This window comes from Triticum urartu, chromosome 3A (genome assembly GCF_056163025.1).
Source record: "Triticum urartu cultivar PI428250 chromosome 3A, HENAU_Tu73, whole genome shotgun sequence".
NCBI classification, from domain to species: domain Eukaryota; kingdom Viridiplantae; phylum Streptophyta; class Magnoliopsida; order Poales; family Poaceae; genus Triticum; species Triticum urartu.
The window spans coordinates 473624062-473696150 of NC_141875.1; the positions used below are offsets into that span (position 1 = coordinate 473624062).

Sequence of the window (72089 nt, forward strand, 5' to 3'; positions counted from 1 at the left end):
GCTAAAGTCGGGCCGCCTTCCGATAGCCGGCAAGGGGAAGGCGGCCCTGTGTCTTGGATTCTTGAGGGCCGAAGTCGGCTCGTAATTTTTTCAGAAGGGCCAGGGGGCCGGCTAGGCTACCCATGGTTATTTACTCTGACAACCGGTATCTAATCAAACTCAGTGACAAAGGGGGAGTTTGGAACACTAGGTGTTTGCTTCCTCGAGATGCTCATGGAAATGCCCTTTGTCGCATCCAGTATTGCACTATTGCTTTGTTTATTTGCGGGAATCACTGGCATAACAATATCTACTGTTACTTATATGTGCAGAACATTGTCAAAGTGCTATAGAGGAAAAACAAGCCGGCCCTGCTGATCAAATTGGAGATTGCCAAGACATTCGATAGTGTTTCACGGGAGTATTTGCTCGAGCTCATGCAATGGATGGGGTTCCCGACGCGCGATGGAGAGACTCGATTGCACTGCTACTGTCTTCATCGACGTCGTCCTGCCTGTTTAGTGGCATCGAGGGTGCGATCATTCATCATAGGAGAGGCTTGCGGCAAGGCGATCCGCTTTATAAGCTCTTGTTCATCCTCGCAATTGATCTGTTGCACTGGTTGCTCGACGCGGCCACGCGCTCGGGAGAGCTGCACCCCTTTCCGGCAGGCGCCGCTCGGCTATGCGTCAGCTTATATGACGCGGTTGTTTTCATCAATCCAGTTCGAGAGGAGGTGGTCAGGCTTGTTGAGCTGCTGCAGGGTTTAGGACTTGGTGGTGCCTCGGGGCTCCATCTGAACCAAGTCAATTCGTCGGTCACACCGATCCGTTGTGTGGAGGTGGATCTCATGCACATCCTGCAAGGCTTCGGCGGGCAGGTCGTCAGCTACCCTATTACATACCTAGGGATGCCGGTCATGCTCGGGAGGATCAGTTTGTTGCACCTCCAATACATTTAGACAGGAATCAGGGCTTGGTTAGCCACCTCATGCTGTTCTCGGGCCGTGAGTGCTCGTCGGGTGCGTGCTCTCGACGCTCCCCATGTTCACAATCACGGTGTTGCGCGCACCCACAAAATTCTTCAAAGATGTGGACAAGGCATGGCAAAAGTTTTTATGGACGCACACTACTAGGAAAAAGCTTATAGGTAGATCAATAGTAGATGCGAGGGTTTGGTTTTGTAAGTGCATCTAGTGCCACCCCTAGTTGGTTTTGGAGTATTGATGACAAACCTAGTTGAGGGACTAATGTGTTTGTGAGAATTGCAGGATAACACAGGTAGAAGTCCCTCATTGATTCGGTTTTCCTACCAGAGATGACCCCTAAAAATGTATGAAGACATTGAAGTCAAAGGTGGTATATGAAGATATTCACATTGAAGACTATGACAAGAGAAGACACCACATGAAGCCTATGGAGCTCGAAGACTTAGATCTTTCGTAGTTCTCTTTCTTCTGTGTTGAGTCATAGGAACCACCGTACTGTTAAGTGGGGTCCAAGAGAACCAGTCAGAATGACTGAAGTGATGCTTAAACAAAACCTATGTCTTCGAGTCAAGACTTTGAGAGCGAATCTTGTCCAGAGTCGGGCAAGTTAGCTTTGCTTGAAGCCCAAGTAAAGTTGTCGTGTGAGTTTGAAATCTGACCGTTGGAACACGTGTCAGTTCCTTAGTGACCCAGGGTCATTTTGGACAAATCAGGTCGGGTTGCCAAGTGGCTATAAATAGCCCACCCCCTACAACCATAAACGGTTGGCTGCTTAGATTCAGAGTACGGCTTTTGTCGTTTGAGAGCAACCCACCTCGAAGCCTTTGAGAGAGAATCCCTTGCGAGGATAAAGCCCTAACCACCCAGAGTCAAAGAGAATTAGGCATCACTTAAGTCTTCTTGTCTGTGTGATCTGAAGACTTATTACACTTGAGGACTGTGCATCCTCCAGCCGGTTAGGCGTCGCGTTCTGAGCATCCAAGAGACATTGTGGATTGCCGGTGAACGAAGTCTGTGAAGGTTTGGGAGTCTACCTTGAAGACTTACCAGAGTGATTGGGCGAGGTCTGTGTGACCTTAGCTCAAGGGGAATACGGTGAGGACTGGGTGTCCTGAGTTGCGTGTTCAGGACTGGGTGTCCGGGACTGTGTGTCCTAAGGTTTAAATACCTAGCCGCCCTAACCAGACGTACAGTTATCACAGCAACTGGAACTGGTCCAACAAATCATTGTCTTCAGCGAGTCACTGGTTTCATCTTCCCTTCCCTTTACTTACTGTTACTCCTTGTGAAATCATTGTATGTTCGCACTATCTTTTGTCTTCACTGAGTGACTACGTGTTCTGTGTGGCTTCACAATATCTTCCTACCTGATCCTTACTACATTGCTGCTATTAGTCATTGTGCTTTCACTCTATTGAATACTTGACTATGGCTTGCCTAGTGTAGTCTACCTTCCGCTGCAGGGTAATAGGTTTATTTCTATCGTTTGTCTTCATAACTTCCACATTTTGAAGACTTTCATAAAAATCGCCTATTCACCCCCCCCCCCTCTAGTCGATATAACGCACTTTCAATTGGTATCAGAGCAAGGTGCTCCCTTGTTCTGTGTGATTCGGTTTAACCACCTGGAGTTTTAGCTATGTCGACTGCAGGGATAATTAAAGTCTCCGCTGCGTGCCCCGTCTTCGATGGAACTGAATATCCCTACTGGAAGAATAAGATGTGCATGCATCTTGAAGCCATTGACATCGACCTATGGTATGTCGTCAAGAACGGCGTTCCCAAGGCTGGAGAAGGTGTCACTGCTGCTGATGTCAAGAAGTTCGTTCAACTGGACTCTACTGCCAAGAATATCATATGTGGTCATCTGACCAAAGGACAGTATGGCCGTGTGAGTGCTTTGGAAACATCTAAACTGGTCTGGGACTGGCTCTCCAAGGTCAATGAAGGCGTCTCAACCCAGAGAGATCAGAGAATCAGTGTCCTTCGCAACCTCTTCAACCGCTTCAAGCGAAATGACAATGAGAATGTCCAGCTCACATTTGACCGACTCACTGACATCACAAGTGAGCTTCAAGCCCTCGACGCTACTGAGATCACCAAACATGAAGTCGTCAAGACACTACTGAGATCACTTGATAGTTCGTTTGACACCCTAGCCCTGATGATTCAAGAACGTCCTGATTTCAAGACACTCGATCCGTTTGACATACTTGAGAGGCTCAACACACATGAGTTTCAGCTTTCTGAGAAAAGAGATATCTACGGTCCAAACTATGGGCGAACTCGTGCCTTGAAGGCAAAAGTTGTCTCCTCATCTGAAGAAGAATCTGACAGCAGTTCGGATGATCCTGAAGACATTGAAAGGGAACTTTCTATGCTTGTGAAGAAGTTCCAAAAATTCACCAAGAAGAAAGGTTTCAGAAAGTCTTCCCGATCAAGCTCAAGGAATGATGAAGCTTCTGCTCACGACTACAATAAGAAAACATGTCACAAGTGCAAGAAACCTGGTCACTTCATCTCTGAGTGTCCACAGTGGGACAATGAGAACAAAAAGAAGAAGAAGAGCAAGGAATATGACTCTGACGACAAGAAGAAGAAGAAGAAGAAATACTCAAAGTCTTCTTCCAGGTCTTCCTCAAAGTCTTCATCACACAAGAAGAGCTCATCTGGCAAGGCACGTGCGTTTGTTGGCAAGGAAATGGACTCAGAGGAGGAGTCCGCTTCTGAGGAGGCGGAGGTGGAGTCTGAGGAGGAGTCCGATTCAGGCGTCGCAAGTCTGGCTACAGCATACGTTGCCAAGTCCATCTTCAACACTGAAGACAATGACTTCATCACCGACACCGATGCAAATGACAAGGACTACTCCGCTTCTACCTACTGCTTCATGGCACGCGGTGCCAAGGTAAACACACGCACTACTCACTATCAAACATCTAGTGACGATGACTCTGATTGTGGTTCAAAACCCAGCTACAAAACACTTGCTAAAATTGCAACTGAACAACAGAAAGCTATGGAACATATTCAAAAACTGTTAGACAGAAGCGATGATCTGTTAGGTGCTGAAATGACTCGATCTGAATCCTTAATTGAAGACATAAAAAATCTTCACGTTAAGTATGAGGAACTTGAAAGTCGTCATGAAACTCTCTCAACAACTCATGAAAAGCTTTCCTATGATTATCTTCAAAGGAAGCAAGATCTTGAGAAATTGAGAGCAGCTCATGAAGATCTTCAAAAGGAAAACGAGTCACTTCGCGCCAAACAGATCAGTTCCGCTCAGGAAGGATTTGAACCACCATGTCTTAAATGCATTGAGCGTGATAATGCTACTTCTGTTGCTGAATGTTCTACTGCTACTACTGTTGCAATATCTTCAACTGTTGATGTGGTAACTAACCCCTCTGCTGAGGATACCACTGCTATTGCTGATGAGAATGCTAGGTTGAAGACATTGCTTGAAACAGGGATGTACAAAAGTCTTAAAGGGCATCAGACACTATGTGATGTCCTCAAAAAGCAGATTCTGAACCGAAACCCGAGGAAAGAGGGTGTTGGGTTCATAAGGAAAATGAATGCTGATGGCTCTTACTGGAAACCTGAGCAGTACCCCAAAACCACGTGGGTTGCTGCAAAGGAACCTTCAGCAGATCCATCCAATCTATTTGGCTTCACTTGTGCTAACCCCATTATCATTGATGAATCCCTTGATGCAAACTATAAACTGTTTAAGAATCAGAATGGTGAAGTGTTTGCCAGGTACATTGGTACTAACTGCAGGAATGGACCGCCTATGAAGAAGATCTGGGTTCCGAAAAGGTGTCTGGAGAATCTTCCTGTGAATGTCATCATGACACCTCACATGAAGAAGACAAACCTCAGATCAAAGGCTTCATACGGTCCAAAGGCTTCATACAGACAGAGGACTCACCTGAGTCACACTAACGCAAATGTTTTGCAGGGAAACCATACTCAGGCATATGAATATGAGAGCGGTTCATCAAACCGCCATGTTCATAAGGCCAAGAACTATTCTGCTTATTCTTATGAGTACTATTGTCCGCCTGCAAGACTGTTTGCTAGGGCTCCAAAGCCAAAGTTCTCATATGCTGCACTTAGACTTATTGCTTCTAAGCCACCCTTGAAGATGTGGGTGGCTAAGAAAGCTTAACTCTCTTTTGCAGGGAAAGGTCTCCAGCAGAAAACCAAAATCGTCTGACGCTATTGCTGGGGACCTTAAACATCTTGTAGGGCGCAAGATCAAATGCCCGAATGGTGTTGCTATGTACTTCGTTCCTAAATCGCTTGCTACTCTCCCTATTAGTCCTAATCTGGATCTAAGCTTTCATAACCCACTGGCTCGTCAAATGTTTTTGCTTCACAATGCTCTTCGTGAAGCCTATCCCCCTAACTGCACTGTAGGGTACGACACCAGCGTCTTTAGAATGGATTATTGATAGTGGGTGTACAAATCACATGACTGGCAAAAGAAGCCTTCTTATGGACTCAACCTTACGTCCATCCGACAAGAGCCACATCACATTTGCTGACACTGGTAAAAGTAAGGTATTGGGTCTAGGTAGAGTTGCAATCTCAAGGGATCAACACATGGATAAAGTCATGCTTGTTGAATCCCTTGGCTTCAACTTAATGTCTGTCTCAATGCTTTGTGATTTAAACATGATCGTAATATTTGGAAAATATCGTTGCCTTGTTCTAATGGAATCTGACAAGTCTCTAGTATTTGAAGGGTATCGAAAAGATGATTTGTACGTGGTAGATTTCTCAGCAGGACCACAGCTTGCCGTATGTCTTCTAGCAAAAGCTTCAGAATGCTGGCTCTGGCATCGGAGGCTTGGGCATGCTGACATGAGGAACCTCCACACCCTCGCAAAGAAGAAGCATGTCATAGGCATCGAGGGCGTCAAGTTCAAGAAAGATCACTTATGCGGTGCCTGTGAGGCAGGAAAGATGACGAGGGCCAAACATCCCTCGAAGACAATCATGACCACTACTCGGCCCTTCGAACTGCTTCACATGGATCTTTTCGGTCCCACTCATTACTCAACTCTTATTACTACTGCTTGTCTCTATGGCTTTGTCATTGTTGATGATTATTCTAGATATACTTGGGTGCACATAATCCTTTACAAGACTGAAGTGCAGGATGTCTTCAGACGCTTCGCCAATCGAGCAATGAACAACTATGGCGCCAAGATAAAGCATATCAGAAGTGACAATGGCACTGAATTCAAGAACACTGGCCTTGATACATATCTTGATACCTTGGGCATCACACATGAATTCTCAGCCCCGTACACGCCACAGCTGAATGGGGTCGTCGAACGCAAGAACAGAACACTCATTGAGATGGCCAAAACGATGCTAGATGAATACAAGACTCCAAGAAAATTCTGGCCTGAAGCCATTGATACTGCATGCCATACAATCAATCGTGTTTATCTTCACAAGCTTCTGAACAAGACATCTTATGAGCTCCTTACTGGCAAGAAGCCAAATGTCAGTTACTTCAGAGTATTTGGCGCCAAGTGCTGGATCAAGGACCCACATCACACCTCAAAATTTGAACCAAAAGCACATGAGGGTTTTATGCTTGGATATGGAAAGGATTCGCACTCCTACAGAGTCTTCAATCTCTTTCATTACAAAGTGGTTGAAACAGTGGATGTGCGGTTCGATGAGACCAACGGTTCACAAAGAGAGCAACTGCCAAATGTGCTAGATGAAGTTCCATCCAGTGAATCAATCAAGCTAATGGGAACTGGAGAAATTATACCTTCTGAAGCTCATCCTGAAGAAGAACTTATCATCTCAGCACTTGATCAACATGAAGACAATGCTCAGCCTGAAGACATTCCTTCTAACAACGACAATGATCAGCAAGAGCAAAATCTTCGCCCTGTACATGCTCGCGTTGCCAATGAAGTGCAGATTGAAAGAATAATTGATAGCATCAATGCACCCGGTCCACTCACTCGTTCAAGGGCAACTCAGCTAGCAAATTTATGTGGGCACTTCGCATTCGTCTCAATAACAGAACCCAAGAAAGTTGAAGAAGCCTTCATGGAACCTGAATGGATTCAAGCTATGCAAGACGAACTTCAACAGTTTGAGCTGAATAATGTATGGGAACTGGTCAAGCGTCCCGATCCTCGGAAGCACAACATAATAGGCACCAAATGGATATACCGCAACAAGCAAGATGACCATGGTCAAGTTGTCAAAAACGAAGCTCGTCTCGTTGCTCAAGGATATACTCAAGTGGAAGGCATTGACTTCGATGAAACATTTGCTCCTGTGGCTAGACTTGAAGCCATACGCATACTGCTGGCCTATGCAAATCATCACAACATACTTCTTTATCAAATGGATGTGAAGAGTGCCTTCCTCAATGGCAAGATTGAAGAAGAAGTGTATGTTGCTCAACCTCCTGGCTTTGAAGATCCAAAACATCCTGACATGGTATACAAGCTCAACAAGGCACTGTATGGCCTCAAACAAGCCCCTCAGGCCTAGTATGACACACTCAAATACTTCCTGAAGAGCAAAGGCTTCATGCCTGGTTCTCTCGACCCCACTCTCTTCACGAAGACATATGATGGTGAACTGTTTGTGTGCCAAATATATGTGGATGACATTATCTTCAGCTGCACCAATCAGAAGTACAGTGAGGAGTTTGGATATATGATGCAAGAGCAATATCAAATGTCTATGATGGGAGAGCTGAAGTTCTTTCTCGGTCTTCAAATATGACAGCAACGCAACGGCATCTTCATATCTCAAGAGAAGTATCTCAAAGATTGCCTGAAGAAGTTCGGTATGCAAGACTGCAAAGGCTTCACGACGCCAATGCCAGCCAAGCATCATCTGGGTCCTGACGACAATGGTAAAGAGTTCGATCAATAGGTATACCGCTCCATGATTGGTTCTTTACTTTATCTATGTGCATCTAGGCCAGATATTATGCTTAGTGTTTGCATGTGTGCTCGATTTCAAGCGGCACCAAAGGAGTCGCATCACTTAGCTGTGAAGCGAATTCTTCGATATTTGGCTCACACCCCAACTCTAGGATTATGGTATCCAAAGGGCTCAGAGTTTGATCTGGTTGGATTCTCGGATGTTGATTATGCTGGTGACAAAGTTGATCGCAAGTCTACATCAGGCACATGTCACTTTCTGAGACGATCACTTGTATGTTGGTCTTCAAAGAAGCAGAACTGTGTATCTCTCTCCACTACTGAATCTGAATACATTGCTGCTGGATCCTGCTGCGCTCAGCTTCTGTGGATGAAGCAAATGCTCAAAGACTATGGCATTCATCTGAAGCAAGTGCCACTCTACTGCGACAACGAAAGCGCCATCAAGATTGCCAACAACCCAGTTCAGCACTCGAAGACAAAGCACATTGAAATTCGTCATCACTTTCTCAGAGATCATGTTGTGAAGGAAGATATTGATATCATACACGTCAACACTGAAGAGCAATTGGCAGATATCTTCACCAAGCCCTTGGATGAGAAGAGATTTTGCAAGTTACGCTGTGAGCTAAATATCTTGGAATCCTCAAATGTCCTGTGATCAGGCACACATCCTAACCCTTATGCATATTGATGACTTAGATGTGCAACACACGAAGTAAAGTATATCTTCAATCAATGAAGATATACATTCTAAGTGTGAATACATTAATGTGGAATTTGACTTCGGAGTGTCATGATAATTGTGCGCCGTGTCTGGGTCTAATACTTCCTATACGGTGGGTAACGCCACCACCAAATGTTCTATTTTGAAGTGTTTCACTCATGGCGTTACCTTGCTATGTCTTCACATTTGGTTTGGCTTCAATCTCAACATGTCTTCATGATTATCTTCACTATGTTGATTATATATATATACTAGTGTTCTGTCCTCTACAGCATTCACTTATAGCTATGTCTTCTTGTTGAATCTTTTGAACTAAGTGAATGTGATCGGACCCTAACCTCTCTGTGCTATCTATCTCAAACTCTATCTCTCCAAATCATATGCATTCTATTGAAACTATCGAATGTCTTCTCTGCATCCTTGTCAGCAGAAGATACAAAGACAAACCTTAAGTCCACTTTCAATGCTCATTCCTCCACATGAAACCCGGAGAAGTAGGAACGACCACCCGACAATCCAGGCGTGCGTGGGACGTGGAACAAACCCCAAAATTCTGCATAATGGCCACGTGTTCCTCAGATGCGAATCGTCAGGGGCACCTGTGTAATAACGCAGTGCCGCCCCTGTACCTATAAATACACACTTCACGGCGGTCATTATCTCTTCTTCCACTCTCGCACGAACCCTAGCGCCACCGCTAGCCCTCGACGACGCCGGCGACGAAGCGCTTCGCTGCCGCAACCTCTCCGACGCCGTCTTCACGCCGACCGCGGACATCGTCCTCTCCGCCGTCGTCGTAGGTGTCCTCCATCGCGAAGTTAGGGCATGGAAGATCGAACTGCTCGGCCTCATCTTCCACTCCGTCTAGCAGTTCTTAGTGTGGTAAATAAAACTTCCTTTTTACGGCACCGTTGATCCTATGGCTTTGTCACTTTCTACCACAAGCAGTTTCTATTCACACAAGTTAGATCTCTCTCATACTACATCTCATAACATGCCTAGTATATTCACTTGTACTTCACAAAGTAGTTAGATTCCTCACTTGTACTGATCTCTGGATTCGTACAAATCTGGAACCAACTCCTTATCTATGAGTGAATGTCTTCGCACGATGAGGTCAATGTCTTCTAAACTGATTTATATTCAAAATCTTCTAAGAATGCATATGACCTCTTCCCCTTCCCTCGCACCTTAATGCTGTCACAGGTACATGTCCGTGGGAGAATCCCTTGGTTCTCATAGTCTGCATTCATTTGCAGAATTCTTACAACATCATATAAATTCTCCCGAAGCAAGTTCCTGTTTGTCCAGCAAGCGAAAACCTTTGAAGCCTCTGAACGTATTGAAGCCTTTCAGATTAAGGTTCATGGCTTCAGAGAAATCAGCAAGGAAGGGTGGCAGAAAGCGTCGTGGAGAAACATCTAGAGATCTGCCAGATGACCTCTCAGAACTGTACAAGACAGATCCTGAAGAGGATTACAATCAGCGCAAGACCCGAATCCAATGGATTCGAAGATATTGGGCAGAACAATGGTTCAAATACCGATTTTTAACCCAGGAATATGCTGAGAAAATGCCATCAAGAGACCATGGGGAGACATCCTATACAAGAATCTTCAACCCAGGTCCAAAGATGAAGCCATTGAACAAGGCTTCTATCCCTGCATGGTCCGTGGGCCACGGCCTGTTGATGCACACCCATCGTCACTACTATGGTGTCGTGACGACATTCTGTTCAAGCGCAACTTCCAGTTTGCCCAGAACTCAGCGAAGCAAAACAAGAAGACAGTGGGACTAGACTTCAACCCTGGTCCCTCAGTTCCAAGGGCTGATGGCACACGAGATGCAGAACCCAATGTCGTCGGTCCTTTCTACAACCTTGAAGGCCTCATCACCCATATCTTGGTTCAAGAGACTGCAGTGAATGAGCCTGCAGCTGACGCTGAATCAGATGAAGCGCCTGCAGCGCCGAAGCCAAAGAAGTTGAAGAAGCCTAAAGCTTCAAAGCCTGCCCCTTCACCAAAAATCTCACGGGCGAAGCCACTGGCAACTGCACCTCCTGAAGACAGTGTGCAGTCCGAAGATTTATCACGCATCTCCAAGCCCCAGAAGGTCAAGATGCCTCTGCCACACACCGGCCAAGAGCTAACAGCTGCTGCCATTCTGCGCAATGATGCCATTGATCTGTCAAGTGATGAAGATCTTGCAGATGACGCTCTTGAGCAACTCATCAAGAGCAAAGAAGAAGCAGAAATCTTCAATGATCTGCCTCTCTTTGATGTAACAATCATCCACAACTTCATTGATGAATGGTTTGACACGCCAAACATCAGCTTCGAAGATCTGCAGCTACCCATTGGCCTCAGTGTCGCCTTCCATGGCGCCATTGCTTCAGAGTTAGCTATCGCCCAGCGCATTGTTGAACTGAAGCAAAAGATTGACTATGAAAAGGCTCAGTTCAAGAAGCATATGGCCAAGCTCAGCGTGCAAGAGGTGAAGAACTTCAAGATTATGCTGCACGAGCTCAAGGAAGCCTTTCTCAAGAAACGTGCAGAAGCTCAAGGTTCTCGTGAGCGCATGAAGGTTCTGGCTGACAAATGTGTGCAGGCCTACAATGAGGCTGAGAAGCGCAAGGCCCTTGGGCGTCCTGGCATCGACCCCGGGATGGCAGCAAAGAAGATGAAGAAGCCCGCTACGGCTGAACCTGACGCACCAAGGCAGAAAGCAGATCCCATTGTCTTCCCAACTAGAATGACTGGCTAGAAGCCAAAAAGCCGGTCAACTGCTTCAGAGCTCAAGAAGACGAGGACTGCTGAGGCTGAAGCCAGGAAGAGGAAACATCATGAAGCCTCTCCTATTGCCCCCTCCAAGAAGAAGAGGAAGACCAAGAAAGATCGGGCTGCTCCCACAGAGCCTTTGATAGTTGAACCCATTTCCATGGTTCGTCCTGACGCTGAACGCCAACTGACAATCCATGAGCCTGCTTTCACAGAGGCTCATGAAGCTGAAGACTTTCCAGCAGCTGATCCCATCGCTGCTGAAGACATTGGTCAACATGACCATGTAGAAGATGGTGCAGTCCTTCCTCAGCTCGAGAACAGCGAACTCATCAGCATTGGTCGTCCTCTGACACCAATCGCTCAGGATGCTTCATGGGCTGATCGCCCACAAGAGGAAGAAGACTTTGAGGCCCAGCCAACTCCAACTACACAGGCATCGCCTATGTTGCGCAGGCTTCGCAAAGGTCCAAGGCCTCAAGTCTCTGCTGAAGACAATCCGGCTGCATCAGCCGCAGAAGAAGAAGTCCCACAAGTTGCCACTCCCCTGTCCCACCAAAAAGCAGTTCTCGAGGAGAACGTGATTGTGACCGACCCTCCAGCTCGTCAAGTGGAGGTTGAAAATCTTGAGGCTGCCACCACCATCACCAATGAAGCCACTGACGCTGTCATGGCTGAAGCTAATGTGGAGCCCTCCCCAACAAAAGCATCAGAAGTCAGCGAAGCCACTGATCCCACTGCTTCTGTTCTTACACCTGCTGCCGGTCCCCAGTTCGACTATCATGTTGAGCACAGGCCTCAGGTACAGAAGCCAATCCAAAGATTGCCAAGGTTCCCAGGTCCTGCATCAGCACCTGGCTCCTTCAATATCAATGGCTTCAGAGCAGACAACACATTCTTCAACAGCTCCAGGAACCCCTACTCCAGGGAAAGGATATCATCTGATCGGTTCTGGAGCTATCCGCAGCGAAGCTATTACTCCTGCATTCTATACAATCAAGGTCGCATCTTCCCCCACAAGCGTCTTGACATTGAAGCTATAGCTGGTCTGCCCTGTCTGGAAGAAGCTCTAGATTGCTTCAAAGAAGTTGGATTGCTGCCATTCGTCACTGACCAAGAGCATTGGAATGAAGAGTTGCTTCTCCAATTCTATGCCACACTTCACATCCGCGGGTATAGAAGAGATCCGAAGACTTGGGTCCTGGAGTGGATGACAGGAAACGTTCATCACGAAGCCAAAGCCTTTGACATCATTGAGCTCACTGGTTTGCCCACTCCTGGCGATCTCTACGAGCATGGTTGTCAGCTTCACAGTGAAGCTATTGAGAGCATCTTTCAGAAGACTGAACCTAATATGAGTCAGATGCTCAGTATGATGAAGCCATTGCCCCAAGATGCTGCTTATCCCACGGAGTTCTTCGTTGAAGACCTTGAGTATCTGCCAAGAACCATTTATCACATCATAAGGCGAACTCTCTGGCCCATCAAAGGGCACTCTCCACATGCCAAGTTTCAAGGTGCAATGAAGACTTTGGTCTTCTATATTCTTCATGGAAAATGCTTCAATGCACAGGACTTCTTCATTCGCCAACTTGTTGCATCAGGCTCTGATCTGTTTGGCTTGAAGTTCTACGCCCCATGGGTCATGCGGCTGATCAAACTTCACTCCACTATCTCATATCATCCATCTGCTCGCAATCTTCGGATTTTTCTGCCTGATGTGGATATGTCGATTGAAGCCATCTATCCTGAGCCTGCCAAGGAACCCCTAAGTCTTCAGAATGCAGAGCATCAGAGTTTTTCTCAGAACATTGAAGGAGTTGAAGCAGTCGCTCGTGTGTATCCTTTGGCTGGCACTACACGTGCACCGCATCCTGCTCTCACTGAAGCCACTGACAGTACAACTGCTCCACGACCCAAGAAGCGCACTCGTGTTCTCAATGACCGAGAGCTTCTTGTGGCTCTTCATCAGAAACAGGATAGGCATCATGACTGGCTGAAGCGTCAGATGCAAAGCCTCTTGGTGGATGTTAATCGCATTCGCAATCTTGCCACCAAGAATGCTTTTGTTGCCCATGAAACTGTTTGAGAACGTAGTAATTTCAAAAAAATTCCTACGCACACGCAAGATCATGGTGATGCATAGCAATGAGAGGGGGAGAGTGTGATCTGCGTACCCTTGTAGATCGACAACGGAAGCGTTAACTTGGTTGATGTAGTCGTACGTCTCCACGGCCCGACCGATCAACCACCGAAACTACGGCACCTCCGAGTTCTAGCACACGTTCAACTCGATGACGATCCCCGGACTCCAATCCAGCAAAGTGTCGGGGAAGAGTTCCGTCAGCACGACGGCGTGGTGACGATCTTGATGTACTACCATCGCAGGGCTTCGCCTAAGCACCGCTACAATATTATCGAGGACTATGGTGGAAGGGGGCACCGCACACGGCTAAGAATATGATCACGTGGATCAACTTGTGTGTCTAGGGGTGCCCCTTGCCTCCGTATATAAAGGATCCAAGGGGGGGTGCGGCCGACCCTAGTAGGAGGCGCGCAGGAGGAGTCCTACTCCTACCGGGAGTAGGACTCCCCTCCCTTTCCTTGTCCAAGTAGGAGAGGGGGAAGGAGAGAAGGAAAAGGGGGGCGCCGCCCCTCCCTCCTTGTCCAATTCGGACTAGGGGGAGAGGGGGCGCGCGGCCTGCCCTGGCAGCCCCTCCTCTTCTCCACTTTAGGCCCATGAGGCCCATTAACCCCCGGGGGTTCCGGTAACCCCCCGGTGCTCCGGTTTTATCCGAAACTTCCCCGGAACACTTCCGGTGTCCGAATATAGCCGTCCAATATATCAATCTTTATGTCTCGGCCATTTCGAGACTCCTCGTTATGTCCGTGATCACATCCAGGACTCCGAACTAACTTCGGTACATCAAAACTCATAAACTCATAATATAACTGTCATCGAAACCTTAAGCGTGCGGACCCTACGGGTTCGAGAAAAATGTAGACATGACCGAGACACGTCTCCGGTCAATAACCAATAGCGGAACCTAGATGCTCATATTGGCTCCTACATATTCTACGAAGATCTTTATCGGTCAGACCGCATAACAACATACGTTGTTCCCTTTGTCATCGGTATGTTACTTGCCCGAGATTCGATCGTCGGTATCCCATACCTAGTTCAATCTCGTTACCGGCAAGTCTCTTTACTCGTTCCGTAATACATCATCCCGCAACTAGCTCATTAGTTGCAATTCTTGCAAGGCTTAAGTGATGTGCATTACCGAGAGGGCCCAGAGATACCTCTCCGACAATCAGAGTGACAAATCCTAATCTCGAAAATATGCCAACCCAACATGTACCTTTGGAGACACCTGTAGAGCTCCTTTATAATCACCCAGTTACGTTGTGACGTTTGGTAGCACACAAAGTGTTCTTCTGGCAAACGGGAGTTGCATAATCTCATAGTCATAGGAACATGTATAAGTCATGAAGAAAGCAATAGCAACATACTAAATGATCGGGTGCTAAGCTAATGGAATGGGTCATGTCAATCAGATCATTCAACTAATGATGTGATCCCGTTAATCAAATAATAACTCTTTGTCCATGGTTAGGAAACATAACCATCTTTGATTAACGAGCTAGTCAAGTAGAGGCATACTAGTGACACTCTGTTTGTCTATGTATTCACACATGTATTATGTTTCCGGTTAATACAATTCTAGCATGAATAATAAACTTTTATCATGATATAAGGAAATAAATAATAACTTTATTATTGCCTCTAGGGCATATTTCCTTCAGTCTCTCACTTGCACTAGAGTCAATAATCTAGATTACACAGTAATGATTCTAACACCCATGGAGCCTTGGTGCTGATCATGTTTTGCTCGTGGAAGAGGCTTAGTCAACGGGTCTGCAACATTCAGATCCGTATGTATCTTGCAAATCTCTATGTCTCCCACCTGGACTAGATCCTGGATGGAATTGAAGCGTCTCTTGATGTGCTTGGTTCTCTTGTGAAATCTGGATTCCTTCGCCAAGGCAATTGCACCAGTATTGTCACAAAAGATTTTCATTGGACCCGATGCACTAGGTATGACACCTAGATCGGATATGAACTCCTTCATCCAGACTCCTTAATTTGCTGCTTCCGAAGCAGCTATGTATTCCGCTTCACACGTAGATCCCGCCACGACGCTTTGTTTAGAACTGCACCAACTGACAGCTCCATCGTTTAATGTAAACACGTATCCGATTTGCGATTTAGAATCGTCCGGATCAGTGTCAAAGCTTGCATCAACGTAACCATTTACGATGAGCTCTTTGTCACCTCCATATACGAGAAACGTATCCTTAGTCCTTTTCAGATACTTCAGGATGTTCTTGACCGTTGTCTAGTGATCCACTCCTGAATTACTTTGGTACCTCCCTGCTAGACTTATAGCAAGGCACACATCAGGTCTGGTACACAGCATTGCATACATGATAGAGTCTATGGCTGAAGCATAGGGAACATCTTTCATTTTCTCTCTATCTTCTGCAGTGGTCGGGCATTGAGTCTGACTCAACTTCACACCTTGTAACACAGGCAAGAACCATTTCTTTGCTTGATCCATTTTGAACTTCTTCAAAATCTTGTCAAGGTATGTGCTTTGTGAAAGTCCAATTAAACGTCTTGATCTATCTCTATAGATCTTTATGCCTAATATGTAAGCAGCTTCACCGAGGTCTTTCATTGAAAAACTCTTATTCAAGTATCCCTTTATGCTATCCAGAAATTCTATATCATTTCCGATCAGTAATATGTCATCCACATATAATATCAGAAATGATACAGAGCTCCCACTCACTTTCTTGTAAATACAGGATTCTCCAAAAGTCTGTATAAAACCAAATGCTTTGATCACACTATCAAAGCGTTTATTCCAACTCCGAGAGGCTTGCACCAGTCCATAAATGGATCGCTGGAGCTTGCACACTTTGTTAGCTCCCTTTGGATCGACAAAACCTTCCGGTTGCATCATATACAACTCTTCTTCCAGAAATCCATTTAGGAATGCAGTTTTGACATCCATCTGCCAAATTTCATAATCATAAAATGCGGCAATTGCTAACATGATTCGGACAGACTTAAGCATCGCTACGGGTGAGAAGGTCTCATCGTAGTCAACCCCTTGAACTTGCCGAAACCCTTTTGCGACAAGTCGAGCTTTGTAGATAGTAATATTACCGTCGGCGTCAGTCTTCTTCTTGAAGATCCATTTATTCTCAATTGCTTGCCGATCATTGGGCAAGTCAACCAAAGTCCACACTTTGTTCTCATACATGGATCCCATCTCAGATTTCATGGCTTCAAGCCATTTTGTGGAATCTGGGCTCACCATCGCTTCTTCATAGTTCGTAGGTTCATCATGATCTAGTAGCATGACTTCCAGAACTGGATTACCGTACCACTCTGGCGCGGATCTCACTCGGGTTGATCTACGAGGTTCAGTAGTATCTTGTTCTGAAGTTTCATGATCATTATCATTAGCTTCCTCACTAATTGGTGTAGGTGTCACAGAAACAGTTTTCTGTGATGCACTACTTTCCAATAAGGGAGCAGGTACAGTTACCTCGTCAAGTTCTACTTTCCTCCCACTCACTTCTTTCGAGAGAAACTCCTTCTCTAGAAAGTTTCCGAACTTAGCAACAAAAGTCTTGCCTTCGGATCTGTGATAGAAGGTGTATCCAATAGTCTCCTTTGGATATCCTATGAAGACACATTTCTCCGATTTGGGTTCGAGCTTATCAGGTTGAAGCTTTTTCACATAAGCATCGCAGCCCCAAACTTTCAGAAACGACAACTTTGGTTTCTTGCCAAACCATAGTTCATAAGGCGTCGTCTCAACGGATTTTGATGGTGCCCTATTCAACGTGAATGCTGCCGTCTCCAAAGCATAACCCCAAAACGATAGCGGTAAATCAGTAAGAGACATCATAGATCGCACCATATCTAGTAAAGTACGATTACGACGTTTCGGACACACCATTACGCTATGGTGTTCCAGGTGGCGTGAGTTGCGAAACTATTCCGCATTATTTCAAATGTACACCAAACTCGTAACTCAAATATTCTCCTCCACGATCAGATTGTAGAAACTTTATTTTCTTGTTACGATGATTTTCAACTTCACTCTGAAATTCTTTGAACTTTTCAAACGTTTCAGACTTATGTTTCATTAAGTAGATATACCCATATCTGCTTAAGTCATCTGTGAAGGTGAGAAAATAACGATATCCGCCACAAGCCTCAATATTCATCGGACCACATACATCTGTATGTATGATTTCCAACAAATCTGTTGCTCTCTCCATAGTACCGGAGAACGGCGTTTTAGTCATCTTGCCCATGAGGCATGGTTCGCAAGTACCAAGTGATTCATAATCAAGTGGTTCCAAAAGTCCATCAGTATGGAGTTTCTTCATGCGCTTTACACCGATATGACCTAAACGGCAGTGCCACAAATAAGTTGCACTATCATTATCAACTCTGCATCTTTTGGCTTCAACATTATGAATATGTGTGTTACTACTATCGAGATTCAATAAGAATAGACCACTCTTCAAGGGTGCATGACCATAAAAGATATTACTCATATAAATAGAACAACCATTATTCTCTGATTTAAATGAATAACCGTATCGCATCAAACAAGATCCAGATATAATGTTCATGCTTAACGCTGGCACCAAATAACAATTATTTAGGTCTAATATTAATCCCGAAGGTAGATGTAGAGGTAGCGTGCCGACCGCGATCACATCGACTTTGGAACCGTTTCCCACGTGCATCGTCACCTCATCCTTAGCCAATCTTCGCTTAATTCGTAGTCCCTGTTTCGAGTTGCAAATATTAGCAACAGAACCAGTATCAAATACCCAGGTGCTACTGCGAGCATTAGTAAGGTACACATCAATAACATGTATATCACATATACCTTTGTTCACCTTGCCATCCTTCTTATCCGCCAAATACTTGGGGCAGTTCCGCTTCCAGTGACCAGTCTGCTTGCAGTAGAAGCACTCAGTTTCAGGCTTAGGTCCAGACTTGGGTTTCTTCTCTTGAGCAGCAACTTGCTTGCTGTTCTTCTTGAAGTTCCCCTTCTTCTTCCCTTTGCCCTTTTTCTTGAAACTAGTGGTCTTGTTGACCATCAACACTTGATGCTCCTTTTTTGATTTCTACCTCCGCAGCTTTCAGCATTGCGAAGAGCTCGGGAATAGTCTTATTCATCCCTTGCATATTATAGTTCATCACGAAGCTCTTGTAGCTTGGTGGCAGTGATTGGAGAATTCTGTCAATGACGCAATCATCTGGAAGATTAACTCCCATTTGAATCAAGTGATTATTATACCCAGACATTTTGAGTATATGCTCACTGACAGAACTGTTCTCCTCCATCTTGCAGCTATAGAACTTATTGGAGACTTCATATCTCTCAATTCGGGCATTTTCTTGAAATATTAACTTCAACTCCTGGAACATCTCATATGCTCCATGACGTTCAAAACGTCGTTGAAGTCCCGGTTCTAAGCCGTAAAGCATGGCACACTGAACTATCGAGTAGTCATCAGCTTTGCTCTGCCAGATGTTCATAACATCTGGTGTTGCTCCAGCAGCAGGCCTGGCACCCAGCGGTGCTTCCAGGACGTAATTCTTCTGTGCAGCAATGAGGATAATCCTCAAGTTACGGACCCAGTCCGTGTAATTGCTACCATCATCTTTCAACTTTGCTTTCTCAAGGAACGCATTAAAATTCAACGCAACAACAGCACGAGCCATCTATCTACAATCAACATAAACAAGCAAGATACTATTAGGGACTAAGTTCATGATAAATTTAAGTTCAATTAATCATATTACTTAAGAACTCCCACTTAGATAGACATCCCTCTAATCTTCTAAGTGATCACGTGATCCAAATCAACTAAACCATGTCCGATCATCACGTGAGATGGAGTAGTTTCATCGGTGAACATTACTATGTTGATCATATCTACTATATGATTCACGCTCGACCTTTCGGTCTCCGTGTTCCGAGGCCATATCTGTATATGCTTGGCTCGTCAAGTATAACCTGAGTATTCTGCGTGTGCAATTGTTTTGCACCCGTTGTATTTGAACGTAGAGCCTATCGCACCCGATCATCACATGGTGTCTCAGCATGAAGAACTTTCGCAATGGTGCATACTCAGGGAGAACACTTCTTGATAATTTAGTGAGAGATCATCTTATAATGCTACCGTCAATCAAAGCAAGATAAGATGCATAAAAGATAAACATCACATGCAATCAATATAAGTGATATGATATGGCCATCATCATCTTGTGCTTGTGATCTCCATCTCCGAAGCACCGTCGTGATGACCATCGTCACCGGCGCGACACCTTGATCTCCATCGTAGCATCGTTGTCGTCTCGCCAATCTTATGCTTCCACGACTATCGCTACCGCTTAGTGATAAAGTAAAGCATTACAGCGCGATTGCATTGCATACAATAAAGCGACAACCATATGGCTCCTGCCAGTTGCCGATAACTTGGTTACAAAACATGATCATCTCATACAATAAAATTTAGCATCATGTCTTGACCATATCACATCACAACATGCCCTGCAAAAACAAGTTAGATGTCCTCTACTTTGTTGTTGCAAGTTTTACGTGGCTGCTACGGGCTTAAGCAAGAACCAATCTTACCTACGCATCAAAACCACAACGATAGTTTGTCAAGTTGGTGCTGTTTTAACCTTCGCAAGGACCGGGCGTAGCACACTCGGTTCAACTAAAGTTGGAGAAACTGTCACCCGCAAGCCACCTATGTGCAAAGCACGTCGGGAGAACCGGTCTCGCGTAAGCGTACGCGTAATGTCGGTCCGGGCCGCTTCGTCCAACAATACCGCCGAACCAAAGTATGACATGTTGGTAAGCAGTATGACTTATATCGCCCACAACTCACTTGTGTTCTACTCGTGCATATAACATCAACATATAAAACCTAGGCTCGGATGCCACTGTTGGAGAACGTAGTAATTTCAAAAAATTTCCTACGCACACGCAAGATCATGGTGATGCATAGCAACGAGAGGGGGAGAGTGTGATCTACGTACCCTTATAGATCGACAACGGAAGCGTTAACTTGGTTGATGTAGTCGTACGTCTCCACGGCCCGACCAATCAAGCACCGAAACTACGGCACCTCCGAGTTCTAGCACACGTTCAGCTCGATGACGATCCCCGGACTCCGATCCAGCAAAGTGTCGGGGAAGAGTTCCGTCAGCACGATGGTGTCGTGACAATCTTGATGTACTACCGTCGCAGGGCTTCGCCTAAGCACCGCTACAATATTATCGAGGACTATGGTGGAAGGGAGCACCGCACACGGCTAAGAATATGATCACGTGGATCAACTTGTGTGTCTAGGGGTGCCCCTTGCCTCCGCATATAAAGGATCCAAGGGGGGGTGCGGCCGGCCCTAGTAGGAGGCACGCAGGAGGAGTCCTACTCCTACCGGGAGTAGGACTCCCCTCCCTTTCCTTGTCCAAGTAGGAGAGGGGGAAGGAGAGAAGGAAAAGGGGGGGCCGCCCCTCCCTCCTTGTCCAATTCGGACTAGGGGGAGAGGGGGCGCGCGGCCTGCCCTGGCAGCCCCTCCTCTTCTCCACTTTAGGCCCATGAGGCCCATTAACCCCCCGGGGGGTTCCGGTAACACCCCGGTGCTCCAGTTTTATCCGAAACTTCCCCGGAACACTTCCGGTGTCTGAATATAGCCGTCCAATATATCAATATTTATGTCTCGACCATTTCGAGACTCCTCGTTATGTCTGTGATCACATCCGGGACTCCGAACTAACTTCGGTACATCAAAACTCATAAACTCATAATATAACTGTCATCGAAACCTTAAGCGTGCGGACCCTACGGGTTCGAGAACAATGTAGACATGACCGAGACATGTCTCCGGTCAATAACCAATAGCGGAACCTGGATGCTCATATTGGCTCCTACATATTCTACGAAGATCTTTATCGGTCAGACCGCATAACAACATACGTTGTTCCCTTTGTCATCGGTATGTTACTTGCCCGAGATTCGATCGTCGGTATCCCATACCTAGTTCAATCTCGTTACCGGCAGGTCTCTTTACTCGTTCCGTAATACATCATCCCGCAACTAACTCATTAGTTGCAATGCTTGCAAGGCTTAAGTGATGTGCATTACCGAGAGGGCCCAGAGATACCTCTCCGACAATCGGAGTGACAAATCCTAATCTCGAAAATATGCCAACCCAACATGTACCTTTGGAGACACCTGTAGAGCTCCTTTATAATCACCCAGTTACGTTGTGACGTTTGGTAGCACACAAAGTGTTCCTCTGGCAAACGGGAGTTTCATAATCTCATAGTCATAGGAACATGTATAAGTCATGAAGAAAGCAATAGCAACATACTAAACAATCGGGTGCTAAGCTAATGGAATGGGTCATGTCAATCAGATCATTCAACTAATGATGTGATCCCATTAATCAAATAACAACTCTTTGTCCATGGTTAGGAAACATAACCATCTTTGATTAACGAGCTAGTCAAGTAGAGGCATACTAGTGACACTCTGTTTGTCTATGTATTCACACATGTATTATGTTTCCGGTTAATACAACTCTAGCATGAATAATAAACTTTTATCATGATATAAGGAAATAAATAATAACTTTATTATTGCCTCTAGGGCATATTTCCTTCAGAAACCTCTCGCCGCACATGGAAAGGGCTAACGCTGATGTGTTCTGAAGATGATCTTCAAGAGGATGGCTTCACTGAGCGATTCAAGTTTGACTCCACACCTCCTCGAAGGGCAGTGCTGCGACGAACTCCATCCCTTGAAGACTCTGAGTTCTCTTCCTCTGCTGCAAGTGTGACTGCCAGAGTGATCGAGGATGAAGACGATGCTACTTCACCGCCACCTCCTTCAGCACGCTTCGACTCTGCTCCAAGCTCTTCAGCACCGCCAAACACCACCAATGACCCTGCTGCTTCACCTACTCCTCATGGGAACGAGTAGATGCTCTATGTCTTCAAACCTTTTTGGTCCTTACTGACAAAAGGGGGAGAAGCATATGAGGTTGATAGTCTTCAAGCGGGTCCATATGGGCGGGTGCTTTATATTTTGCTTCATGCTTACAACTCTCATTTTGCTACATTTGGTTCTTTGAGTTGTAACACTTAAACTCGATGGTCGCCTGCTACTTATCTGCCACCTTGTGTTGCGATGATAAATTCCGCATGTGCGACGATAAATTCCGCACTTAGATCATTCTGCAGACGTCCATTTTCCATTATGCATGTCATTATCTTCATATACTTTCACATGCATAGTGGATTGTCATCATAAGTTGAAGTGGATCTCCACAAGTACAACCTGCCATGTGCATTTGCATTCCAAAAGCAAATTACTTATATGCACATCTTCAGGGGGAGCCCTTGCAACTTATGAAGACAATTCCTTATCCTTTACAATTTCACAGATTATATTCCCCGTTGAGAACTTCAACTAGTTTGTCATCAATCACCAAAAAGGGGGAGATTGTAAGTGCATATAGTGCCACCCCTAGTTGGTTTTGGAGTATTGACGACAAACCTAGTTGAGGGACTAATGTGTTTGTGAGAATTGCAGGATAACACAGGTAGAAGTCCCTCATTCATTCGGTTTTCCTACCAGAGATGACCCCTAAAAATGTATGAAGACATTGAAGTCAAAGGTGGTATATGAAGATATTCACATTGAAGACTATGACAAGAGAAGACACCACATGAAGCCTATGGAGCTCGAAGACTTAGATCTTTCGTAGTTCTCTTTCTTCTGTGTTGAGTCATAGGAACCACCGTACTGTTAAGTGGGGTCCAAGAGAACCAGTCAGAATGACTGAAGTGATGCTTAAACAAAACCTATGTCTTCGAGTGAAGACTTTGAGAGCGAATCTTGTCTAGAGTCGGGCAAGTCAGCTTTGCTTGAAGCCCAAGTAAAGTTGCCGTGTGAGTTTGAAATCTGACCGTTGGAACACGTGTCAGTTCCTTAGTGACCCAGGGTCATTTCGGACAAATCAGGTCGGGTTGCCAGGTGGCTATAAATAGCCCACCCCTACAACCATAAACGGTTGGCTGCTTAGATTCAGAGTACGGCTTTTGTCGTTTGAGAGCAACCCACCTCGAAGCCTTTGAGAGAGAATCCCTTGCGAGGATAAAGCCCTAACCACCCAGAGCCAAAGAGAATTAGGCATCACTTAAGTCTTCTTGTCTGTGTGACCTGAAGACTTATTACACTTGAGGACTGTGCATCCTCCAGCCGGTTAGGCGTCGCGTTCTGAGCATCCAAGAGACATTGTGGATTGCCGGTGAACGAAGTCTGTGAAGGTTTGGGAGTCTACCTTGAAGACTTACCAGAGTGATTGGGCGAGGTCTGTGTGACCTTAACTGAAGGGGAATACGGTGAGGACTGGGTGTCCTGAGCTGTGTGTTCAGGACTGGGTGTCCGGGACTGTGTGTCCTAAGGTTTAAATACCTAGCCGCCCTAACCAGACGTATAGTTGTCACAGCAACTGGAACTGGTCCAACAAATCATTGTCTTCAGCGAGTCACTGGTTTCATCCTCCCTTCCCTTTACTTATTGTTACTCCTTGTGAAGTCATTGTATGTTCCCACTATCTTTTGTCTTCACTGAGTGACTGCGTGTTCTGTGTGGCTTCACAATATCTTCCTACCTGATCCTTACTACATTGCTGCTATTAGTCATTGTGCTTTCACTCTATTGAATACTTGACTATGGCTTGCCTAGTGTAGTCTACCTTCCGCTGCAGGGTAATAGGTTTATTTCTATCGTTTGTCTTCGTAACTTCCACGTTTTGAAGACTTTCATAAAAATCGCCTATTCACCCCCCCTCTAGTCGATATAACGCACTTTCAGGTTTGGTAGCCGGCGCTACGGTTACTTAGCAGTAGCACAGCCTAGAAGTACGCACTGCAGGTAGGGTTTAGCAGTAGCGCGGTGTCTGTCAACCAACAATACTGCCAAATGGTCCCCAGTACACCCCTTGGCTAGCAATAGTAACAACATTGGATAACAAACCCGCGCTACAACTAACAAAGTAGTAGCAGCACACGCGGGCTAGTAAACATGTGCTGCTACTGTATATATGAGGGTCCAGTTACTTTTTACTAATTTTCTACATTCGTGATTATTTTTTGAATTCTATACTGTTTTCAAATCCACCAACATTTTTTGAATTCGCGGATATTTTTTTACCAAATTCACTAACATTTTTTGTATTCTTGAATATATTTCAAAAATCGTGAACATTTTCTCAAAGTCATGAACTTTTTTTTGAATTTGTGAACAGTTTTTTATTCCTTATCATTTTTAAAATTCTCAAACATTTTTCAAAATTACAAAACTTTCATCTAGTCTGTTAACTTTATTAAAATTCATGAATAATTTTCAAATTTGTAACTTCGTTTTGAATTCACATTAAAGAATTCAATTTGTAAACATTGTTAAACTATTTTCAAAAAACATTGAATGTTATTTTAATCTGCAAACATATTTTAATTCAGTCCCTCTTAAAATCATATGCAGTGGGTAAACAAAAAGAAAGGGAAAAACCACACACCATACTGGGAACGAACGATCCCAGGTATGCTCTAATGGGCCGACCCCAGGTAGGCTACCGCTTTGGGCGATCCCTATTTGGCGTAATTTTTCCTACTAGCAAAAAAGTCCGTGCGTTGCAACGAAAAAAAAAATATATCATGCGCCTCTAACACAGTAACCATGGCTCAAGATCCAAATAGGTCCACGTCCTTTATTTCAATATGGCATCTTATCAAACTTGTCATTTATCCTTCTTCCCATCCTCGCCGACAGACATGCATGGTTATAGATCGTTTTTCCGTCTCCAATTTGTTTTTACGGAGATGTTCATTTTCAATCTGGCTTGACATCGGTATGAAAGAAAGATGGGTCGTGCAGTACTGATTAAGGTTGTATCCTAAACAACATTTAAAAAATTATCAACAGGTGAAACAACATCATATTTTTCTAATCATTTTTCATATATAATATATTAGGGTTCAAAAGATATGAATATTTTTTTAAACATTTGAGTCTGTCCCTAAACAAAATTTAAAAATGGTTAACAGGTAAAAAGAACATTATATTCAGATTCTGCACATTTTTCTAATCAATTTTCATGTACAATATATTAAAAATTAAAATTACGGTTTAAAAGATATGAATATTAAACAAAACATTTGAGTATGTAAAGAAAATGTTATTTTCTAGATGGACAGCGGGTTTATTAACCAAAACCTCAGGGGGGTTTTATGCATAAAATGGAACATTTTTTATTCTCACTTAAAATAGGACCGCGGGTTGATTAATCGAAACTGAAACCTAGGATTTTTGCAAAACACGAACAATTTTTATTTTCTTACTTAAGACGAGGCTACGGGTTGATTTCAGGAAAATGGGGGGGTTTCTACAAAATTCCAGAGGGACAGCAAGAAGCACTGCTCCCTTTATTACTAGGTAGAGCTTTGCCCCTTGATGCGGCAAATTGTCGAAACAACGCACACGCAACGCTCAAGAAGTGGGTCGGCCCAGTACTCAAGGCTTTCTGTTTCCAGTTTTGGGAACCTTCTCAACGTTCCAGGCTGGTTTTTACCTTCTAGAAGGTTCCTGAACCATTTTTCATTTTTTTTCTGTTTCTTTTCTCTCTTTCTCCTCCTTTTCTCTTATTCTTTTTTCTTTCCTTTTCCTTTTTCCTGTTTCTTTTTTCTTTTCCTTTTCTTTCCTTTTTAGTTTGTTTCATTTTTTCTTTTTATATTTAAATGTATTTTAGTTTTTTCAGAAACGTTGAGAAATTTCAAAATGTTAATAGTTTTCAAAGATTGTTCACTTTTCCATAAAATGTTCCAGTTCCCAAATTTTGTTCCAAATTCCAAAGAAGTTTAAAATTTAAAATTTTGTTTGCTTCTTTTCAAAAACAAACAAAATGTTTTGAAATTAAAATTTCCCAAAAGATGTTCGCACTTCTTTTTTTCACAAATTTGAAGAATTGTTGAGGAATTTCAACATATTATCATCTTCAAAATTTGTTCACATATTCAAAAAATGTTCATGTTATCAAATATTATTCAAAAATTGAAAAAAAAAACTTGTTTTAAAAATTTATTCACAAATTCAAAGAAAATTCAGCGAATTTCATACAATATTTGTGTTTTGTATTTTTTGTTCATAATTTCGAAAAGGGTTCTTATTTTCAAAAAAAATGTTCATCTTTTCGAAATTTGTTTGCAAATCCAAAACATGTTCGTGGATTTTATAAAATATTTGTGTTTCGAACAAATTTTTCATAATTTTGAAAAATGTTCACAGTTTTCAATTTTGTTCCTTGCTTCAAAATTGTTTGCATTTTCAACATATTGTTTTTACTTTCAAAAAAATGTCCTCATTTTCAATTTCGTTTCCTTTTTGCATAATGTTTGAGATTCCCGCATTTTCACAAAATGTACGAAGTTTTATAAATTTTCAAGAAATTTTGAAAAAAGTTTGTGCTTCAATTTTTTTCATTTTTCTAAAAGGAAATCATGCTCAAAATTTTTAAAAAATCTTACGCGGCTTATAGTTTCTATAAACTGTGCAGTTGTATTAGATGAGAAATCGCAGTAATGACAGTGCCTAGTGATGTGGTTCGTTGGCTGGAGGTTTTGTGTTCGTTCCCTCTTACCCTCACTCACTTCAATTATTTGCAAACTAATGTTTTAAGTTTTGTTGTTGTCGTCGTTTCTTTCAATATCACTTTGCATGTCATGCACTAGTACCAGCCAGTCGACATGGCTAGCAGAGCGAGCGAATCTTCCGCTGGTCATGGGTTTGATTTACCCAGAGTTTTTTTTTGTTGATTTTTAACCGCGCGCTACTATAAATGGGCCGGCCCAGGTCAGCTCTCGCCTGTGCGAATGCTGCACTTGTTGCCGCAATAAGCAGCGTATAGGAGGTCCCATTTGGCACCTTAGGCGACCGTTTTAGTTGTTTTAAACAGGCGTATACACCCTTTTTGCTCCGGGCCGGCCATTTGCCGGTTTTCTTGTGTAAACATTCAAAAAAGGATGCAGCGCTGGATTCGAACTCGTGAAGGAAACGATAGTAACCACCAGGCCATCAAAGGACTAGTGCTTTCTAAGCTTTTCTTAGTTTATTTCTTTCCTCACGGGAATCCCCGGTTTGGTCTTTTATCGATTCGCTCGTCATTTCTGGGGCGGTTTTATTTGAGTTTTTTTTCTTTTTTTCCTTCATTATTTCGTGTTTTGAAAAAACAATGATGTTTCTTCAAATTCTGTTGTTTTTAAAAAAATGATGAACTGTTCTAAATTTCATGAACCTTTTTCTATTCAATGAAATGTTTTTCAAATTGAATGAACTTTTTTAAAACTTGATGAACTTTATTCAAATTCGATGAACAAAATTTTCAATTTATGTGAACTTTTTTGAAAATTTCATGTACATTTATGACTTCATGGATTTTTGCGATTTTTTCTTTTTTTTCACTTTTTCCTAATGTCAACAGGTTGACCGGTCAAACGCGGCCTGTCAGCAGCGAAAGCAGGGAACACCGAAGGGCCGTGACCAGCCAGCAAGCACGCATTTTGGGCCGTCCTCAGAGTGTGCATACCGTGGGCGTCGGAACCCATAGTTGGCGCCAAAGGCGCTGACTAGGGGAAAATCCTATTCGCCGCTCGCTGCGGCGAACTGTCGAGCGATCGCACAGGGGCAGCGCAGCGAGCGACAGAAATGGGCCGGCCCATACATAATGCGTCCAAACCGGTTTTGGGAACCGGGATTTTTTCCTGTATGGTTTTTTTCTGGTTCTTTTTCGGTTTTCTATTGTTTTTTATTTCTCTTTTCTTTTTGTTTCTGTTTCTTTTTCATTTTTTCGTTTTTTGTTTCACTTTCTTTTTCAAATTTATTTTTCTTTTTCAGAATATGTTTGCATTTTTACAAAATGTTTATGATTTCCTTTTCTATTTCTTTTTCTTTTCTTCTCTTCCTTAAAAAATCAAAAATTTAAATTTTGTTCGTGTTTCCAAAAAATGTTCAGTTTTTGAAAAAATGTTCTCAAAATTCAAAACTTGTTCTTGTTACACAAAAAAGTACAAAACTTCTGAAATTCAGAAATGTACTGGATTTCAATTTTTTGTTCACATATTCAAAAAATGTTTGCGCTTCCAAATTTGTTTGGGATTTTTCAAAATTTCTCTCCGTTTCAAAATATGTTCTCAAGATTCAAAAAAATGTTCGTGCTTTAAAAAATTGTTCGCACTTCCAAATATGTTTGGAATTTTTCAAAATTTCTCTCCATTTCAAAATATGTTCTCAAGATTCAAAAAATTCTTGTGCTTTAAAAAACTGTTCATGCTTCCAAATTTGTTCAGGATTTTTTAAAATTGTTCACCATTTCAAAATTTGTTGTGAAGATTCAAAACCTGTTTGGGAATTGAAAAAAATGTTCCAGCTTTCCAAATTTGTTCACAAATTCAATAATAGTTCATGTTTTTCAATTTTGTTCAAAATTAAAAAAATGTTCTGGAAGTTTTAAAATGTAAACATTTTTATTTTTTGTTCACAAATTCAAGAAATGTTCCCCTTTTTCAAATTTGTTCACATCATCAAAATGTTCCTGTTTTACAAAATTTGTACAAAAATTCGGGAAATGTTTTTATTTTGAAGAAAATATTCATAATTTTGAAAATTTCAATTGTTCAACCCAATAAATGGACTGTAGTCTTTAACTGTTGTGCTACTAATTGAACATGAGAACGTCTACATTGCAGTGGTTTGCATGGCAGGCCAATGTCACCAATCTAGCTGTTATTGAGTGGAGCATAGACGACTAACTTCGATCTTCTTGTCCGATCCGGAATCAGACCATGGACTGTGGGTGCAATCTCCTTAATTCTCCATTCGTTGATCCATCTAGAATCCCAGAATAGGGTAGATTTGCCATTGCCAATTGTAGTGTGTGCCGCCGCATGAACCAACTCCAGTGCTTCCGCCGCGACAGGAATGTTAAACTCATCCTATGGCCGGGATCTGTCCGCCGGCTGCAGCCAAGCCCATCTGGCTCGCAGGGCCTTGTTAAGCCAATGCATATTCGGGATCCCCAAACCGCCCGCCCATTTGGGCGTGCAAACTGCGTCCCAAGCGACGGCGCAGTTGCCCCCTCTCGCATCTTTTTTACCGCACCACGGAAAACCTCGGCAAATCTTGTTAAGGGCCACAAGAGTCTTTGCAGGAAGATCAAGCGCTAACATGGAATGGAATGGGATCACACAAAGCACTGACTGGATTAGAAGTAGCCACCCGCTTTTCAGCATTGTCGCCGCCTTCTAGAGAGGCAAGTTGTCGCCCACTCGATCCACCGGCGGCTGGAGCTGCACCGCATTTTTCTTTTGAAGTGTCAACGGCAGACCCAAATATTTGCACGGAAAAGGAGCAGTAGGGCATCCCAACATAGTGGATAGTAGCTCGATCTCGTCCTGGGAACATCTAATGGGGAGCACCGTACTCTTGGCCATATTGACAGACAAACCGGAAGCTTGGCCAAACAGGTGCAAGATCACCCTGGAGGTGGCTGCCTCAAGTTCAGTTGGCTTCATGAAGACCACGACGTCATCCGCAAACATGGAGACACGCTGCTGCATGCCAGAACGAGCCAATGGTGCTAGAAGGCCATGCTCAGAAGCATGTTGGAAGAGTGCATAGAGGGGTTCCATGCAGAGAATGAATAGCATCGGCGACAGCGGGTCCCCTTTGTCTGAAACCTTGACACGCCAAGATTGGCTTGCCGGGACGGCCATTAATCATGATCCGCATGGAGGAGGTGGCTAGGAGTCCACAGATCCAGGTCAGCCACTTGTGTCCAAAGCCTAGTCTACGCAAGACTTCGATCAAGAACGGCCACTGTATGGAGTCAAATGCTTTGGTGATGTCGAGTTTGAGCAGGGCCGCTGGGTTCCTCAAAGCATGCATACGTCGTGCCGTGCATTGCACGAGCATAAAGTTATCGTGGAGAGAACGCCCTTTGGTAAACGCGCTTTGGTGGCATCCCACGAGCTTCGGAAGCTCCATAGCAAGTCCTGTGGCAAGGATCTTGCCAAAAAAATTGATCGGGCTATTAACCAAGCTGATCGGGCCCAGAATTGAAATATTTGTGTGGAGAAACATTTCATAACAAAGGGGGAATCAAACAAAATATCCCCCCTCCTCTGCATTCTTTGGGGAAAGAATGATACTTGAGCAACATATAAACAGAGGCATAGGCCAGCAAATCTGTACAAGCTGATTCAGCATCAACTAGGGAAAACAGGGCCGGGGCATACAATTCTCTCCTACAGAACCCCACACCCACCCTTTCTAGCCAAGCTAAAACTGAGAACTGATCACTTGAGGTTTGATCAGGCAAGCAACGGCGCAGACGTATCCTTGCATCTCCATTTCCGGCTGTAGTAAGCGTAGAGCGCCAACTGCGTTGCTCCCAGGACAACTCCAAGTCCGTTGGGCAGCTGAAAATTCAGACGGCAAGAAGTGTAATCGTCAGCACAATACATCGATTCAAGTAAAAAAATGCAATTTGAAATCGGATCGGGTGCTTACGTAGATGAAGAGATCACGCAGCAGCACTCCATAGACCGCGAAAGAGGCGCTCATGAGCAATGTAGAGAGCGAGAGGTAGAAGGGCATGAACTCCACGCACTCCGTCCTGATCACCACGCCCTGAAGAAGCAGCGATGAAGACATGCGTGAGAACAGTTCCATGTCACGCTGTTGCGCGCCGATCGCGTACGTAGTCCAAAAAGGATGATCTAGGTAGGAGAAATTTTCATGAGGAGCTGCGTACCATGACGGCTAGTGGGGAAGCAAACATGGAGATGAGCGACGCCATGCTCACGGCGCCGACGAACTGCTGCCGAGTCGGCTGGTCAAAGAAAGCGATGCTCGCGTGCGCGACGAGGGCGAACGCGCAGACCAGGAGAGTCAGGAGCCCTACCATCCTCAGCTGTGGAGCAGATGGATAACAGATTTCAGTACAGGAAGAAGTATTGCAGTTGTTGTTCCCTGTTTGACTGGTTTTCTGAGATGATGAAAGTGCAACGGGGTTCAGGACGGGAAGGAAATTACCCTGGTCTTTCTGCTGTCTGCGTAGATGAAGAAGAGGGAAATGTAGGCGAGCTGGAACGCGGCGCCGGTGCCGTTGACGGTGGCGACGAGCAGCCGGCCATCGGAGACCCAGGGGAGGCCATACCAGAGGCAGATGAAGCAGTTGAGCAGGGAGAGCAGGTAGGGGAGCCCGTCGAACTGCTCCGTGGACTTGGCCTTGAGGATCCTCTTGAAGGTCGGCCTGAAAAAGGCGACAACACGAAACACAAACGCGTCGTCAGAAACCCCTCCCCACGACGATCAAGCCAACAAAACCAGCGCCATCCATGTATATAGCATGCTTACACTGGGGAGAGGAAGAGAGCAAAGGCGAAGAGGTTGCCGGCGAACCCCGCGGCGAAGCAGGAGATCTCGTACAGGGAGAGGGAGTCCATGGATGAAAGATTGAAGAAGCCTCCTTGTATCTTGGCTCGCTCTTTCCACGTCTGCCTCCACAGCACTGTAACGCCGTGGCTTTTGTAGCGGGCTGCACGGCACGGCACGAGCCAAAACCCCACAGCCACAAGTTGGGTTGTATGGTTGAATCATCGGCAACCTAGCCCTGGGAACGCGCCTCTTCATTTATTTTCTTCGCGCCTATGGAACGGGAGACGACTGCGAGCACGCGTCTCCACTCATATCAGTTAACCAGCAACTTGTCTCGCCTCTGCTGACACCGGGGCTCCCTCTCACTGTCGTGTATCGCATGGACGTGGTCCGCAGTGGCATGAATGTGTTTTTTTGTCAACTAGCTCATTACTGACGCACTGGCAAGATCATTACTGGAGTAGCTTTTACGAAAAAAATGAAATTTACTAGTAGTACCAGCTATCTACAGGCTATCGTTTTCTGCGGTAGGATCTGAAGAATCTTTCCTGGCGTCCAGGTAGTTTTTTTCATTTTTTGAGGTAATGGCGTCCAGGTGGTTGATAGGTCGGATCGCCGATCATCGCCGTGAACACAAATCGGCCAAGTCACTCTTTGAACTTGTGGCCGAAAAGTTTGGATGGCCACCGCTTGCTTGGCCGTCATTTGACCCAGCGGTCTCCGGCCCTAGCAACCAGAAGATTGGACGGCCGACAGCACCTCTGAGGAGCGGAGCGGATGACAAAAGGTGCGTTTGAGGCTGACACGCCTCGCCATGTCGATGCTTAGAATGACCAAACGAAATTCAGCACGGAGAAATGCAGCGGTTTGGGAATTCCATGCTCAAAACTTGTGAAGATGAGTCATCAGTTGAGCCAAATATAAGTGGCTAAGACACGCCATCTTTCAGACACTGCTTCTCAAAATCGGGGTAAACCTTGCCACACTTGATATTTTTCTTCTTTTTTGGTCTTCCCGATAATCTTCAATTCAAAGATCTAATAGAAAGTTGACCTCAACAAAATCGTGACGCTAGTTTGCCAGAATAAGCGACATCACATTCCAGGTGAGCCTTTTTCCTTGAAATTGTGAGTAAAGACCATGGAAAAGCAAGTAATGGAGCTCAACTATTTGAACAAAAAGAAAAGGCAAGCAAGGTATATAAGTCGACAAGGCAGAGCCAGCATCTTTACACACTTCGTAACAATATTTGGCCAAATATATGTACGTCTGTCAGACAACAAGTTCACGAGAAATTAAGGTCCCAGCATGTGCAATCATCTGATGGAAGAGCAACACAAAAGAGTGTAACCCATATCAAGATCTTTATTTTTGCTTTTGTATTCAACATTCTGATATGCTGTGAGGAACTACTTAAGACCACGATAAACAGCATCTCAAATTGTAACAGGGCCATTAAAAGGGACGTAACAGACGATACCTCCCGACAAATAATTATAGAACATAAAGACCAAAATTTTCACTGTTGACCAACTTTTTAACTCATATGCTACAAGGACAGCAGAACCTAAAACATGCTAGACAAGGGGTAATACTCAGAATACTGCACCCAGGATTTTAACCACAACCAATACAATGTAACTTTGCACAGCAAGACACGGAAAACACGGGTGGAGAGAAACATCAGCTCGATGTCATTCGAAATCCTTCAACTCCATCATCTGTGTGAGCACTCAACGAGCCTAGTTACAGATACCCATCAGCTTTGCACAAGTTTGCATCTTCTGCCGTCTTGCTTTCCACGTTCCTTCCAATTCATGTACCTGAGCATAACAAGGGCATTTCTTGAGGCTGCTAACGAAATATAACTTAGCATGAATGAAGAACAAGCACAAGACACCGAAGGATCACTATAATCTTTTACCAAGGTACTGTTATCTAAGTCATGACAGATTTTTGAGTTCATTATCCACATTTTCGTGCATGTCAAACAACAGTAAATATAGAGAATGCATCATGGATAGATTGCAGATGAATTCTCAAGATAAAATAAGCCAAGGATCCCAGTTAACTGAGTGGTATGTTACTACTTATCAGCTCCAGAGCTATCTGTTCTTAAAATGAATAAGAGTACAGAAAATATCGCAGAAAAGGTGCATCCCAGATTTCCACATGTAGCAGGGAGCAGGTTCTTCACAATAGTACAAAGAAGGTCCCCTAGTACTTCTCATATAAGCTCACAGGAAAACACACACAAAACAAAACACATGAAATTTGGGAAATTCTTTTGATGTAAACAACGTGACTATTCCCCACTATATAAAAACGTAGGGTACAATTTTGTGTACATGGATATTGCAATTTGCAATGAAGTTAAATGAGTAGTGTGTTCTCGGTTCATACGTAATAGTGTCCAAATGCTACAGCTATATAGCACATGTCAAGCTCATCAAACTTCTAAGATATTCTCTGCCAAATAAATGACTACTAGGACATAAGGAACAGCATATGATTTGACATGGGCCCCGGCCTCTTATAAATGCAGCACAATCAAATTTATTGAGGTACCATATCACGACACTCCCAACACATGGCTCGTTGATATCTTTACAAGTAACTCAGTGCTAAGCATTTGATTTAAGAAATCAGTTCTTTGTATAAAGCTCATTACATGTATGAGACTGAGATCTAGCATGGTATGATGCCTCCATACATATTGGAAAGCTTAATATGCCCAAAATGGTGCTTCTATTGTACAGATAAATCTTGGTAGCAAAAGGGCAGCACTAAGTTTGAAGAAATACTTACATGATACAGAGCAAATGCACTAATAAACCCAGCAGTCATAGACAAATTGAAAGATTAAGGACCACATAATAAAATGATCTTAGACAACTTGTTCAAAGTTTTCTTCCTGACATCATTTTCTCATAACCCCTTAAAATATGTTCCCAGCTGCAGACATGTATTATTACCATGCTCTCAATGATGGTGTCAGCCATTGTGAATACTTTTAAGACGGGAAGATAAAATCATAAGTGCTGCTACATTTAATCCTAGAAAAACAATTCCGGGCATGCTTGTATTAAATATGATAAATGTCAATACCGGGAGCATATCAATTTATCAAGAAGGGTAGTGGAAAGTGAGCAGAACACACTAGAAGGTCAAAGCCTTTGATTTGAAGTTAATATTTACTGAACGGGCTGTTCTCCGGCCATTTACCTAACAAATGATTCAAGTTCCCCAGTTGCACCCAATTGCTCTTGTACAGATTTGAGATGTTAAGTTATGCATAGGGAATACAAATCTGCATCTCATGTTCAAAGGTGCAGCACACAAGATTTTGTTCACTCACAATCACACAATTTGTACAGAATTCATACAGACAATTGATTGAATGGCACTCTCATTGAACGAGGCATAATCAAACACACTCCTAAGCACAGAACCAACTCACCTCCATCTATCTCTCTGAACCACCAAAGACTTCCAAAATCCCACAGCAATTCCACCATTTTGCCCGATGCCCCGAAGCAGCCACCGCCACCGCCGGTCCGCGTACGACCTGCACCAAAAGTAACCCACCTAATGAGAAATCACAGCTTCAAAATATGGGGAATGGATGGTAAACAGGCAGAAACGTTATGTACCTCTGTAGTATGCGCAGCAGCTGGCTCACGAGACCGTGACACCTCACCCTTTGCCTCCGGTTCCTGCACCACAGCAGCCGTGTCCGCATCCCTGACCACCACCTCCTCAGCCTTCGTCTCCGGTTGATGCGCAGGATGCACCTTGGCTGTGTCCCGGATCACCGCCTCCTCGCTCTTCACCTCTGGTTCCAGCACCTCAGGTGCTTCGGACACCACGATATCCTGCACCTCCGGTTCCTGCACCACGGCATGCGCCTCCGCCCTCGCATCCACCTTACCCTCTTGCTCCCGGTCAGCAGCTTCAGGCGGTAAAGCGTCAACCATGACCTCCTCCCCGGCCTCCCCCGTGGCGCCCTCATCAGCGACCTCGACGGCGCGCTCCACCGGCACCTCCGACGTGGCGCCCTTCTTCTCCTCCTCCTCGGCCGCCTCCGCCCTCGGCGTCACCATCTCCTCGGAGCTCTCCATCGAATCCTCGCTCGCATCCACTGCGCCCACCACCGAACACAAGCACACGGCATCAGAAACACACACGCATCCATCATCTTATAGGGCACGAAAGGAAGCGAGGCGGAAAAGGCGAACAGCTCGTAAAGCGGGCGGTGGGAACGTGGGCCGGCCGGCGCCAGCGGAGGGCGTACGAATGCCACCCTCGCCGCAAGCGCAAAAGGCGATTCCCGCCGCCCCGCTGGTGCCGAAAGCGGCGTGGCGCAGATCTGCCGCCGGCTTAAAGAGGGGGCGAGGGGGAGGAGGGGTAGATGCCATGCGTACCGGGAGGAATGTTAAGTTTGATTGGTAGGTGGTTTCCATCGCTGGCGGCGTCGCCGTGGCTCGAGTTATTGCTTCCGTTGTCGTTGGTGGTGGTGGTGGCGCCGCCGTTGGACCCGGCAGGCTGGCCCCCCTGCTGCTTCTTCTTGAGCTTCGCACGCTTTTTGGCGCCCTTCGGCATGGCGGAATTCGAGGGTGCGGCGCCGGCGATGGAACGGGAGGAGAGGAGAGAGGGGAGGAGGAAGAGGAAGGGGAAGGAGATTTGTTTTGTTGTGGAGGGAGGGAGGGGATCAGTTTTTGTTAGGTTTACGCAGATGGAACAAATTTGAACGGGGTTATATCTATTTTGTCTGTGCGGAAAATGTATCGTTTGTTTCTCAAGTTACATATTTTTTATCTGAACAAACTGTCTAGTTGCTCAGCGGGTTATATTGTCATGTTAGAAAGAGCATTTCCTCAGTTAAGCGCATTTTTTTAGTTATATTGTAATGATCCATTTAAAAAAGAATATTACCTCCGTCCCATGGTATAAGATGTTTCTGTAGGCTAGTTTATATGGCTATCGTATTTTATTTTTTGAAGATGATTTGTTTTATCTGCGATGATTCGTAGAAAACGATATGTATTTTTACAGTAGTGTTAGCAAACATTGTATGTGTCAAACAAGTTAGAAAGTATGAATTTTTACAGTGGTGTTAGCAAACATTGTATGATTAAAAACCTTAAAGAGATAGTAGCATGTAGTATTGGTGGTAGTCCCGAGTTTTATGTCAAATGTATAGAGTTCTAATTTTGTGAATCTTGCCGTGCAATGCCCTTGGGTTCATAAATAAGCGACTTTTAAGCATGGCCAGAATCTCAAATGTATAACTTATTTTCGTATGGATGAGTTGAAAACATAATGTAAACCTTACATGAATAAACATGTTTATATGCCAAACTATAACATTTTCACGGTGCAGCTCAAATATTATCGTGTTCATTTACGGAGATAAGCGTGGCAACTCGGTGTTTTCCGAGCAAATTCGGCCACGGAGCGTTTCGTTTCGTTTCAAGAGGAGGAGGGCGCTCCATTGGACCTCTATTTAGGAGCGTTGTCTATCGTCCATCTACCACAACTTGCTCAGCTCAGCCGGCTGCATGCGAATTCCCTTCCCTGATCTAAAAACGGCTGCTTTCACCTATGGCAATTCAACTCCAGGCTGGTACGTTAGAAACTGACAATTCAACTCCAGCCTGGTAGGAGAGCCATTTGTTTTTTTTTCAAAACAGAGGCAAAAGATTTGCCTCATTTATTAAATAAGAGAGAAGTGTTTTAGAGTGTTACAAATGACCCGTATGCCCGGCATGGCAACTACTCGCGCACAAGAATACACCCTAGTTTTTTAGCTCCCGCGATAATCCAAAGCTTGACGTCGTTGATGATAGCACGGAGAAGGACCGGAGGCGGTGCGCTCTTGTGTCGGAAGACCCGAGCATTACGCTCGCTCCAGATCGTCCAAGAGACTAGCATTGTAAGTGAGGCCAGGGCTCGTCGGTTTGGGTTTTGCAAGCAGGTTCGCTTTTCCCATCATTCCAAAACGGATCCATCCAAATGCCAAGAGGAGGTGTCCATGTGTGCTAGAACAAATTCAAGGATGACCGAGTTCCAAAGCCTTATGGTGTAGCGGCATTTGTAGAAGAGGTGTGCACCCGTCTCGCCAACACGATTGCAAAGCGGGCAAAGACCACAGTTTTGCCAACCGCGCCGCTTCAATCTGTCGGCTGTCCAAATCCGGTCTTGGATAGCCAACCAAGCAAAAAACTTGATCTTAGGAGGGGCCCAAGCCTTCCAGATCATAAAGTCCATGGCGAAAGTGTCAGTCCAAGAAACTGAGCCTTGTAGGCGGTGGCCGCGGAGTAGGACCCGTCGTTGGCGTGTTTCTAAATAATGTCATCGTCAGTTTGTTGATCCAAGTGTAGGTCATGCACAAGCATCCATAATGTGAAGAATTGGAGGATGTGGGCACCGGAGACAATGGTGTTGCGACCGATCTTAAGAATCCAAGCATCTTCATGGAGGGCCTCCCGCACCTTCCAGTTCTTGCGCGTGGAGGCCACATAAATCAAGGGGGCAATGTCTTTCGGTTTCCGCCCAATAAGCCATGGGGAATTCCAAAAAGGTGTTTTGACACCGTTTCTCAAAATGATGGTCGTTGAGGTATAGAAGAAGTCCATGTCCTCCTCCGTGCAAGGGTTCCCTAGCCCCACCCAAGTAGAGCCATTTGTCACCACCCACTCTCTCACTCTCTTTTTGACACCATTGTCACACCCTTGTCTTTCAAAGACAGGGCAACAGGGTTCTTGCGCGCAGACAATCACGTCGACACCTTTTTCCGGTGACAGCTGCAGGCTTGTTTCAAAGAGAGCCACACGATCCGGAGCGCTCCTCGACACCAAACTGAGCTCGTGCCAGCGGCGGCTCCCTTTGCGGACGTTGGTTTCGACGTGGCCCACACCGTTTGAGCGCGAGGGGCGCCGGACTGACGTGACACCCATGGGCAAACCGGGTCCAGACACTCAGCCATCAGCCATCAGTGGCACGAGGGCGTCGTCTTGGCAGGATCGGCCGTCTAATCCAAGGTTAACTGGAGTCCCCGCTGCATTGATTTCCACGCCCGTTCCTTCAAATCTCAATCCAGTTTTTTTCTTCCTGTCTATGAAAACGCGGCCACACGGTGACTGTCTGTGTCTCTGGTCCTGAGATTTAAATCTGCCCGTCTTCCTTAGAGAAGACAAAACTGACCAACTTGATGATAAAAAAGTTTTCGTTATTCAAATCTGGCACTATTTAACGAGCATGTTATCGCGATCTGAGTGCAAGATTCCTTTTTGATTTGTTTTGGACCCGATTCCGTTTTGTACCAGTTCAAGATCCAGAGGGCCGTATATGATTTAGTATTCAGGTGCAGCACAAATCCGTTCCCGCGGTGTCCCGACGCGACGCATGTGGGAGGTCAGTGCGAAACACAAGCACTTCAGACTAACATGCACTCACCTGGAGCACATAATTGTTTTTTTATTTATATATGGAAGAAAAAAAGGGTAAAGATGCGCCTGGAAAAGGATGGGTGAGCGCTGGTTAGCGTCTAGTTCCTGCTCAGCCGTCCGTATGGTTCCAGGTTGCACGTATCATCATGACCTGGATCACACCGGGCCTACATTAAACGAGCGTGACAACGACGTAAAAGGATTCCGTTGCTATTTTCTTCTAAAAAAACATATGGGAACCAACAGCGACACAATCTAGAAAAACCTATACGCATTTCAATGGCGCGATTAAGTGCGCTTTCTCACGAGTCACGGCACGGTTGACGATTTGCTTTCCCGCAGAAAAATATTGATAATTAGCTACGCTTTTGGTTGACAGGGCACGGCAAGAAAAGCATTCTTACCCCAAGTGCCAGGCCCTGATCACAATACAGCGTTTAGGTACAGCCAATATATATATCGTCGCACGTTTTGAGATATGATAATTGAAACAAAGCAAGACAACGCAAGTTTGTTCTTTTCCTCACTGGATATCTAGAGAAAGCAAATATGTGCTTGAGTTCCTACCGTTGGTTCCTTGCGCATTGTTTTCTTTCCACATATGCTAATTTCCAGGTAATTCAATGTTTTTTTCAACCTTGATTGATCTTAATCCAAAGTTGCAACATATTTTGCTTACTTTTGCACCTGTCGTGGATATGCAAGTTTAATGTACTATATATACAACTTTTACATTATTCATCTAGAAACAAACTCCCTGTCCCTGTCCCCAACGCCGCCTCTCTTGCAACATGGGCGAAAGACTTAAACCGCGCCTCCGGCTACCCTCCTAATCCCTCTCCTTCCCCTCGTGATGTCGAAGGGCGAAGCCCGAGCAATAGAGGGCAGCAGTGGAGCCATATTCTCGCCCGACTGCGGCAATTCACGGTGGGCAAGGCTCGCCCACCTTGATTGCGGAGCGTAAACTTCAGCAGCGTTGTGATTCGGCGCTCCTCTCTTCAGTCAAGGCAGGATGGCCTCTCCCTTCTTTTTTGATGGTGCGGTGGTTGTGGCATGCCTGTTATCGGTACTAAAACCGGCAGATGTCGGGTATGGGGCCCCGAGCTGTGGATCTCAGGTTTGTGGGTAACATGAGACGAAGGGGACAATATTTACTTGGGTCCGGGCCCTCTTGAAGAGGTAATACCCAATGTCCTTCCTTGATTATATTGATGATGGCATATGGAGTACAAGCTTGATATACCTTGAGATCATAAGTTGTGTTCTAACCCTAGAGCTAGATGATTGTAATTGTGATTGTGTCCTTTAAGGACTAAACCTCCCAGTTTATATAGACCCTGGGGGATACCTTGGGTTACAATGTGTCGGTTGCCAATCTAGGGATGTGCATGGCGCCAGGCCAATGCAAGTCTTGGAGTGCACGTCAAGTCTTCGACGAAGTCCATCCTGATCACGCCGAAGTGTGCGGCCTCCAGAATCCTTCCTTGAGAGAAAGGTGGGTTGTAAGCTCGCTATGGGCCAACTAGGTTGGTACCCCCTAGTCCAGGACACCGTCAGTAGCCTCTAAATTGGTCTTCGATGCCGAGGACGACAAACCACCTCAGACACATGACTTCAGCTTTGGAGTCTTCGGCGTGACAGGCGAGTTCCTCCCTTTATCATCTTGAGTTCGGCCTTGGCCCCACCATGCCCTGATGTTTCCTTAAACTAATCTTCCCTCGATCACTGAGACGTCTAGGGAATATGTCGCTTTATGGGTAGACATTGAAGCGTTGCTTTCTTTCTTATATTTAACGGGTATCCAGTCAAAGTTACATCAAAGCGCATCTCCACTTTACCCTTCTTCGACCCGGTATAGAAAATCACCCCTATAATCTAGCTTTGAGAGCTTCAGAAATGGTGAACGACGCAGGCTCCTCCAAGCGCCCCCACGGCTCCCTCAAGGGTGACTGGGAAGCTGCTCCATTACCCGCCTTCAGCTGGATCGTCTTGCCACCCAAGCTTATTTTCCGGATCTAGATCTGGCCTCCACCCATCCAAGCTTAATCTTCGTAGATGGGCAGGTGCATGCCGACCGCCACCCCATCCCTCATGGGGATGACCGGCATGCATTGTTCCCTTTCTCCTCCGTGGCCTGGGATTTCCTATCCACCCCTTCCTTCGGGACCTACTTGAATTTTACGGGATCCAACTCCACCACCTGACTCCCAATTCAATTTTACACATCGCGGGATTCGTCGCCCTTTGCGAAATGTACCTCGGATGCACAACCCACTTCGTGCTGTGGAGGAAGTATTTTTGTGTGATGCCTTGCTCTCGGGGAGGGAGACTCCATGAAGTAGGAGCGGTCAAGGTTTGTCGAATAGTCGGGACTGGCTACCCCACAGGCACCCCTCGAGAGGATGCCGACACGTGGGCGTCCAAGTGGTTCTATATGGCCGATGTCCCGCTGCATGACCTAGTTCGGCCCGGGCTCCCGACCTTCTCCTCGGATCCTCTGAAGAAGTGTTTTAATTGGAGGCTACGGAGCACCGCTCAAAAGGATGACTCTGGCATGGCACGCCTCGACGCCTAGGTGAGGTGCTTGACAAACAATGGCCTCACCATCATAGACATGATAGCGACGACCATTGATCGAAAAATGTTGGAAATATGCCCTAGAGGCAATAATGAATTGGTTATTATCATATTTGCTTATTCATGATAAAGGTTTATTATTCATGCTAGAATTGTATTGACCGGAAACTTAAATACATATATGAATACATAAACAATTACTAAGTCCCTAGTAAGCCTCTACTAGACTAGCTCGTTGATCAAAAGATGGTTAAGGTTTTCTAACCATAGACATGTGTTGTCACTTGATAACGGGATCACATCATTAGGAGAATGATGTGATGGACAAGACCCATCCGTTAGCGTAGCATATGACCGTTCAGTTTTTGCTACTGCTTTCTTAATGTCAAATACATATTCCTTCGACCATGAGATCATGCAACTCCTGGATACCGGAGGAATACCTTGTGTGCTATCGAACGTCACAACGTAACCAGGTGATCATAAAGGTGCTCTACAGGTATCTCCGAAGGTATCTGTTGAGTTGGGGTGAATCGAGATTGGGATTTGTCACTCTGTATGACAAAGAGGTATCTCTGGGCCCTCTCAGTAATACAACATCACAAGAAGCTTGCAGCAAAGTGACTAAGGAGTTAGTTACAAGACGATGTATTACGGAATGAATAAAGAGACTTGCCAGTAACAAGATTGAACTAGGTATGGAGATACCAACGATCGAATCTCGGGCAAGTAACATACCGACAGACAAAGGGAACTACGTGTGTTGTCATAAAGGTTCGATCGATAAAGATCTTCATAGAATATGCAGGAACCAATATGGGCATCCAGGTCCCGCTATTGGTTATTGACCGGAGAAGCTTTTCGGTCATGTCTACATCATTCTCGAACCCGTAGAGTCCGCACGCTTAACATTCGTTGACGATATAGTATTATATGAGTTATGTATGTTGGTGACCAAATGTTGTTCGGGGTCCCGAATGGGATCACGGACATGACGAGGAGCTCCGGAATGGTCCATAGGTAAAGATTGAAACATAGGATGATATGGTTGGGCCAAGGGGTAAGGCCCATGAGGCCTTAAGACAGTGCACAAAGGGGTTTTCTCCGAGGGCAGGGGCTAGATGCCAAGGTTCCTAGCGTCTACCCCCTGGGCTAGACGCCGTAGTCTGTGGCATTTACGTAAACGCTAGGAACCGTGGCGTTTGGCCCTGGAGTCTGAGAAGGACTCTTCTTTGCATTCCAACCCGACTTTGGGGAGGCCCTCTCCCCAATTAACGACCCCAGGGCTCAACATATAAATAGAGGAGCAGGGCTAGCCCCTAGAACACAAGTTTTTGAGCCTCCTCTAGTTGGTCCTAGTTGACTAATTAGAGCTAGCCCTAGCTACCTCTAATCCTCATAATTAGAAGCCCAATGTGGTTCTAATCTCCTCCGCTCTAAATCCGTTGTGCTTGGCGAAGCCCTACGGAAATAGTTTCACCACCACCATCACCACGATGTCGTGCTACCGGAACTCATCTACTACTTCGCCCCTCTTGCTGGATCAAGAAGGCGAGGACGTCATCGAGCTGAACGTGTGCTGAACGTGGAGGTGCCGTACGTTTGGTACTTGATCGGGATGGATCATGAAGGTGGACGACTAGATCAACCGCGTTGATAAACGCTTTCGCTTAGCGATCTACAAGGGTATGTAGATGCTCTTCCCCTCTTGTAGCTATGCATCTCCATGGATAGATCTTGCGTGTGCGTAGAAATTTTTGGTTTTCCCTGAAACGTTTCCCAACAAAAAATCCATCCCCTATGGCATCGCTAACATTCGTTGTGTATGTACAACAGAACCGACGACGCCAACTAATCAATTCGGCTTCAAGGACCAAGCAGCTTTTGGCGCACCCCTGGCTGGCATATACAAGGGAGAACCAGCGGATTTCACGAAGCAAAAGTTCATAGACGGTTTGTCTTACTACAAACCTGCTGAAATAGTAAGTCTACCTGAACCTCCTCGTCCATCTGAGCAATTCATTTTATCCTTTTCAAATGATGTTCGATATATTTGAACAAAGGTGAAGGCATTGGCTTGAAACGCTAAGTTTCCCTGCTTGAGCCGGGGGTATATCGTCAAGATGATGACCCCGGCTTCCACGAAGATGAAGAATTGTCCACCATATACGAGGAGGGGACTTTTTATCAAGAGAGCCTTGATGGCTCTAGACTGGCTCACTACTGGAATCAGCTTCTTTGCCGTCGTTTGCCGTCCGCCAGCAGACGGCAAACGTCTTTGCCGTCCGCTAGCAGACGGCAAACTGTCCGTCTGAACATGTGCCAGCAAAGGCCTTCTTTGCCGTCCGCTTCCTGTAAACGGACGGCAAAGGATTTTGCCGTCCGCCATCCGAGGCCAGCAGACGGCAAAGACAACGGACGACAGTGCGGTGGCGTGAGGGCCGTTAGGGGGTTAACGGCGCTCTTTGTCGTCTGCCAGCGGACGACAAAGAGTCAAAGCTCTTTGTCGTCCGCTGACAGACGGCAAAGAGCTCAGCTAGGCAGTACAGGTAGCTGCCACGTGTCCTCTTTGCCGTCTGCTAGCAGACGGCAAAGAGCTTCGCCGTCCGCTAGCAAATGGCAAAGATGCTACATATCCCCTGTTTTTATTTGAATCCATTTAATTTCACAGGAATTTACACACAGATATACATATATATTTTTTCACATGCACAATAGACATATGATGTATCCAACACATAACTCCATCCATGACAACATACATACATAATATGAAACAGAGTTCCATCCATACATATTACAGTAACATCACAATGTTCATCCAACACATTGTTCCATGCATGCATCCATATAACAAAGTTCCACATTTTTATCGATACAAACGAAAAAAAGAAAAGGGAAACAAGCACTCCATCCATGCAAGCTTCCATATAGTGAATTAAATCTGCAAAATGGGAAACAAGAAAGTTAGAAGAAGAAGACTAGAATCAGAAGAATAAGAAGAAAATGATGATGAAGAAGAAGTAAGCATACTTAGGTAAAATGACGCTAACCTAGCTAATTGTGTCATTTTAGTGAACTAAGCATATTATGCCATTTTTTATATAACTTAGAGCTAACTTCATTTTGGAGAATAAGAAGAAAACTAGAAGAAGAAGAAGAAGACTAGAAGAAGAACTTCTTCTTCTTTTTTTTCTTCTTCTTTTCTTCCTCTTCCTGGATTTTCTTCATCTTATTATGTCATTTGTGGACTAAATAGGCTAAATTATGTCATAAATGGACTAAATAGGCTAAATAAGAAGAAAAATTCCATTTTTTAGCTTACCTAGCTAATTATGCCATTTTGACCTGACTAAGCATATTATGAGATATAACTTAGAGCTTACTTCATTTTGGAGAAGAAGAAGAAGAAGAAGACTAGAAGAAGAAGAAGAAAAGAAGAAGAAGAAGAAGAAGAAGAAGAAGAAAAGAAGACCCTAAGTTTTCTTCTTCTTCTTTTCTTCCTATTCCTTCTTTTCTTCCTCTTCCTTTATTTTCTTCATCTTATTATGTCATTTGTGGACTAAATAGGCTAAATTATGTCATAAATGGACTAAATAGGCTAAATAAGAAGAAAAATTCCAATTTTGAGCTTACCTAGCTAATTATGCCATTTTTGACCTAACTAAGCATATTATGCCATTTTTGATATAACTTAGAGATAACTTCATTTTGGAGAAGAAGAAGAAGAAAACTAGAAGAAGAAGGAGGAGGAGGAGGAGGAGGAGGAGGAGGAGGAGAAGAAGACTAGAAGAAGAAGAAAAGAAGAAGATCTTCTTCATCTTCTTCTAGTATTCTTCTTCTTCTCCTTCTTCTTCTTTTCTTCCTATTCCTTCTTTCCTTCCTCTTCCTTGATTTTCTTCATCTTATTATTTCATTTGTGGACTAAATAGGCTAAATTATGTCATAAATGGACTAAACACGCTAAATAAGAAGAAAAATACCGTTATCACGGAGGTGTAGGAATGGTCGGGGCTGCGCCAGTGCCAGACGGAGGTGAAGGACCGGTCGGGGTTCCGGCGTTGGCAGAAGGAGTGGTCGATGCTTGTCGGGAGCCATGTTGCACCAAAGATCATTTCCAATAATGTCTCGTTAGCAAGTTCGCAAACTGAAATGTGAATAGTAGTAAGCAACGACCATCCAAATCAAACTCACCGTGTTCGCCGGAGCAATCTGGGGCATCGGCGGAGCGGGCTGACCATTTTTCTCGCACATGGTCTGCACATTTGGTTCTCACGAGTCAGTCATATTAGATAGTAATGCGAACATTACGTGCATGATTGGGCTAATATGCACGAGAAACGTACCACGATGAGCTCGTATAGGGCCCGGTTAGTGCTGTCATTCTGGTTCCTCTCCTCCTCCAATAGCTTAGCCGTCATGTCCTCCATCTCCTTTTGTGCCTCCCTTTTTGCCTCCTCCACTGATGACCCACAAGTATAGGGGATCTATCGTAGTCCTTTCGATAAGTAAGAGTGTTGAACCCAACGAGGAGCAGAAGGAAATGATAAGCGGTTTTCAGCAAGGTATTCTCTGCAAGCACTGAAATTATAGGTAACAGATAGTTTTGTCATAAGATAATTGGAAACGAGCAACAAGTAACAAAAGTAAATAAAGTGCAGCAAGGTGGCCCAATCCTTTTTGTAGCAAAGGACAAGCCTGGACAAACTCTTATATGACGTAAAGCACTCCCGAGGACACATGGGAATATCGTCAAGCTAGGTTTTATCGCGATCATATGATTCACATTCGGTAGTTTGCTAATTTGGTATGTGGGTAGACCGGTGCTTGGGTACTGCCCTTACTTGGACAAGCATCCCACTTATGATTAACCTCTATTGCAAGCATCCGCAACTACAACAAAAGTATTAAGGTAAACCTAACCATAGCATGAAACATATAGATCCAAATTAGCCCCTTACGAAGCAACGCATAAACTAGGGTTTAAGCTTCTGTCACTCTAGCAACCCATCATATACTTATTACTTCCCAATGCCTTCCTCTAGGCCCAAATAATGGTGAAGTGTCATGTAGTCGACGTTCACATAACACCACTAGAGGAGAGACAACATATATCTCATCAAAATATCAAACGAATACCAAATTCACATATCTACTAATAGCAAGACTTCTCCCATGTCCTCAGGAACAAACGTAACTACTCACAAAGCATATTCATGTTCATAATATTAATGTGCATATAGGATCTGAACATATGATCTTCCACCAAATAAACCAACTAGCATCAACTACAAGGAGTAATCAACACTACTAGCAACCCACAGGTACCAATCCTAGACTTGGAGACAAGAATTGGATACAAGAGATGAACTAGGGTTTGAGAGGAGATGGTGCTGGTGAAGATGTTGATGGAGATTGCCCCCCTCCCAATGAGAGGACCGTTGGTGATGACGATGGCGATGATTTCCCCCTCCCGGAGGGAAGTTTCCCCGGCAGAACAGCTCCGCCGGAGCCCTAGATTGGTTCCGCCAAGGTTCCGCTTCGTGGCGGCGGAGTCTCGTCCCGAAAGCTGGCTTATGATTTTTTTTCCTCATTGAAAGACTCCATATAGTAGAAGATGGGCATCGGAGGGCCACCAGGGGGCCCACGAGGCAGGGGGGCGCGCCCCCACCCTCGTGGGCAGGGTGTGGCCCCCCTCTGGAACTTCTTGCGCTTAGTATTTTTATATATTTTGAAAATGACTTCCGTGATGTTTAAGGACTTTTGGAGCTGTACAGAATAGGTCTCTAATATTTGCTCCTTTTCCAGCCCAGAATCCCAGCTGCAGGCATTCTCCCTCTTTATGTAAACCTTGTAAAATAAGAGAGAATAGGCATAAGTATTGTGACATAATGTGTAATAACAGCCCATAATGCAATAAATATCGATATAAAAGCATGATGTAAAATGGACATATCAACTCCCCCAAGCTTGGACCTCGCTTGTCCTCAAGCGAAAGCCGAAATCGAAAAATATGTCCACATGTTTAGAGATAGAGGTGTCGATAAAAATAAAATACGGACATGAGGGCATCATGATAATTCTTAGAATAGCAACTTATATAATTCTTGACATGTGATCTCTTATGCTAGAGTAATAATTCAATCACAATTTCAAGTATGAATCATAAATTTCATTGACAACTAACAAACTATAATCTCAGTCGTTGGAGCAATTGCAATTTATCATAACATAGGAAAGAGTCAATATAAGAGCTTTTCAGCAAGTCCACATACTCAACTATCATATAGTCTTTCACAATTGCTGACACTCATGCAATACTTATGGGTATGGAGTTTTAATCGGACACAGAGAAAGATAGGGGCTTATAGTTTTGCCTCCCAATGTTTTACCTCAAGGGTAATGTCAACAATAATAATTCATGAAAACTCACATCTAATTAGCCATATATACCATGATCTTTCCAACATGTTGTGCTTGCCAAAAGATGAAATGTAAAAAGGAAAGGTGAAGATCACCATGACTCTTATGTGAGGTAGGAGATAAAAGTAAAAGATAGGCCCTTCACAGAGGGAAGCATAGGTTGTCATGTGCTTTTATGGTTGGATGCACAAAATCTTAATGCGAAAGAACGTCACTTTATATTGCCAATTGTGATATGGACCTTTATTATGCAGTCCGTCGCTTTTATTTCTTCCATATCACACGATCGTATAAAGCTTATTTTCTCCCACACTAATAAGTCATACATATTTATAGAGCAATTTTTATTGCTTGCACCGATGACAACTTACTTGAAGGATCTTACTCAATCCATAGGTAGATATGGTGGACTCTCATGGCAAAACTGGGTTTAGGGATATTTGGAAGCACAAGTAGTATCTCTACTTGGTGCAAAGAATTTGGCTAGCATGAGGGGGAAAGGCAAGCTCAATCATGTTGGATGACCCATGACAATATAATTTATCTCAGATGTAAGAAAACATAACCCATTATGTTGTCTTCCTTGTCCAACGTCAACTCTTTAGCATGTCATATTTTAATGAGTGCCCACAATCATAAAAGATGTCCAAGATAGTATATTTATATGTGAAGACCCCTCTTTCTTTATTACTTCCTATTAATTGCAACAATGACCAAAACTATGTTTGTCAACTCTCAACAACTTTTATTCATCATACTCTTTCTATGTGAGCTCATTACTCTCCATAAGATCCATATGATCTCTTTTATTTATTTTTATTCTTTCTCTTTTATTTTATTCCCTCAAGATCATGGCAGAATAATCAAGCCCTTGACTCAACACTAATCTTTATTATATATAGCTCACAGACTCGATTACATAGAAGGATCATAAAGCAAAACTCACAACTAGATCATACTAAAACTTTATTCTACTAGATCAAGATATTACCAAAAGGATCGAACTAAGAAAAACGGCAAAGATAGAAGTGATGGTGATACGATACCGGGGCACTCCCCCAAGCTTGGCAGTTACCAAGGGGAGTGCCCATACCCATGTGATTATGTCTCCTTTGTTGGTGAAGAAGTTGATGGTTTTGTTGATGGCGTAGGCTTGTCGTCCTTCTTCCAAGGCATAGGCTCACTGATACGTCTCCGTCGTATCTACTTTTCCAAACACTTTTTCCCTTGTTTTGGACTCTAACTTGTATGATTTGAATGGAACTAACCCGGACTGACGCTGTTTTCAGCAGAATTGCCATGATGTTGTTTTATGTGCAGAAAACAAATATTCTCGGAATGACCTGAAACTCCACGGAACATCTTAGAAAAAATAATAAAAAATCCTCGCCAAAGATGAAGACCAGGGGGCCCACACCCTTCTCATGAGGGTGGGGGCGCCCCCCCAGGGCGCGCCCCCTACCTCGTGGGCCCCCTGGATGCCCTCCGACGCCAACTCCAACTCTATATATTTGCTTTCGGAGAGAAAAAATCAGAGAGAAGAAATCATCGCGTTTTACGACACGAAGCCGCCGCCAAGCCCTAAAACCTCTCGGGAGGGCTGATCTAGAGTTCGTTCGGGGCTCCGGAGAGGGGGATTCGTCGCCGTCGTCATCATCAACCATCCTCCATCACCAATTTCATGATGCTCATCGCCGTGCGTGAGTAATTCCATCATAGGCTTGCTGGACGGTGATGGGTTGGATGATATTTATCATGTAATCGAGTTAGTTTTGTTAGGGTTTGATCCCTAGTATCCACTATGTTCTGAGATTGATGTTGCTATGACTTTGCTATGCTTAATGCTTGTCACTAGGCCCGAGTGCCATGATTTCAGATCTGAACCTATTATTTTTCCATGAATATATGTGAGTTCTTGATCCTATCTTGCAAGTCTATAGTCACCTACTATGTGTTATGATCCGGCAACCCCGAAGTGACAATAATCGGTACCACTCCCGGTGATGACCATAGTTTGAGGAGTTCATGTATTCACTATGTGCTAATGCTTTGTTCCGGTTCTCTATTAAAAGGAGGCCTTAATATCCCTTAGTTTCCAATAGGACCCCGCTGCCACGGGAGGGTAGGACAAAAGATGTCATGCAAGTTCTTTTCCATAAGCACGTATGACTATATACGGAATACATGCCTACATTACATTGATGAATTGGAGCTAGTTCTGTGTCACCCTATGTTATGACTGTTACATGATGAACCGTATCCGGCATAATTATCCATCATTGATCCGGTGCCTACGAGTTTTCCATATACTGGTTCTCGCTTATTTACTTTTCCGCTGCTATTGTTACAATCACTACAAAATACCAAAAATATTACTTTTGCTGTCTTTACTTTTGTTGCCGATACCATCACTATCATATTACTTTGCTACTAAACACTTTGCTGCAGATACTAAGTTTCCAGGTGTGGTTGAATTGACAACTCAGCTGCTAATACTTGAGAATATTCTTTGGCTCCCCTTGTGTCGAATCAATAAATTTGGGTTAAATACTCTACCCTCGAAAGATGTTGCGATCCCCTATACTTGTGGGTTATCAAGACTAATTTCTAGCGCCGTTGCCGGGGAGCATAGCTCTATTCTTTGACTCACTTGGGATTTATATCTGCTTATCATTATGAAGAACTTGAGAGATCCAAAAACCAAGATCTATGCCTCAACTACGATGGGAGGTAAGGAATTGCCATCTAGCTCTGCACTTGATTCACCTTCTGTTATGAGTAAGCTAGCGACACCTACACCTGCTTCTGCTATTCGTTCTGATATGTCGCATGTTATTGATGATGCCACTTCTGCTATGCATGATACTTATGATGAAACTGCTGCTATGTCTGATACTACTGTGCCCCTTGGTGAATTTCTTGATGAACAAATTGCTAGGGCTAGAGAAAAAGAAACTATTGAATCTGAATACGATGATGATAGTGATGATGAAAATATGCCTGTTATTCCTGAGGGCTATCTTTTTGATATGGAATCTTCTGCCGCTATTTTAGCTTGCAAGGATAGATATGAGCTTAAGAGGTTATTAATTAAATGGAACAAAGAATCACTTAGAGATAAAATGAAACCCGACCCTGCTTTTGCTACTTCACCTATTTGTGTTCCTGATAAGGAATATGAATTCTCTGTTGATCCTGATATAATTACTTTGGTTGAATCTGATCCATTTTATGGCTATGAATCTAAAACTATTGTGGCACATCTTACTAAGTTAAATGATATAGCTGCCCTGTTTACTAATGATGAGAGATCGCGTTACTTCTATATACTCAAAATATTTCCGTTCTCATTAAAGGGTGATGCTAAGATATGGTTTAATTCTCTTGATCTTGGTTGTGTGCGTAGTCCCCAGGATATGATTTATTACTTCTCTGCTAAATATTTCCTTGCTCATAAGAAACAAGTTGCTTTGAGGGAAATATACAACTTTGTGCAAATTAAAGAAGAGAGTCTCCCACAAGCTTGGGGGAGGCTTCTCAAGTTACTTAATGCTTTGCCTGATCATCCTCTTAAGAAATCTGAAATACTTGATATCTTTTATAATGGACTAACTAATGCTTCCAGAGATTACCTGGATAGTTGTGCTGGTTCTCTTTTCAGGGAAAGAACACCGGATGAAGCTGAAATTCTATTGAATAATATGTTGACAAATGAAAATAATTGGGCACCTCCTGAGACAACTCCTGCTCCAATTACTGAGCCTATTCCTAAACCAACTCCGAAGAAGAGAGGTGTTCTATTCCTCAGTCCCGAAGATATGCAAGAGGCAAAGAAATCTATGAAAGAGAAAGGTATTAAAGCTGAAGACGTTAAGAATTTACGTCCTATTGAAGAAATACATGGTCTTAATATACCGCCTGTTGAAGAAACATATGATTTCAATTCTTTATTTACTGAAGAACCGCCTGATCCCGATATCCCGACACAGGTAGTAAAGGTAAATTCTCTCTATAGATATGATAAAGCTGAAGTCCCTCCTACTAAAATTGCTAGTCAGTGCTTGGATGAGTTTGATAACTTTATGTTTAAGCAAGACGACTTCAATGCTCATTTTGGTAGACAATTAAAAGAAAATGCTTATATGATTAGACGCTTGGGTGATTATATGGCTAATATTAAAGGTGAACTTAAACTTGTTAGCAAACATGCTTCTATGGTTACCACTCAAGTAGAACAAGTACTTAAAGCTCAAAAAGAAGTGCTTGATGAAATGAATAGTAAGAAAAATGATTATGCTGTTAGAGTGGCTACTAGAACTGGTAGAATGACTCAGGAACCATTGTATCCTGAAGGCCACCCTAAGAGAATCGAGCAAGATTCTCAAAGAAATAATATTGATGTTCCTAGTTCTTCTAAAAAGAAGAAGAAGAAAAATGATAGAACTATGCAAACTTCTAGTGAACCTATTGCTGAACCACCTGATAATCCAAATATATCTATGTGTGATGCTGAAACACAATCTGGTAATGAACATGAACCTAGTAAAAATATTAATGATGATGCTCATGATGATGCTCAACCTAGTAATGATAATGATGTAGAAATTGAACCTGCTGTTGATCTTGATAACCCACAATCAAAGAATCAACGTTATGATAAAAGAGACTTTGTTGCTAGGAAACATGGTAAAGAAAGGGAACCTTGGGTTCAGAAACCCATGCCTTTTCCTCCAAAACCATCCAAGAAAAAGGATGATGATGATTTTGAGCGCTTTGTTGAAATGATTAGGCCTATCTTTCTGCGTATGCGATTAACTGATGTGCTCAAAACAAATCCTTATGCTAAATATATGAAGGATATCATCACTAATAAAAGAAAGATACCGGAAGCTGAAATTTCCACCATGCTTGCTAATTATACTTTTAAGGGTGGAATACCAAAGAAACTTGGAGACCCCGGAGTACCTACTATACCTTGCTCCATTAAAAGAAATTATATTAAAACTGCTTTATGTGATCTTGGAGCCGGTGTTAGTGTTATGCCTCTCTCTTTATATCGTAGACTTGACTTGAATAAGTTGACACCTACTAAAATATCTTTGCAAATGGCTGATAAATCAACTGCTATACCTATCGGTATCTGCGAGGATGTGCCTGTTGTGGTTGCAAACGTTACTATTTTAACGGACTTTGTTATTCTTGATATTCCCGAGGATGATAGTATGTCTATTATTCTTGGAAGACCTTTTCTTAATACTGCAGGGGCTGTTATTGATTGCAACAAAGGCAATGTCACATTTCATGTTAATGGTAATGAGCATATGGTACACTTTCCGAGGAAACAACCTCAAGTTCATAGTATCAACTCCATTGGAAAAATTCCATCGATTACAATTGGAGGTTTTGAATTTCCTCTTCCTACTGTCAAAAAGAAATATGATATACTTATTATAGGGGATGTGCATATCCCCGTTGAGGTAACTTAGTGTTATTCGAAATTTCTCCGGTTTCATGATTATCGGAATGAGTTTGTTAACAAGACTTGATCAACCTTGTTAGTGGATTCTTTTTGATGAGCATGAGATGGATGAAACTCGAAGCACAAACTTCTGTACCCTCTCTATACTTTCTGTTAATTAGTAGAAATAAAGTAAAAATAGTATTTTTCTGTCTGTTCCTGACTTATCCGTGCAATATAAAAATATCCCGAAAATAAAAGTCCTCAGAATGACATGCCAATTTAATATGATTTTTTCGTGAATATTTGAGGATTTACTGTGCAAAAATTACCGTGGGAGGAGCTGCCACCTGGCCACGAGGGTGGTGGGCGCGCCCCCCTCTAGGGCGCGCCCCCTGCCTCGTGGGCCCATGGTGGCCCTCCTCCACTTATCCCAGCACCCATCTTCTTCCTCTGTCTCACACAAACCCAAAAAACCAACTCAAGCACGAGTTCCAGCCACTTTTGCTGTGATTTTCAATCTCCTTGCTCAAAGCACCTCTCGCAAAACTGCTTGGGGAGATTGTTCCTTGGTATGTGACTCCTCCATTTGTCCAATTAGTTTTTGTTCTAGTGCTTTATTCTTTGCAAATTTGTGCTGCATAGGTGACCGCGTTCTTGAGCTTGCATGTCAAATTTATATGGTTCCAAGTAGTTCTAATGCTTGATATAGGCTCTAGGCACTTGTAGGAGTAGTTGCTATCAATATTATTGAGTTTGGTTTACTTTTATTTTGAAGTTACTAAAAATTTCAGAATTTTTCAGAGAAAAACAATATGCTTAGGAAGATGTTCCAAGGTGGTTCTTCTAAGAAGTAAGGACCCAGGATTGCTATGCGTGATGCTGACGAGGATCCACCAAGAGACGCTCCAGTACGGCCTTGCGAATGGCCGTCGGAAAATTTTATGGACCATGCGGGAATTAAATAAGAATTCAAAGCATATTTGCGCAATGCCGGTCTTGAGGATTTTGAGGCTAACAAATGCCCCCAGTATCATGATCTCACAAGTTCATTTGTGAGGAGGTTTGAGTATTCATCTTCGCGTAATTCTCCTTCAGTCATGTTTGATCTCTATGAAAAATCTTATACCATGGACTTAGAGGATTTCACTTCTGCTTGCAAACTTCCATCATGGGGTAGTGTTAGGGATCCCCCTAAATCTGAATTTAGAAACTTTCTTGCTAGTATAACTGTGGGGGAATCTAGAGATATAACGCAGGCTACCGTAGGGAGCATTCACTTTCCTGCTATACATTATTTTGCTCTCTTCATCGGTAGATGCATAAATGCTAAGGATGAAGCATGTCACATGTGTGTCCCTGATCTTAGCATTCTTAGGAGTGCTGTGTTAGAAGACCAATCTTATCATATGGGAGCCATTGTAGCTTGTAGGTTGCATCATAATAGACATAATGGAGATTTCTTTGGAGGAATTTATGCAACCCGCTTAGCTCATTTTCTTGAGGTAGACATTTGTGAGGGTGATATGAAGTTTCCTCCTGCATATTTAGATTATAACTCTATGGCTTCGCACTAGTTTGTCGAGAGGCCTGAATCACCTCTCTTATATCGTTTAATTTTTGATAAACGACGTGTTTTTCATATAACTCTCCCTGCTCCTGCTTTCTTTGATTCACAGACAAAAAGAAGATATGTTATTACCAGAGAGGAGGCAGAAGAGTATGAGAGGAGAGCGGAGGCAGCTCGACTCCATGCTGTAGCTCAGCAGGCGATAACCGCTGCACATCAGTATGATCCCAACTATTCTTCCTCATCGCAGTACGACCCCAACTATTATTATGGATATCCGCCAGGCCAGCCGTGGCCATAGACCAACTTAGGACAAAAGCCTAAGCTTGGGGGAGTATGTATTTCTCACCTACATTACATTTATGTTCACACACACTCATTGCTAGATGTCGGTGCTCATACTTTTTCATTGTAATATCCATGCTAGTTTATTTTCTTTTTCCTGCTTTCTTCTTGTGTGTTTGTTAAACCTTAAGAAAAAAATAGTAGTAGTTTATTTTTCTACTGTAATAGTAATAACTAAAAAGAAAACCCAAAAATATTCGCCGTTCTTCTTTTGCTTGTTGGGAGCTTTCCCGTGTAAATAGTTTTATTTATTTTCTTTTCTTTGGGGGTCAGTACGAGAAGACCATAATTAAATTCTTGAAGTGGCTCTTATATGCATTATTGTTGATTTAACCAAGAGCCCATATTGCTTTGTCTTCTCCTGTTTATTGAATGCTCGCAGATTCCAGCTTAGTCCAAGACACGTGCACTCTTATTATTATTCACACCGTTCGGTCGTGCAAGTGAAAGGCAATTATGATGATATATGATGGACTGACTGAGATGAGAAAAGCTGGTATGAACTCGACCTCTTTTGTTTTTGTAAATATGATGAGTCCCTCATTCTTGATTCAGCTTATTATGAATAAACATGTTTGCAATGACAATTAGAGATCATAGTTTCTTGTGCCATGCTTGATTAGCTATGAGTTATAATGGTTTACCTTGTGTGCCAACATGCTATTGAGATGATTATGATGTGGTATGATGGGGTGGTATCCTCCTTTGAATGATTTAAGTGACTTGACTTGGCACATGTTCACGCATGTAGTTGAAACAAATCAACATAGCCTTCACGATATTTATGTTCATGGTGGATTATATCCTACTCATGCTTGCATCCAATGTTTATTAATTTTAATGCATGTACATGGCTGTTGTCGCTCTCTAATTGGTCGCTTCCTAGTCTTTTGCTAGCCTTCACTTGTACTAAGCGGGAATACTGCTTGTGCATCCAATCCCTTAAACCCCAAAGTTATTCCAGATGAGTCCACTATACCTTCCTATATGCGGTATCTACCTGCCGTTCCAAGTAAATTTGTATGTGCCAAACTCTAAACCTTCAAATAAACATTATGTTTTGTATGCTCGAATAGCTCATGTATCAACTAAGGCTGTCCTTATCTTCCGTGTTAGGCGGGTTATTCTCAAGAGGAGTGGACTCCGCTCCTCACTCACGAGAAAATGGCTGGTCACCGGGATGCCCAGTCCCATGCTTTATGCAAACTAAATCAAAATTAATTGCAAACAAAACTCCCCCTGGGACCTGATGTATGTTGGAGGCACTCGTTGTTTTGAGCAAGCCATGGATTGATGCTTGTTGGTGGAGGGGGAGTATAAACTTTACCATTCTGTTTGGGAACCGCCTATAATGTGTGTAGCATGGGAGATATCGCCATCTCTTGGTTGTTATGTTGACAATGAAAGTATACCGCTCAAAATACAATTTATCTCTATTTCAAAACCGAGCTCTGGCACCTCTACAAATCTCTGCTTCCCTCTGCGAAGGGCCTATCCATTTACTTTTATGTTGAGTCATCACCCTCTTATTAAAAAGCACTAGCTAGAGAGAACATATGTCATTTGCATTCGTCACTATTAATCTATGTTGGGTGTGACTATGATTGGATCACTTTTACCATGAATTACAATGTCTAGTCAGTCCTTGATCTTTAAAGGTGCTCTGCATTTATGTTTTGCGGTCTTAGAAAGGGCTAGCGAGATACCATCTTGTTATATCATATTATGATTGTTTTGAGAAAGTGTTGTCATCCGAGATTTATTATTATGACTTGCTAGTTGATTATGCTATTGATATGAGTAATTATGAGACCTGAGAATTATTACAAATGTGGTTAGTTATGATCTATGCTGAAAACTTGAATGTTGGCTTGACATAGTTACAACAACAACAACAAACAGAGTCTGTAAAAGTTTTTCTTTCTTTCTTTCAGTTTGTCAACTAAATTGCTTGAGGACAAGCAAGGGTTTAAGCTTGGGGGAGTTGATACGTCTCCGTCGTATCTACTTTTCCAAACACTTTTGCCCTTGTTTCGGACTCTAACTTGTATGATTTGAATGGAACTAACCCGGACTGACGCTGTTTTCAGCAGAATTGCCATGATGTTGTTTTATGTGCAGAAAACAAATATTCTCGGAATGACCTGAAACTCCACGGAACATCTTAGAAAAAATAATAAAAAATCCTCGCCAAAGATGAAGACCAGGAGGCCCACACCCTTCTCACGAGGGTGGGGGGCGCGCCCCCCCTAGGGCGCGCCCCCTACCTCGTGGGCCCCCTGGATGCCCTCCGACGCCAACTCCAACTCTATATATTTTCTTTCGGAGAGAAAAAAATCAGAGAGAAGAAATCATCGCGTTTTACGACACGGAGCCGCCGCCAAGCCCTAAAACCTCTCGGGAGGGCTGATCTAGAGTTCGTTCGGGGCTCCGGAGAGGGGGATTCGTCGCGTCGTCATCATCAACCATCCTCCATCACCAATTTCATGATGCTCACCGCCGTGCGTGAGTAATTCCATCGTAGGCTTGCTGGACGGTGATGGGTTGGATGAGATTTATCATGTAATCGAGTTAGTTTTGTTAGGGTTTGATCCCTAGTATCCACTATGTTCTGAGATTGATGTTGCTATGACTTTGCTATGCTTAATGCTTGTCACTAGGGCCCGAGTTCCATGATTTCAGATTTGAACCTATTATGTTTTCATGAATATATGTGAGTTCTTGATCCTATCTTGCAAGTCTATAGTCACCTACTATGTGTTATGATCCGGCAACCCCAAAGTGACAATAATCGGTACCACTCCCGGTGATGACCATAGTTTGAGGAGTTCATGTATTCACTATGTGCTAATGCTTTGTTACGGTTCTCTATTAAAAGGAGGCCTTAATATCCCTTAGTTTCCAATAGGACCCCGCTGCCACGGGAGGGTAGGACAAAAGATATCATGCAAGTTCTTTTCCATAAGCATGTATGACCATATACGGAATACATGCCTACATTACATTGATGAATTGGAGCTAGTTCTGTGTCACCCTATGTTATGACTGTTACATGATGAACCGTATCCGGCATAATTATCCATCATTGATCCGGTGCCTACGAGTTTTCCATATACTGGTTCTCGCTTATTTACTTTTCCGCTGCTACTGTTACAATCACTACAAAATACCAAAAATATTACCTTTGTTGTCTTTACTTTTGTTGCCGATACCATCACTATCATATTACATTGCTACTAAACACTTTGCTGCAGATACTAAGTTTCCAGGTGTGGTTGAATTGACAACTTAGCTGCTAATACTTAAGAATATTCTTTCGCTCCCCTTGTGTCGAATCAATAAATTTGGGTTAAATACTCTACCCTCGAAAGCTGTTGCGATCCCCTATACTTGTGGGTTATCACTCACCATCATAGAAGGATGATCAAGTCTCCTGAAACCTCAAATCTGCAGCCAAACTCATCCTCTTGAATCTATATTCATACTCACAGTTTTGATTTTGCAGGTCATAGATCTGGGCTTGGAGGTGCTCGATTTTCTCATGAAGCTTGAAGATGGCCTCCCCAATGTCCTTGACGTCCAGCTTGTGGTTGTTGGTGAACTCCGTGATCATAATGTAATTGGAATCGAGTCCACGCTCCACCATCTCCCGACACTTGAAAACTTCTTGCTCCAATGCCTCGGGCCTTGCCTTCGTGCTTCCGGTCTTCCTTGGTCCCTCAACATCGCGGATGTGCAACAACCCCTCACACATCTCAATGGTTTGAGGGTGTTGCAGCACTTCCGCGAGGTAGGGGTTGATGACCTTCTCGAAGAACTGGTCCTTGGGGGCACTTCAAGACGACATGATGACCTGGATCTGTCAGAAAGACAGCTCGAAACAAAGACATGAGATTTTTGCGTGATACGGTGGTCAAAACCTTCGGGAGGTTATATTAATGAATTTTTACCGACCAAAATACGTGTCGTGTAAGAAAATGGAGTCCGGAGAGCACACGAGGTGCCCACGAGGTAGGGGGCGCGCCCGGGGGGGGGGGGGTAGGGCACGCCCTCCGCCCTCATGGATCCCTCGTGTCCTTCCCAGACTGCTTCTTATTTATCTATTTTTCTAAATATTCCAAAACGGAAGAAAATTGTCATTAGAAATGTTTTGGAGTCGGTTTACTTACCGTACCACATACCTATTCCTTTTCGGAGTCTGAAACGTTCCGGAAAGTGTCCCTTATGTATTCCTCCAGGGTTACGGTTTCAATAACATTGGTTTCAACATTTATAGGATTACCTGAGATATAATGTTTAATTCTTTGACCGTTCACCACCTTCGGATTTGTGCCTTCGAAGTTGTTGATTTTTATGGCACCAGAACGATAAACTTCCTCGATAACGTAACGACCTTCCCATTTAGAGAGAAGTTCTCCTGCAAAAATTCTTAAACGAGAGTTTATAGCAATACATAATCACCTACATTAAACTCACGCTTTTGTATTCTTTTGTCATGCCATCTTTTAACTTTTTCTTTAAATAATTTGGCATTCTCATAGGCTTGGGTTCTCCATTCATCAAGTGAGCTAATGTGAAATAACCTTTTCTCACCGGCAAGTTTGAAATCATAATTGAGCTCTTTAATAGCCCAATAAGCCTTATGTTCTAGTTCGAGAGGTAAGTGACATGCTTTTCCATAAACCATTTTATACAAAGACATACCCATATGATTTTTATATGCAGTTCTATAGGCCCATAATGCATCATCAAGTTTCTTGGACCAATTCTTTCTAGATCTATTAACAGTCTTTTGCAAAATTAATTTGAGTTCTCTATTGCTCAATTCTACTTAACCACTAGACTGTGGGTGATAAGGAGATGCAATTCTATGATTAACATCATATTTAGCAAGCATTTTACGGAAAGCACCATGAATAAAATGTGAACCACCATCAGTCATTAAATATCTAGGGACTCCAAACCTCGGAAAAATAACTTCTTTAAGCATCTTAATAGAGGTGTTATGATCAGCACTACTAGTTGGAATAGCTTATACCCACTTAGTAACGTAATCAACACCAACTAAAATATGTGTGTATCCATTGGAGGCAGGAAAAGGTCCCATATAATCAAAGCCCCAAACATCAAATGGTTCAATAACAAGTGAATAATTCATAGGCATTTCTTGACGTCTACTAATATTACCAATTCTTTGACATTCATCACAAGACAAGACAAAATTACGGGCATCCTTGAAGAGAGTAGGCTAATAAAAACCGGATTGCAATACCTTATGTGCAGTTCTATCTCCAGCGTGGTGTCCTCCATAAGCTTCGGAGTGACACTTGTGTAGGATCTGTTCCTGTTCATGATAAGGTACACAACGTCTAATAACACCATCTACTCCTTCTTTATAAAGATGTGTATCATCCCAGAAGTAATGTCTTAAATCATAGAAAAACTTTTTCTTTTGCTGGTATGTGAAACTAGGTGGTATAAATTTAGCAACAATATACTCCCTCCGTTCCTTTATATAAGGTGTATTTGTTTTTTGATAAAATTCCAGAATGTAAGGTGCATTTCTTCCAATTCCTCATAATTCCCTTATTAGCCCTCCAGAAAAAGGGAAAGTATCTTTCTCCTGATTGTCTGTATCTCTCCTTGTAGTAAAAGAAGGAAAGTATCTCTCTGTCGATTGCATGTATCTCATACTTTCCTCGACTAACTGATTTACTTGCCACTAACAAATAAATATGCCAAGGGTAATTTTGTCCTAACATGTCTATAATTTCATGCCTTGGTCACCGTGCCGAAAATAATACACCTTACATAAAGGAACGGAGGGAGTAATTAGCATAATCAGCATACCATGGAGCTGTACGAGAAGCATTTATGACATTTAATGGTTCATCAGGAAAGCTATCATCAATAGGTAGTGGGTCATCAAGAACATTCTCTAGCCTAGACAAGTTGTCTGCAACGGGTCGTCAGTTCCCTTTCTATCAATAATATGCAAATCAAATTCTTGTAGCAAGAGAACCCATCTAATAAGTCTAGGTTTAGCATCTTTCTTTTCATAAGATATTTAACAGCAGCATGATCCATGTGAATAGTTACTTTAGAATCAACAATATAAGGTCTGAACTTATCACAAGCAAATACAACTGCTAAGAATTCTTTTTCAGTAGTAGCATAATTTCTCTGAGCATTGTCTAGAGTTTTACTAGCATATTGAATAACATTTAATTTCTTATCAACTCTTTGCCCTAGAATAGCACCTACAGCATAATCACTAGCATCACACATAATTTCAAAGGGTAAATTCCAATCAGGTGGCTGAACAATAGGTGCAGAGATCAATGATTTCTTAAGTATTTCAAATGCTTCTACACAGTCATCATCAAAAACAAATGGTATATATTTTTGTAATAAATTAGTCAGAGGCCGAGAAATTTTTGATAAGTCCTTAATGAACCTCCTATAAAAACCGACGTGACCAGGGAAACTTCTTGTACCTTTGACGTCCTTGGGACATGGCATCTTTTCAATAGCATCAACCTTAGCTTTATCAACTTCAATACCTCTTTTAGAAACTTTATGCCCCGAGACGATACCTTCATTAACCATAAAGTGGCACTTCTCCCAATTCAAGACAAGGTTAGTTTCTTCACATCTCTACAAAACTCGATCAAGGTTGCTTAAGCAATCATCAAAAGAGGATCCATAGACAGAGAAATCGTCCATGAAAACCTCACAAATCTTTTCACAAAAGTGAGAGAATATATCCATCATGCATCTTTGAAAGGTAGCAGGTGCATTACACAAACCAAAAGGCATACGTCTATAAGCAAAAGTACCGAACGGGCAGGTAAAAGTGGTCTTAGATTGATCATCAGCTGACATTGGTATTTGAGAGAAACCAAAATAACCATCTAGAAAGCAAAAATGTGTATGTTTGGATAATCTTTCTAGCATTTGATCAATAAAAGGTAAGGGGTAATGATCCTTTTTAGTAGCCTTATTTAATTTGCGGAAATCAATTACCATCCTATAACCTGTAATAATTCTTTGCGGAGTCAATTCATCTTTATCATTATGAACGACAGTAATACCTCCCTTTTTAGGGACATAATGGACAGGACTTACCCACTGACTATTAGCAACGGGATAAATTATACCTGCCTCAAGGAGCTTTAGTATTTCCTTTCTTACCACTTCTTTCATCTTAGGATTCAGCTGTCGTTGGTGATCACGAACTGGTTTGGCATCTTTCTCCAAATTTATTTTGTGTTGACATAGTGTGGGGCTAATGCCCTTAAGATCATCGAGAGTATATCCAATAGCAGCACGATGCTTCTTCAGAGTTTTCAATAATCTCTCTTCTTCATGCTCTGAAAGGTTAGCACTAATAATAACAGGATATATCTTGTTCTCATCAAGATAAGCATATTTAAGAGTATCAGGTAATGGTTTGAGCTCAAACACGGGATCACCCTTGGGTGGAGGAGGATCCCCTAGGATTTCAACAGGCAAATTGTGTTTCGGGATGGGTTCCTGTTTAAAGAATACTTCATCTATTTCCCTTCTTTCATTCATAAACATATCATTTTCATGGTCTAGCAAATATTGTTCTAAAGGATCACTAGGAGGTACGGCAATAGAAGCAAGACCAATAATTTCATCTTTAATAGGCAATTCCTCTTCACGGTGTTGTCTATGAAATTTAGAAAAGTTGAACTCGTGAGGCATATCACCTAAACGAACAGTAATAATATCCTTGTTGCAGTCTATCCTTGCATTAACAGTGTTTAAGAAGGGTCTACCAAATATAATGGGACAAAAGCTATCTTGTGGGGAACCAAGAACAAGAAAATCAGCAGGATATTTAGTTTTCCCACACAAGACTTCAACATCTCTAACAATTCCCATTGGTGAAATAGTGTCTCTATTGGGAAGTTTAATTGTGACATCAATATCTTCTAGCTCAGTAGGTGCAATATCATGCATAATTTCGTTGTATAAGTCAATAGGTATTGCACTAGCACTAGCACCCATATCACACAAGCCATGATAACAATGATCTCCTATTTTAACAGAAATAACAGGCATGCCTACTACAGGTCTATGTTTATCTTTAGCACAAGGTTTAGCAATTCTAGCAGTTTCATCACAGAAATAAATGACATGCCCATCAATATTATCAGCCAAGAGATCCTTAACAATAGCAATATTAGGTTCAACTTTAACTTGCTCAGGAGGTGTATAGGTTATAATATTGCTTTTACGAACCACAGTTGAAGCTTTAGCATGATCTTTTATCCTAACAGCAAAAGGTGGCTTTTCAACATAAGCAGTAGGAACAATAGGATCATTATAAGTGACAGTCTTTTCTTCAACTTTAATAGGTGCAACTACTTTTACTTCTATGGGAGGATGATATTTAAACCACTTCTCCCTAGGGAGATCAACATGAGTAGCAAAAGATTCACAGAAAGAAGCTACTATTTCAGAGTCAAGTCCATATTTAGTGCTAAATTTACGGAAAACATCGGTATCCATAAAAGATTTAACATAATCAAACTTAGGTGTCATACCTGACTCCTTACCTTCGTCGAGGTCCCAACATTCAGAGTTGTGTTTAATTCTTTCCAATAAATCCCATTTGAATTCAATAGTCTTCATCATAAAAGAGCCAGCACAAGAAGTATCGAGCATGGTGCGATTGTTATCAGAAAGCCGAGCATATAAATTTTGGATAATTATTTCTCTTGAGAGCTCAGGATTGGGGCATGAATATAACATTGATTTAAGCCTCCCTGAAGCTTGAGTGATGCTTTCTCCTTCGCGAGGCCAAAAATTATATATATAATTGCGATCACGATGAACAAGATGCATAGGATAAAACTTGTGATGAAATTCCAATTTCAATCGTTTGTAGTTCCATGATCCCATATCATCACATAGCCTATACCATGTCAATGCATCTCCCTTCAAATATAAAGGGAAGACCTTCTTATTAATAAGATCATCGGGCACACTGCAAGCTTAAATAATACACAAACTTCATCCACATATATTAGGTGCTCATCAGGATGCATTGTTCTGTCTCCTGCAAAAGGATTAGCCAGCAGTTTTTCTATCATACCCGAAGGAATCTCAAAGTAGACATTTTCATTTTCAGTAGGCTCAGTAGGTTGACGAGCAACTCTTTGCTCTACTGGTCGGGGTGAAGATACCCCGAACAAGCCCCTCAGAGGATTACTTTCCATAGTAACAAGTGACAGTAAATTTCAGCACACTATATAATTTTTTTCCTTACCAAATTCCACCTACCAAAGGCGCTTCGCTCCCCGGCAACGGCGCCAGAAAAGGGTCTTGATGACCCACAAGTATAGGTGATCTATCGTAGTCCTTTCGATAAGTAAGAGTGTCGAACCCAACGAGGAGCAGAAGGAAATGATAAGCGGTTTTCAGCAAGGTATTCTCTGCAAGCACTGAAATTATAGGTAACAGATAGTTTTGTGATAAGATAATTGGTAACAAGCAACAAGTAACAAAAGTAAATGAAGTGTAGCAAGGTGGCCCAATCCTTTTTGTAGAAAAGTACAAGCCTGGACAAACTCTTATATGATGTAAAGCGCTCCCGAGGACACATGGGAATATCGTCAAGCTAGGTTTCATCACGATCATATGATTCACATTCGGTACTTTGATAATTTGGTATGTGGGTGGACCGGTGCTTGGGTACTGCCCTTACTTGGACAGGCATCCCGCTTATGATTAACCTCTATTGCAAGCACTCGCAACTACAACAAAAGTATTAAGGTAAACCTAACCATAGCATGAAACATATGGATCCAAATCAGCCCCTTACGAAGCAACACATAAACTAGGGTTTAAGCCTCTGTCACTCTAGCAACCCATCATCTACTTATTACTTCCCAATGCCTTCCTCCAGGCCCAAATAATGGTGAAGTGTCATGTAGTCGACGTTCACATAACACCACTAGAGGAGAGACAACATACATCTCATCAAAATATCGAATGAATACACAATTCATGTGACTACTAATAGCAAGACTTCTCCCATGTCCTGAGGAACAAACATAACTACTCACAAAGCATATTCATGTTCATAATCAGAGGGGTATTAATGTGCATATAGGATCTGAACATACGATCTTCCACCAAATAAACCAACTAGCATCAACTACAAGGAGTAATCAACACTACTAGCAACCCACAGGTACCAATCCCAGACTTGGAGACAAGAATTGGATACAAGAGATGAACTAGGGTTTCAGAGGAGATGGTGCTGGTGAAGATGTTGATGGAGATTGACCCCTCCCGATGAGAGGATCGTTGGTGATGACGATGGTGACGATTTCCCCCTCCCGGAGGGAAGTTTCCCCGGCAGAACAGCTCCGCCGGAGCCCTAGATTGGTTCCGCCAAGGTTCCGCCTCATGGCGGCGGAGTCTCGTCCCGAAAGTTGGCTTATGATTTTTTCCTCATTGAAAGACTCCATATAGTAGATGATGGGCATCGAAAGGCCACCAGGGGGACCATGAGGTCGGGGGCGTGCCTAGGGGGGTAGGGCGCCCCCACCCTCATGGGCAGGGTGTGGCCCCCTCTGGAACTTCTTGCACTCAGTATTTTTTATATATTCTAAAAATGACTGTCGTGATGTTTCAAGACTTTTGGAGCTGTGCAGAATAGGTCTCTAATATTTGCTCCTTTTCTAGCCCAGAATCCTAGCTGCCGACATTCTCCCTCTTTATGTAAACTTTGTAAAATAAGAGAGAATAGGATAAGTATTGTGACATAATGTGTAATAGCAACCCATAATGCAATAAATATCGATATAAAAGCATGATGCAAAATGGAAGTATCAACCCCCCAAGCTTAGACCTAGCTTGTCCTCAAGCGAAAGCCGAAATCGAAAAATATGTCCACATGTTTAGAGATAGAGGTGTCGATAAAAATAAAATATGGACATGACGGCATCATGATCATTCTTAGAATAGCAACTTATATAATTCTTGTCATATGATCTCTTATGCTAGAGTAATAATTCAATCACAATTTCAAGTATGAATCATAGACTTCATTGACAACTAACAAACTATAATCTCAGTCATTGGAGCAATTGCAATTTATCATAACATACGAAAGAGTCAATATAAGAGCTTTTCAGCAAGTCCACATACTCAACTATCATATAGTATTTCACAATTGCTGACACTCACGCAATACTTATGGGTATGGAGTTTTAATCGGACACATAGAAAGATAGGGGCTTATAGTTTTGCCTCCCAACGTTTTACCTCAAGGGTGATGTCAACAATAATAATTCATGAAAACTCACATCCAATTAGCCATATATACCAGGATCTTTCCAACATGTTGCGCTTGCCAAAAGATGAAATGTAAAAAGGAAAGGTGAAAACCACCATGACTCTTATGCGAGGTAGGAGATAAAAGTAAAAGATAGGCCCTTCGTAGAGGGAAGCAGAGGTTGTCATGCGCTTTTATGGTTGGATGAACAAAATCTTAATGCGAAAGAACGTCACTTTATATTGCCACTTGTGATATGGACCTTTATTATGCAGTCCGTTGCTTTTATTTCTTCCATATCACACGATCGTATAAAGCTTATTTTCTCCCACACTAATAAGTCATACATATTTATAGAGCAATTTTTATTGCTTGAACCGATGACAACTTACTTGAAGGATCTTACTCAATCCATAGGTAGATATGGTGGACTCTCATGGCAAAACTGGGTTTAGGGATATTTGGAAGCACCAGTAGTATCTCTACTTGGTGCAAAGAATTTGGCTAGCATGAGGGGGAAAGGCAAGCTCAATCATGTTGGATGATCCATGACAATATAATTTATCTCAGATGTAAGAAAACATAACCCATTATGTTGTCTTCCTTGTCCAACGTCAACTCTTTAGCATGTCATATTTTAATGAGTGCTCACAATCATAAAATATGTCCAAGATAGTATATTTATATGTGAAGACCCCTCTTTCTTTATTACTTTCTATTAATTGCAACAATGACCAAAACTATGTTTGTCAACTCTCAACAACTTTTATTCATCATACTCTTTCTATGTGAGCTCATTACTCTCCATAAGATCCATATGATCTCTTTTATTTATTTTTATTCTTTCTCTTTTATTTTATTCCCTCAAGATCATGGCAGAATAATCAAGCCCTTGACTCAATACTAATCTTTATTATATATAGCTCACGGACTCGATTACATAGAAGGATCATAAAGCAAAACTCACAACTAGATCATACTAAAACTTTATTCTACTAGATCAAGATATTACCAAAAGGATTGAACTAAGAAAACGGTAAAGATAGAAGTGATGGTGATACCATACCGGGGCACTCCCCCAAGCTTGGCAGTTGCCAAGGGGAGTGCCCATACCCATGTGATTATGTCTCCTTTGTTGGTGAAGAAGTTGATGGTTTTGTTGATGGTGTTAGGCTTGTCGTCCTTCTTCCAAGGCATAGGCTCGCCATCATAGAAGGATGATCGAGTCTCCTGAAACCTCAAATCTGCAGCCAAACTCATCCTCTTGAATCTATATTCATACTCACAGTTTTGAATTTGCAGGTCATAGATCTGGGCTTGGAGGTGCTCGATTTTCTCATGAAACTTGAAGATGGCCTCCCCAATGTCCTTGATGTCCAGCTTGTGGTTGTTGGTGAAGTCCGTGATCATAATGTGATTGGAATCGAGTCCACGCTCCACCATCTCCTGACACTTGAAAACTTCTTGCTCCAATGCCTCGAGCCTTGCCTCCGTGCTTCTGGTCTTCCTTGGTCCCTCAACATCGTGGATGTGCAACAACCCCTCACGCATCTCAATGGTTTGAGGGTGTTGCAGCACTTCCGCGAGGTAGGGGTTGATGACCTTCTCAAAGAATTGGTCCTTGGGGGCACTTGAAGATGACATGACGACCTGGATCTGTCAGAAAGACAGCTCGAAGCAAAGGCAGGAGATTTTTGCGTGATACGGTGGTTAAAACCTTCGGGGTGTTATATAATGAATTTTTACCGACCAAAATACCTGTCATGTAAGAAAACAGAGTCTGAAGAGCACACAAGGTGCCCATGAGGTAGAGGGGCGCGCCCGGGGGGGTAGGGCGCGCCCTCTGCCCTCGTGGAGCCCTCGTGTCCTTCCCGGACTGCTTCTTATTTATCTATTTTTCTAAATATTCCAAAACGGAAGAAAATTGTCATTAGAACTGTTTTGGAGTCGGTTTACTTACCGTACCACATACCTATTCCTTTTCGGAGTCTGAAACGTTCTGGAAAGTGTCCCTTATGTATTCCTCCGGGGTTACGGGTTCAATAACATTGGTTTCAACATTTATAGGATTACCTGAGATATAATGTTTAATTCTTTGACCGTTCACCACCTTCTGATTTGTGCCTTCGAAGTTGTTGATTTTATGGCACCGGAATGGTAAACTTCCTCGATAACGTAAGGACCTTCCAATTTAGAGAGAAGTTTTTCTGCAAAAAATCTTAAACGGGAGTTGTATAGCAATACATAATCACCTACATTAAACTCACGCTTTGGTATTCTTTTGTCATGCCATCTTTTAACTTTTTCTTTAAATAATTTGGCATTCTCATAGGCTTGGGTTCTCCATTCATCAAGTGAGCTAATGTCAAATAACCTTTTCTCACCGGCAAGTTTGAAATCATAATTGAGCTCTTTAATAGCCCAATAAGCCCTATGTTCTAGTTCGAGAGGTAAGTGACATGCTTTTCCATAAACCATTTTATACGGAGACATACCCATAGGATTTTTATATGCAGTTCTATAGGCCCATAATGCATCATCAAGTTTCTTGGACCAATTCTTTCTAGATCTATTAACAGTCTTTTGCAAAATTAATTTGAGTTCTCTATTGCTCAATTCTACTTGACCACTAGACTGTGGGTGATAAGGAGATGCAATTCTATGATTAACATCATATTTAGCAAGCATTTTACGGAAAGCACCATGAATAAAATGTGAACCACCATCAGTCATTAAATATCTAGGGACTCCAAACCTCGGAAAAATAACTTCTTTAAGCATCTTAATAGAGGTGTTATGATCAGCACTACTAGTTGGAATAGCTTCTACCCACTTAGTAACGTAATCAACAGCAACTAAAATATGTGTGGGAAAAGGTCCCATATAATCAAAGCCCCAAACATCAAATGGTTCAATAACAAGTGAATAATTCATAGGCATTTCTTGACGTCTACTAATATTACCAATTCTTTGACATTCATCACAAGACAAGACAAACTTACGGGCATCCTAGAAGAGAGTAGGCCAATAAAACCGGATTGCAATACCTTATGTGCAGTTCTATCTTCAGCGTGGTGTCCTCCATAAGCTTCGGAGTGACACTTGCGTAGGATCTGTTCCTGTTCATGCTCAGGTACGCAACGTCTAATAACACCATCTACTCCTTTATAAAGATGTGGATCATCCCAGAAGTAATGTCTTAAATCATAGAAAAACTTTTTCTTTTGTTGGTATCTGAAACTAGGTGGTATAAATTTAGCAACAATATAATTAGCATAATCAGCATACCATGGAGTAGTACGAGAAGCATTTATGACATTTAATGGTTCATCAGGAAAGCTATCATCAATAGGTAGTGGGTCATCAAGAACATTCTCTAGCCTAGACAAGTTGTCTGCAACGGGTCGTCAGTTCCCTTTCTATCAATAATATGCAAATCAAATTCTTGTAGCAAGAGAACCCATCTAATAAGTCTAGGTTTAGCATCTTTCTTTTCATAAGATATTTAACAGCAGCATGATCCATGTGAATAGTTACTTTAGAATCAACAATATAAGGTCTGAACTTATCACAAGCAAATACAACTGCTAAGAATTCTTTTTCAGTAGTAGCATAATTTCTCTGAGCATTGTCTAGAGTTTTACTAGCATATTGAATAACATTTAATTTCTTATCAACTCTTTGCCCTAGAATAGCACCTACAGCATAATCACTAGCATCACACATAATTTCAAAGGGTAAATTCCAATCAGGTGGCTGAACAATAGGTGCAGAGATCAATGATTTCTTAAGTATTTCAAATGCTTCTACACAGTCATCATCAAAAACAAATGGTATATATTTTTGTAATAAATTAGTCAGAGGCCGAGAAATTTTTGATAAGTCCTTAATGAACCTCCTATAAAAACCGACGTGACCAGGGAAACTTCTTGTACCTTTGACGTCCTTGGGACATGGCATCTTTTCAATAGCATCAACCTTAGCTTTATCAACTTCAATACCTCTTTCAGAAACTTTATGCCCCGAGACGATACCTTCATTAACCATAAAGTGGCACTTCTCCCAATTCAAGACAAGGTTAGTTTCTTCACATCTCTACAAAACTCGATCAAGGTTGCTTAAGCAATCATCAAAAGAGGATCCATAGACGGAGAAATCGTCCATGAAAACCTCACAAATCTTTTCACAAAAGTGAGAGAATATATCCATCATGCATCTTTGAAAGGTAGCAGGTGCATTACACAAACCAAAAGGCATACGTCTATAAGCAAAAGTACCGAACGGGCAGGTAAAAGTGGTCTTAGATTGATCATCATCTGACATTGGTATTTGAGAGAAACCAGAATAACCATCTAGAAAGCAAAAATGTGTATGTTTGGATAATCTTTCTAGCATTTGATCAATAAAAGGTAAGGGGTAATGATCCTTTTTAGTAGCCTTATTTAATTTGCGGAAATCAATTACCATCCTATAACCTGTAATAATTCTTTACGGAATCAATTATGAATGACAGTAATACCTCCCTTTTTAGGGACATAATGGACAGGACTTACCCACTGACTATCAGCAACGGGATAAATTATACCTGCCTCAAGGAGCTTTAGTATTTCCTTTCTTACCACTTCTTTCATCTTAGGATTCAGCTGTCGTTAGTGATCACGAACTGGTTTGGCATCTTTCTCCAAATTTATTTTGTGTTGACATAGTGTGGGGCTAATGCCCTTAAGATCATCGAGAGTATATCCAATAGCAGCACGATGCTTCTTTAGAGTTTTCAATAATCTCTCTTCTTCATGCTCTGAAAGGTTAGCACTAATAATAACAGGATATATCTTTTTCTCATCAAGATAAGCATATTTAAGAGTATCAGGTAATGGTTTGAGCTCAAACACGGGATCACCCTTGGGTGGAGGAGGAT

The 72089-nt window shown here is 42.9% G+C and overlaps 2 protein-coding genes across 2 annotated transcripts; both read right to left on the reverse strand.

Annotated features, from left to right (window-relative positions):
* Positions 1-30749: 30749 nt before the first annotated feature.
* On the reverse strand, positions 30750-32297 carry LOC125529393 (bidirectional sugar transporter SWEET2b). The gene is made up of 5 exons (XM_048693807.2): positions 32010-32297; positions 31686-31905; positions 31405-31563; positions 31161-31280; positions 30750-31069 (listed from the first exon to the last, which is right to left on the reverse strand). Exons 1-5 carry the CDS (start codon positions 32096-32098, stop codon positions 30962-30964), a joined length of 696 nt encoding a protein of 231 aa, XP_048549764.2. The 5' UTR covers positions 32099-32297; the 3' UTR covers positions 30750-30961.
* Positions 32298-33466: 1169 nt separating this feature from the next.
* Positions 33467-36762, reverse strand: LOC125529392 (uncharacterized). Its single transcript, XM_048693806.2, has 4 exons — positions 36455-36762; positions 35684-36171; positions 35491-35598; positions 33467-33853 (listed from the first exon to the last, which is right to left on the reverse strand). Exons 1-3 carry the CDS (start codon positions 36630-36632, stop codon positions 35497-35499), a joined length of 768 nt encoding a protein of 255 aa, XP_048549763.2. The 5' UTR covers positions 36633-36762; the 3' UTR covers positions 33467-33853; positions 35491-35496.
* Between the last annotated feature and the right edge of the window lie 35327 nt (positions 36763-72089).

What these genes read in the sequence shown, in the direction of transcription:
- LOC125529393 (XM_048693807.2), bottom strand. Translation starts at nt 32,098, where the DNA reads ATGGACTCCCTCTCCCTGTACGAGATCTCCTGCTTCGCCGCGGGGTTC. An exon ending in GCTCTCTTCCTCTCCCCAGT is followed by an intron (nt 31,906 to 32,009) that starts GTAAGCATGCTA and finishes CGCCTTTTTCAG; the next exon opens with GCCGACCTTCAAGAGGATCC. An exon ending in CAGACAGCAGAAAGACCAGG is followed by an intron (nt 31,564 to 31,685) that starts GTAATTTCCTTC and finishes TCTGCTCCACAG; the next exon opens with CTGAGGATGGTAGGGCTCCT.
- LOC125529392 (XM_048693806.2), bottom strand. Translation starts at nt 36,632, where the DNA reads ATGCCGAAGGGCGCCAAAAAGCGTGCGAAGCTCAAGAAGAAGCAGCAG. An exon ending in CAAACTTAACATTCCTCCCG is followed by an intron (nt 36,172 to 36,454) that starts GTACGCATGGCA and finishes TGGTGGGCGCAG; the next exon opens with TGGATGCGAGCGAGGATTCG. An exon ending in CTGCTGCGCATACTACAGAG is followed by an intron (nt 35,599 to 35,683) that starts GTACATAACGTT and finishes CTTTTGGTGCAG; the next exon opens with GTCGTACGCGGACCGGCGGT.